This window comes from Hoplias malabaricus, chromosome 7 (assembly GCF_029633855.1).
Source record: "Hoplias malabaricus isolate fHopMal1 chromosome 7, fHopMal1.hap1, whole genome shotgun sequence".
In the NCBI taxonomy this organism is placed as follows: domain Eukaryota; kingdom Metazoa; phylum Chordata; class Actinopteri; order Characiformes; family Erythrinidae; genus Hoplias; species Hoplias malabaricus.
In genome coordinates, this window is record NC_089806.1 from 6,289,821 (window position 1) to 6,361,909 (window position 72,089).

The 72,089-nt window shown below is 46.3% G+C and overlaps 3 protein-coding genes across 3 annotated transcripts; all 3 read left to right on the forward strand.

Moving 5' to 3' along the window:
* Positions 1-2,398: 2,398 nt before the first annotated feature.
* Positions 2,399-3,094, forward strand: LOC136701994 (gap junction Cx32.2 protein-like). The gene has a single exon (XM_066676801.1). It carries the CDS (start codon positions 2,399-2,401, stop codon positions 3,092-3,094), a length of 696 nt encoding a protein of 231 aa, XP_066532898.1.
* Positions 3,095-26,935: 23,841 nt separating this feature from the next.
* gja13.2 (gap junction protein alpha 13.2) lies at positions 26,936-32,387 on the forward strand. The gene is made up of 2 exons (XM_066677353.1): positions 26,936-27,075; positions 31,173-32,387. Exon 2 carries the CDS (start codon positions 31,196-31,198, stop codon positions 32,039-32,041), a length of 846 nt encoding a protein of 281 aa, XP_066533450.1. The 5' UTR covers positions 26,936-27,075; positions 31,173-31,195; the 3' UTR covers positions 32,042-32,387.
* A 1,788-nt stretch (positions 32,388-34,175) lies between these two features.
* gja1b (gap junction protein alpha 1b) lies at positions 34,176-39,662 on the forward strand. Its single transcript, XM_066676359.1, has 2 exons — positions 34,176-34,334; positions 36,953-39,662. The coding sequence occupies exon 2, from the start codon at positions 36,970-36,972 to the stop codon at positions 38,113-38,115; it is 1,146 nt and encodes a 381-aa protein (XP_066532456.1). The 5' UTR covers positions 34,176-34,334; positions 36,953-36,969; the 3' UTR covers positions 38,116-39,662.
* The last annotated feature ends 32,427 nt before the right edge of the window (positions 39,663-72,089 follow it).

Here is a 72,089-nt window from a genome sequence, read left to right on the forward strand (position 1 = left end):
GTGGTTCTAGGAAGTGCTACAGAGCCCATTGTCTTTATATGTCACATGTCACAAAATCTACATGTGTTTATATTTACAAACTATGGATCTACACACTTTTACTATTTTACCAGCTCAACAGGAGCACTTTGTAGTTCTACAGTTACAAACTGTAGTTTGTTGCTCTGCATACTTTTTAGCTTCCTTTACCCCTGTTCTTCAGCACTCAGGACCCCCACAGAGCAGGTGTGATGTGGTGGTAGATCATTCTCAGCGCTGCAGTGACACTGACGTGGTGGTGGTGTGTTAGTGTGTGTTGTGCTGGTGTAGAGTGGATCAGACACAGCAGTGCTGCTGGAGTTTTTAAACCCCTCAGTGTCTGGACTGAGAACAGTCCACCGACCAAAAACATCCAGCCGACAGCGTCCTGTGTCACTGATGAAGGACTAGAGGACGACTGACACACACTGTGCAGCGACAGACGAGCTACTGTCTCTGACTTTACATCTACAAGGTGGACCAAGCTTATATGTGTACTACAAACCGGATTTCCAAAAAAGTTGGGACACTAAACAAGTTGTGAATAAAAACTGAATGCAATGATGTGGAGGTGCCAACATCTAATATTTTATTCAGAATAGAACACAAATCACAGATCAAAAGTTTAAACTGAGAAAATGTATCATTTTAAGGGAAAAATATGTTGTTTCAAAATTTCATGACGTCAACAAATCCCAAAAAAGTTGGGACAAGGCCATTTTTTACCACTGTGTGGCATCTCCCTTCTTCTTACAACACTCAGACGTCTGGGGACAGAGGAGACCAGTTTCTCAAGTTTAGAAATAGGAATGCTCTCCCATTCATGTCTAATACAGGCCTCTAACTGTTCAATCGTCTTGGGCCTTCTTTGTTGCACCTTCCTCTTTATGATGCGCCAAATGTTCTCTACAGGTGAAAGATCTGGACTGCAGGCTGCCATTTCAGTCCCCGGATCCTTCTCCTACGTAGCAATGATGTTGTGATTGCTGTAGAATGTGGTCTGGCATTATCTTGTTGAAAAATGCAGGGTCTTCCCTGAAAGAGATGACGTCTAGATGGGAGCATATGTTGTTCTAGAACCTGAACATAGTTCTCTGCATTAATGGTGCCTTTCCAGACATGCAAGCTGCCCATGCCACAAGCACTCATGCAACCCCATACCATCAGTGATGCAGGCTTCTGAACGGAGCGTTGATAACAACTTGGGTTATCCTTGTCCTCTCTGGTCCGGATGACATGGAACCCCAGTGTTCCATAAAGAACTTCAAATCGTGACTCATCTGACCACAGAACAGTCTTCCATTTTGCCACACTCCATTTTAAAAGACCCCTGGCCCAGTGCAAACGTCTGAGCTTGTGGAGCTCGTTTAGAAATGGCTTCCTCTTTGCACTGTAGAGTTTCAGCTGGCGACGGTGGATGGCACGGTGGATTGTGTTCACTGACAATGGCCCGGAGATCACAAGCATCCAGTAGAGTTTTACGGCCTTGACCCTTACGCACAGCAATTGTTCCAGATTCTCTGAATCTTTTGATGATGTTATGCACGGTTGATGGTGATAACTTTCTTTGCTATTGTACGCTGGGTAACACCATTCTGGTATCGCTGCACTATCTTTCTGCGCAACAATGGTGGAATTGGTGATCCTCTTACCATCTTGGCTTCAGAGAGACACTGACACTCTGAGAAGCTCTTTTTATACCCAATCATGTTGTCAATTGACCTAATTAGTGTTAATTGGTCTTTCAGCTGTTCCTTATATGCTCAATTTCCTTTTTCCAGTCACTTATTGCTACTTGTCCCAACTTTTTTGGGGTTTGTTGACACTGAAATTTTGAATAAACATATTTTTCCTTTAAAATGTTACATTTACTCAGATTAAACTTTTGATCTGTCATCTATGTTCTATTACGAATAAAATATTGACATTTGCCGTCTCCACATCATTGCAGTTTTTATTCACAATTTGTTTAGTGTCCCAACTTTTTTGGAATCCGGTTTGTATATAATCAGCTTAAATTGTCATTTTTTACTTATCTTTTTAAATCTTTTTCACTCCCATCACCTCCAGTTTTCCTGCTGGTAGTTGGAACTGAACCAATCAGTATCCAGTCCTTAGCCCTCTTCTCTAAACATCAGGCTATGGCTGCCACATTAATAAAATTAACATTAATATGGTTTTAATATGAATATTAAAATTGCTGTGTTCAAATTAAGCAGTATATCGTGATGTTTATAGTGTATTAGGAGAATGTTGAGTGTGGTTACTTTTACTTTGAGCGATTGCCTAATTTCCCTGTCTTTGACCAGTGAGAAAATACCTAATTTTGTATTTATTTATTTATTTTTATCTATGGCAGCAATTCTGAGAAGCAGTCGAGATGGGATATAGCCAGCTTTTCTCACAGTGGATGGAGGAGCTTCTGACCCACTCTACGTTCATTGGCAGAGTCTGGCTGAGCGTCCTCTTCCTCTTCAGAGTGTTTGTGCTGATTGTGGAAGCTGGTGTCCTACCACCGGACACAGCCAGAGATATTGTGTGTGATACAGAACAACCTGGCTGCAATAAAGTCTGCAATGATCACTTTATCCCAGTCGCTCCTGTGCGGTTCTGGGTGGCTCAGTTCATTATTGCATCCACTCCGACTCTGCTCTACCTCGCTTACACCCTTCACGTGGTCTACGCAGAGGGAGAGGCCACTAAAGGAAACAACAGAGAGCCCAGTGCGAGGGTCAGCAGGAGTGTGACGTGCAGCTACTTTGCTCAACTGCTTGTTAAGATCCTCCTAGAGGTGGCGTTCATTATCGGTCAGTGGTTTACATATGGTCTGGTGATGAGGGGGACATTGTCCTGTAACGTGAGTCCATGTCCCCACAGAGTGGACTGCTTCCTCCCACGATCTACGGAGATGACAGTCTTTTCCATCTGCATGGTCGTCCTCGCAGGCACGTCTGCCGCCTTGAACGCTCTCGAAGGTCTTCTGCTTTTCATAAAGTTAAGGAGACGACGTCAAAACCGTGGTCTGCCATCTTCGTGCTTCACAGAATCCTACGACATGAAGCAGAGCAATGAGTGAAGAGAGGACCACAAGGGGCAGCATTTTGGAGAAAGAGCACGGGTGGATTACACATGTCCAAATGAACTGGTTTGCTTTAGTCACTGGCTGTTTCCCCGAACACAGAGCTCCACCAAACTGTGGAAATGGACTTCTACAACAGCAATGGACAGCTCAACACACTTGGAGAACATTCATTCATTCAACTTCTGTCACTCACACACTCACCCAGTCACTCACACACTCACCCAGTCAATCACACACTCACCCAGTCACTCACACACTCACCCAGTCAATCACACACTCACCCAGTCAATCACACACTCACCCCGTCACTCACACACTCACCCAGTCACTCACACATTCACCCAGTCACTCATGCACTCACCCAGTCACTCACACCTGTGGACAGTTTCACACACTCACCCAGTCACTCACACACTCACACCTGTGGACAGTGTCACACACTCACCCAGTCACTCACACACTCACCCAGTCACTCACACACTCACCCAGTCACTCACACACTCACCCAGTCACTCACACACTCACACCTGTGGACGGTGTCACACACTCACCCAGTCACTCACACACTCACACCTGTGGACGGTGTCACACACTCACCCAGTCACTTACACACTCACACTTGTGGACAGTTTCACACACTCACCCAGTCACTCACACACTCATACCTGTGGACAGTTTCACACACTCACCCAAACACTCAATTCTGTAGACAGTTTCACAAACTCACACAGTCATTCACACTCTCACACCGGTGGATAGTGTCACACACTCTTCCAGTCACTCACACACTCACACCTATGGACAGTTTCACACACTCACACAGTCATTCACACTCTCACACCTGTGGACAGTGTCACACACTCACCCAGTCACTCACACACTCACACCTGTGGACAGTGTCACACAGTCACCCAGTCACTCACAGATTCACCCAGTCACTCACACACTCACAGCTGTGGACAGTGTCACACACTCACCCAGTCACACACACACTCACACCTGTGGACAATTTCACACACTCACCCAGTCACTCACACCTGTGGACAGTTTCACACATTCACCCTGTCAAACACACACTCACACCTGTGGACAGTTTCACAAACTCACCCAGTCACTCACACACTCACAACTGTGGACAGTTTCACACACTCACCCAGTCACTCACACACTCACACCTGTGGACAGTGTCACACACTCACCCAGTCATTCACACCTGTGGACAGTTTCACACACTCACCCAGTCACTCACACACTCACACCTGTGGACAGTGTCACACACTCACCCAGTCATTCACATATGTGGACAATTTCACACACTCACCCAGTCACTCACACACTCACACCTGTGGACAGTGTCACACACTCACCCAGTCATTCACACCTGTGGACAGTTTCACACACTCACCCAGTCACTCACACACTCACACCTGTGGACAGTGTCACACACTCACCCAGTCATTCACATATGTGGACAATTTCACACACTCACCCAGTCACTCACACACTCACACCTGTGGACAGTGTCACACACTCACCCAGTCACTCACACTTGTGGACAGTTTCACACACTCACCCAGTGACTCACACACTCACACCTGTGGACAGTTACACACACTCATCCATCACTCACACACTCACACCTGTGGACAGTGTCACACACTCACTCAGTCACTCACACACTCACACCTGTGGACAGTGTCACACACTCACCCATTCATTCACATATGTGGACAATTTCACACACTCACCCAGTCACTCACACACTCACACCTGTGGACAGTTTCACACACTCACACGCTCACACCTGTGGACAGTGTCACACACTCACCCAGTCACTCACACACTCACACCTGTAGACAGTTTCACACACTCACCCAGTCACTCACACACTCACACCTGTGGACAGTTTCACACACTCACCCAGTCACTCACACACTCACACCTGTGGACAGTGTCACACAGTCACCCAGTCACTCACAGATTCACCCAGTCACTCACACACTCACAGCTGTGGACAGTGTCACACACTCACCCTGTCACACACACACTCACACCTGTGGACAATTTCACACACTCACCCAGTCACTCACACCTGTGGACAGTTTCACACATTCACCCTGTCACACACACACTCACACCTGTGGACAGTTTCACACACTCACCCAGTCACTCACACACTCACAACTGTGGACAGTTTCACACACTCACCCAGTCACTCACACACTCACACCTGTGGACAGTGTCACACACTCACCCAGTCATTCACACACTCACACCTGTGGACAGTGTCTCACACACTCTCACAGTCACTCACACACTCACCCAGTCACTCACACACTCACCCAGTCACTCAAACACTCACACCTGTGGACGGTGTCACACACTCACCCAGTCACTCACACACTCACACCTGTGGACGGTGTCACACACTCACCCAGTCACTTACACACTCATACCTGTGGACAGTTTCACACACTCACCCAATCACTCAATTCTGTAGACAGTTTCACAAACTCACACAGTCATTCACACTCTCACACCGGTGGATAGTGTCACACACTCTTCCAGTCACTCACACACTCACACCTGTGGACAGTGTCACACAGTCACCCAGTCACTCACAGATTCACCCAGTCACTCACACACTCACAGCTGTGGACAGTGTCACACACTCACCCTGTCACACACACACTCACACCTGTGGACACTTTCACACACTCACCCAGTCACTCACACCTGTGGACAGTTTCACACATTCACCCTGTCAAACACACACTCACACCTGTGGACAGTTTCACACACTCACCCAGTCACTCACACACTCACAACTGTGGACAGTTTCACACACTCACCCAGTCACTCACACACTCACACCTGTGGACAGTGTCACACACTCACCCAGTCATTCACACCTGTGGACAGTTTCACACACTCACCCAGTCACTCACACACTCACACCTGTGGACAGTGTCACACACTCACCCAGTCATTCACATATGTGGACAATTTCACACACTCACCCAGTCACTCACACACTCACACCTGTGGACAGTGTCACACACTCACCCAGTCATTCACACCTGTGGACAGTTTCACACACTCACCCAGTCACTCACACACTCACACCTGTGGACAGTGTCACACACTCACCCAGTCATTCACATATGTGGACAATTTCACACACTCACCCAGTCACTCACACACTCACACCTGTGGACAGTGTCACACACTCACCCAGTCACTCACACTTGTGGACAGTTTCACACACTCACCCAGTGACTCACACACTCACACCTGTGGACAGTTACACACACTCATCCATCACTCACACACTCACACCTGTGGACAGTGTCACACACTCACTCAGTCACTCACACACTCACACCTGTGGACAGTGTCACACACTCACCCATTCATTCACATATGTGGACAATTTCACACACTCACCCAGTCACTCACACCTGTGGACAGTTTCACACACTCACACACTCACACCTGTGGACAGTGTCACACACTCACCCAGTCACTCACACACTCACACCTGTGGACAGTTTCACACACTCACCCAGTCACTCACACACTCACACCTGTGGACAGTGTCACACAGTCACCCAGTCACTCACAGATTCACCCAGTCACTCACACACTCACAGCTGTGGACAGTGTCACACACTCACCCTGTGACACACACACTCACACCTGTGGACAATTTCACACACTCACCCAGTCACTTACACCTGTGGACAGTTTCACACATTCACCCTGTCACACACACACTCACACCTGTGGACAGTTTCACACACTCACCCAGTCACTCACACACTCACAACTGTGGACAGTTTCACACACTCACCCAGTCACTCACACACTCACACCTGTGGACAGTGTCACACACTCACCCAGTCATTCACACCTGTGGACAGTTTCACACACTCACCCAGTCACTCACACACTCACACCTGTGGACAGTGTCACACACTCACCCAGTCATTCACATATGTGGACAATTTCACACACTCACCCAGTCACTCACACACTCACACCTGTGGACAGTGTCACACACTCACCCAGTCATTCACACCTGTGGACAGTTTCACACACTCACCCAGTCACTCACACACTCACACCTGTGGACAGTGTCACACACTCACCCAGTCATTCACATATGTGGACAATTTCACACACTCACCCAGTCACTCACACACTCACACCTGTGGACAGTGTCACACACTCACCCAGTCACTCACACTTGTGGACAGTTTCACACACTCACCCAGTGACTCACACACTCACACCTGTGGACAGTTACACACACTCATCCAGTCACTCACACACTCACACCTGTGGACAGTGTCACACACTCACTCAGTCACTCACACACTCACACCTGTGGACAGTGTCACACACTCACCCATTCATTCACATATGTGGACAATTTCACACACTCACCCAGTCACTCACACACTCACACCTGTGGACAGTTTCACACACTCACACACTCACACCTGTGGACAGTGTCACACACTCACCCAGTCATTCACACACTCACACCTGTGGACAGTTTCACACACTCACCCAGTCACTCACACACTCACACCTGTGGACAGTTTCAAACACTCACCCAGTCACTCACACACTCACACCTGTGGACAGTGTCTCACACACTCTCACAGTCACTCACACACTCACACCTGTGGACAGTGTCACACACTCACCCAGTCACTCACACACTCACACCTGTGGACAGTGTCACACAGACTCTCACAATCACTCACACCTGTGGACACTTGGACTGACAGTAGAATCCATGGATAAAGAGATATGATACTATTATAATGCAATTATACAGGACAGGCAATAATCAGAGTGTATGAGTGTGTATAACCACAGAGGTTCACAGGAATATGAGTTCATAAACCAGACTGGAGTGACTAAGTGAATGAATAGAAAAGGAAAAAGTAGCAAAATAAAGTGATAAAAGGAGGGGTGCTGGGGCTGTAGCTGTGAGTGTCCATTCCAGAGAAATGGTCACATGATCCCTCTTCAACTCCTGTAATTGCTTCACATAAAATGCTTGTTTTATGAATTAAAGGGTCATAATGCACTAAAAGTACATTAAACTAAAGGTAGTACACTCTTTATCCTTGTTTATTAACTGAGAACATACTGACATTCACAAGAAATCGCAGGCTCCGCCCCCCTGGCCTAATGCACGTGTTTCATCTCCCACTGGGCTGTCCAAGGCATCTCTGGACCGGATACTCTGGAGTTTCTCTAGAAATTCTCTGGAGTTTTGTGTGCGAAAGAGGCATTCGATTCTTCTTTGTCTTCCTTCATTTCAGCTTCTGTAACTGGAGCAGTATGAGGTGGAACACAACACACCAGATGTGAATCCAGATGTGTGAGAGACTTTATGAAAGATTGCAGGTGTACTTGAGTCGGAGCCTGAGACACTGTGGTATAAGAGGAACCTCTATTTTGTGTCACTTTCCCAAAATGAGGTGGGGTTTAATGAAAAAAAATATATTTCCGAAAAAAATATACTTATTTCCTCAGAAAATAGCAGAAAACATATGTAATATCCCAGAGGAGCCTGATATTCCAAAACAATGAACACATTTCAGGGAAAACAGGGCTCTTTGCCAGAAGCAGAATCACATCCAAACCAGCCTCATGAACAGAGCAGAGCAGAAGGGGATTGGTCGGACAGAAAAGAAGTTGGTAAACGACTGTAGTGTATAAGCACCACTCCAGATGAGTCCATGCACCAGTTCCAGCTGCGTAACACCAAGACAGCACTGAAAAACACACGGTTCTCCACAGGTTTCAGGTGAGAAACGTCTCCTTTGGTCAGTTTACTGCTGTCTGTGTAGAACTCTGTTACTTTAATAGTGTGGGGTCTTAAAGAAAACTTCAACAAAAACAGCTTAACTGAGTGTATTTGACCATTTATGTTGTTGCTGTCCAAGAACGTGTGTGTGTGTGTGTGTGTGTGTGTGTGTGTGTGTGACATTCCTCTACAGATATTTTCCGTTCTCTTAGCTCCACTGAGTAGAGACTCTGTCTATTGTTCCTTTTTCATTCAGTCTCAGAGTTCAGTCTGTGTTCAGCTGATTCTCCTGTGCATGATGCTCCACACCGTTTCAAGGTGCATTTGTTGATGTAGCAGTGGATGGTGGTTCTAGGAAGTGCTACAGAGCCCATTGTCTTTATATGTCACGGTAGCATCACAGTTTCTAATGCCATGCCGTCTGAGGGCTCAAAGGTCATGTTCTTCAACAGCGTTCCTCACACAGACGGATGACCTCAGTGTTTTAAAGTGTACAGTAGATGCTGAAATATATCGAAATTTTGTACAAAACTAAGTGGTGAGATCCTCCGCCCTGTTACAGTCCACCTGCTTAGTATGGGATGTGTTAATGTTCAAAACTGTCTCGTTTTGGAGAGTGCTGACGGCCTCAAAATCTACATGTGTTTATATTTACAAACTATGGATCTACACACTTTTGCCATTTTACCAGCTCAACAGGAGCACTTTGTAGTTCTACAATTACAAATCGTAGTCTGTCTGTTGCTCTGCATACTTTTTTAGCTCCATTTCTCATTGTTTTTCAACGCTCAGGACCCCAGCATCCAGTCCTTAGCGCTCTTCTCTAAACATCAGGCTATGGCTGCCGCATAACATAAACATAGTTTTAATATGAATATTAATATCGCTGTGTTCAAATTAAGCTGTATATCGTGATGTTGATAGTGTGTTAGGAGAATGTTGAGTGTTGTTACTTTTACTGAGTCATTGCCAAATCTCTCTGTCTTTGGCAGTTGAGAAAATACCTAAAATTTTTTTTTTCCTTCAGCAATTCTGAGAAGCAGTCGAGATGGGATACAGCCAGCTTTTCTCACAGTGGATGGAGGAGCTTCTGACCCATTCTACGTTCATTGGCAGAGTCTGGCTGAGCGTCCTCTTCCTCTTCAGAGTGTTTGTGCTGATTGTGGAAGCTGGTGTCCTACCACAGGACACAGCCAGAGATATCGTGTGCAATACACCATTTCCTGGCTGCCCTCAAGTCTGCAATGATCACTTTATCCCAGTCGCTCCCGTGCGGTTCTGGGTGGCTCAGTTCATTATTGCATCCACTCCGACTCTGCTCTACCTCGCTTACACCCTGCACGTGGTCTACGCAGAGGGAGAGGCCACTAAAGGAAACAACAGAGGGCCCAGTGCGAGGGTCAGCAGGAGTGTGACGTGCAGCTACTTTGCTCAACTGCTTGTTAAGATCCTCCTAGAGGTGGCGTTCATTATCGGTCAATGGTTTACATACGGTCTGGTGATGAGGGGGACATTGTCATGTGACGTGAGTCCATGTCCCCACCGTGTGGACTGCTTCCTCCCACGATCTACGGAGATGACAGTCTTTTCCATCTGCATGGTCGTCCTCGCAGGCACGTCTGCCGCCTTGAACGCTCTCGAAGGTCTTCTGCTTTTCATAAAGTTAAGGAGACAACGTCAAAACCGTGGTCTGCCGTCTTCGTGCTTCACAGAATCCTACGACATGAAGCAGAGCAATGAGTGAAGAGAGGACCACAAGGGGCAGCGTTTTGGAGAAAGAGCACGGGTGGATTACACATGTCCAAATGAACTGGTTTGCTTTAGTCACTGGCTGTTTCCCCGAACACAGAGCGGACCTCTGTGGACCAGAAATGGACTTCTACAACAACACTGGACTGCTCAACACACTTGGAGAACATTCATTCATTCAACTTCTGTCACTCACACACTCACCCAGTCACTCACACACTCACACCTGTGGACAGTGTAACACACTCACCCAGTCACTCACACACTCACACCTGTGGACAGTTTCACACACTCACCCAGTCACTCACACACTCACACCTGTGGACACTATCCCACACTCACCCAGTCACTCACACACTCACACCTGTGGACACTATCACACAATCACCCAGTCACTCACACACTCACACCTGTGGACACTATCACACACTCACCCAGTCACTCACACACTCACACCTGTGTACAGTGTAACACACTCACCCAGTCACTCACACACTCACACCTGTGGACACTATCACACACTCACCCAGTCACTCACACACTCACACCTGTGGACACTATCCCACACTCACCCAGTCACTCACACACTCACACCTGTGGACACTATCACACAATCACCCAGTCACTCACACACTCACACCTGTGGACACTATCACACACTCACCCAGTCACTCACACACTCACCCAGTCACTCACACACTCACACCTGTGGACAGTGTCACACACTCACCCAGTCACTCACACACTCACCCAGTCACTCACACACTCACCCAGTCACTCACACACTCACACCTGTGGACACTATCACACACTCACCCAGTCACTCACACACTCACCCAGTCACTCACACACTCACACCTGTGGACAGTTTCACACACTCACCCAGTCACTCACACACTCACACCTGTGGACAGTTTCACACACTCACCCAATCACTCACACACTCACACCTGTGGACACTATCACACACTCACCCAGTCACTCACACACACACACCTATGGACACTATCACACACTCACCCAGTCACTCACACCTGTGGACACTATCCCACAATCACCCAGTCACTCACACACTCACCCAATCACTCACACCTTTGGACAGTCCGTCTACCGACTCCGACTTGAGATGGAGCTCACAGGCTGTGGATGTTAGATTCACTCAGGAGCCCACAGCTACCACTGTCTACATCCCATAGTGAACTGGATCATTGAAGAGCAGAATTCACTCCTCTAGAAAAAAGCAGAAGGCGCCTAGACCTCCAACCTTCTACATTTCTGCCTTCACTCACAACTCACCAATCCATCCTCCACCCTTCTTCAGAGCTGTTCTTTTTTAATAAAGTCAGAGCAATTAACAATAACCACAAAGCTAAAAATATGTTTTGTCCAATCTAACACATGCTTCTAATGAGTACACGGGGGGCTGAGCACAGATTAATCAGATTACTGGCAGCATGAACTGTGGATACAGGGTTATAATACCAGCATTACAACGTGGATAGAGTGCTGACAGTGTACTGTACTGTAGCTGATCACTCCACATGTACAAAAGTGCATTGTCATTGTTTGTGTGACTTCACCATGCTTCTGTAATAAAGTGTCAACATTGTATTTGTCCATTTTTCATCTTTTCTAAACACAGACAGGGTGCTATTTAGAAAACCTCTGTTTTGTTTTTTACTGAAATGCTTCCAGATTTTTGCATTGGTTCTAAACAGATTGTTTTGCAAAACACGCAGTAATTAGATGAATTTAAGGCAGTGTAGAGGTACATTATTGTCACTAAAGATTCACACAGTTTAAATGCATCTTTAAAAGGTACAGCAGTGGTGTTAGAGTCCAGTTGTGTTCATTACATTCTCTTCTCCAGAAGGAGAGGGATATATCTTTCAATCATTCAATAAAAGAACAGAATAAAAGTCCTGGATATGAAACGGAGCGAATGAAACCAACACAACTTTAAATCTACAATTATTAAGAATAAGGTAGAGTTGTGTTCCCTAACTAAAGGGTACAAATACTGAGTGAACCCCCACAAGGTAATTACAGTAACTGATTAGTTGCCTCTAGTTTTCTAAAGAAAATAGCATCAATTTTCAAACATAAAACAATGAAAATGCTCAAAGACCGTCTCTTTTTCGCGATGCATGGTCTTGGTTTGCAGTGCTGGGACACAGGAGCTGCGAAAATGTGCTCTACTGTTTGTGTCACGAGAAGAGCTCTTGGCTCCCTGCTCTTCGCCAGTTGGAGTTGGCTGTAAACATTGCAGTAAGGAGCTACGGACTATTCCAGAGAACTCCACAGGCCCGTAATGAAAAGTGAGTTCAGAGAAACATGGGGTAGGACGTGCCAGGGACAGAAATAGTCGGGAGAGGGAAGTGATGTAGTGTGAGGGTTTATCTAAAATAAAATATAGATATTTGTAGTGGCCCATGAACGTTTTAGCTCCAGTCAATAGAAAGTTATTATGCCCAACATCACAAGTGTCTTCTGTTCCTCAGCGCTCAGGACCCCCACAGAGCAGGTGTGATGTGGTGGTGGATCATTCTCAGCGCTGCAGTGACATTGACGTGGTGGTGGTGTGTTAGTGTGTGTTGTGCTGGTGTAGAGTGGATCAGACACAGCAGTGCTGCTGGAGTTTTTAAACCCTGTGTCCACTCTCTGTCCACTCTGTGAGACGCTCCTCCCTCGTTGGTCCACCTTGTAGATGTAGAGTCAGAGACAGTAGCTCATCTGTCGCTGCACAGTGTGTGTCGCTCGTCCTCTAGTCCTTCATCAGTGACACAGGACGCTGTCGGCTGGATGTTTTTGGTCGGTGGACTGTTCTCAGTCCAGACCCTGAAGGGGTTAAAATGTTCCTATAAAAATACAAGAAATAGCCATAAATATATTTATCATCATTGAAACGGCCAATGTGAAAATACTTAAATATTCGGAGCATTTCTGGGACGCAGTTGAGACGGAAGGACATCTTAAGGCCTTAAAGCAAACATCTGCCCTCACAATCTCTTTCCTAAATCTGTCTCAAGTCCCTCTGTGTATCACAGTCTAGACACTGTGTTCATCATCTTGTGATTAAAGAGTATATCATGATGACAGAGCACTTGTTCAATCTGTGGGCTAGTTATCTATTCATTACAATGAATTCAATGTTAGAAGCTATAATTAAATACCACATGTCGATTTTCTAGTTCGCAAAGACAGATGTACAAAGACATTTAATCAGCATTGATGAGCTGGTCCTCACCACTGGGATAAGAGCCAGATCACTGTTTTGAAAAGACCATAAAAGGAGACATATTGTGCAAAACTCACTTTGAGTGCTTTTGCATTTCCACTTGGGACTCTACTGCTCCTATAAACACTCCAAGTGCAAAAAAAGCAACAAAAAAAACATCTGTTTTCAATGACAGAATGAGTTCTGTCACGATGGGTTTGGTCAAGTGATCAAGGACAAGGTAAAAGGAGTAGAATAGAGGTAATTGCAGAAGATTTATTTTAACAATCAGAGACAAGGGCTAGGACACTAAACACAAGGGCGAGGAGGCTAAACACAAGGGCGAGGAGGCTAAACACAAGGGGCGAGGAGGCTAAGCACAAGGGGCGAGGAGGCTAAGCACAAGGGGCGAGGAGGCTAAGCACAAGGGCGAGGAGGCTAAACACAAGGGGCGAGGAGGCTAAACACAAGGGGCGAGGAGGCTAAACACAAGGGGCGAGGAGGCTAAACACAAGGGGCGAGGAGGCTAAACACAAGGGGCGAGGAGGCTAAACACAAGGGGCGAGGAGGCTAAACACAAGGGGCGAGGAGGCTAAACACAAGGGGCGAGGAGGCTAAACACAAGGGGCGAGGAGGCTAAGCACAAGGGGCGAGGAGGCTAAACACAGGGACGAGGGGGCTAAACACAGGGGGCGAGGGGGCTAAGCACAAGGGGCGAGGGGGCTAAGCACAAGGGGCGAGGGGGCTAAGCACAAGGGGCGAGGGGGCTAAGCACAAGGGGCGAGGGGGCTAAGCACAAGGGGCGAGGGGGCTAAGCACAAGGGGCGAGGGGGCTAAACACAAGGGCGAGGAGGCTAAACACAAGGGCGAGGAGGCTAAACACAAGGGCGAGGAGGCTAAACACAAGGGCGAGGAGGCTAAACACAAGAACAAAGAGGCTAAACACAAGAACAAAGAGGCTAAACACAAGAACAAAGAGGCTAAACACAAGAACAAAGAGGCTAAACACAGGGGCGAGGAGGCTAAACACAGGGGTCGAGGAGGCTAAACACAAGAGCAAAGAGGCTAAACACAAGGGCGAGGAGGCTAAGCACAAGGGGCGAGGGGACTAAACACAAGGGGCGAGGAGGCTAAACACAAGGGGCGAGGAGGCTAAACACAAGGGCGAGGAGGCTAAACACAAGGGCGAGGAGGCTAAACACAAGAGCAAAGAGGCTAAACACAAGGGCGAGGGGGCTAAACACAAGGGCAAGGGGGCTAAACACAAGGGCAAGGGGGCTAAACACAGGGGCGAGGAGGCTAAACACAAGGGGCGAGGAGGCTAAACACAAGGGCGAGGAGGCTAAACACAAGGGCGAGGAGGCTAAACACAAGGGCGAGGAGGCTAAACACAAGGGCGAGGAGGCTAAACACAAGGGCGAGGAGGCTAAACACAAGGGCTAGGAGGCTAAACACAAGGGCTAGGAGGCTAAACAGAAGGGCTAGGAGGCTAAACACAAGGGCGAGGAGGCTAAACACAAGAGCGAGGAGGCTAAACACAAGGGCGAGGAGGCTAAACACAAGGGCGAGGAGGCTAAACACAGGGGCAAGGGGGCTAAACACAGGGGCGAGGAGGCTAAACACAAGGGGCGAGGAGGCTAAGCACAAGGGGCGAGGAGGCTAAGCACAAGGGGCGAGGAGGCTAAGCACAAGGGGCGAGGAGGCTAAGCACAAGGGGCGAGGAGGCTAAGCACAAGGGTCGAGGAGGCTAAGCACAAGGGTCGAGGAGGCTAAGCACAAGGGGCGAGGAGGCTAAGCACAAGGGGCGAGGAGGCTAAGCACAAGGGGCGAGGAGGCTAAGCACAAGGGGCGAGGAGACTAAGCACAAGGGGCGAGGAGGCTAAGCACAAGGGCGAGGAGGCTAAACACAAGGGGCGAGGAGGCTAAACACAAGGGGCGAGGAGGCTAAACACAAGGGGCGAGGAGGCTAAACACAAGGGCGAGGAGGCTAAACACAAGGGGCGAGGAGGCTAAACACAAGGGGCGAGGAGGCTAAACACAAGGGGCGAGGAGGCTAAACACAGGGACGAGGGGACTAAACACAAGGGGCGAGGAGGCTAAACACAAGGGGCGAGGAGGCTAAACACAAGAGCAAAGAGGCTAAACACAAGGGCGAGGAGGCTAAGCACAAGGGGCGAGGGGACTAAACACAAGGGGCGAGGAGGCTAAACACAAGGGGCGAGGAGGCTAAACACAAGGGCGAGGAGGCTAAACACAAGGGCGAGGAGGCTAAACACAAGAGCAAAGAGGCTAAACACAAGGGCGAGGAGGCTAAACACAAGAGCGAGGAGGCTAAACACAAGGGCGAGGAGGCTAAACACAAGGGCAAGGGGGCTAAACACAGGGGCAAGGGGGCTAAACACAGGGGCAAGGGGGCTAAACACAGGGGCAAGGGGGCTAAACACAGGGGCAAGGGGGCTAAACACAGGGGCAAGGGGGCTAAACACAAGGGGCGAGGAGGCTAAACACAAGGGCGAGGAGGCTAAACACAAGGGCGAGGAGGCTAAACACAAGGGGCGAGGAGGCTAAACACAAGGGGCGAGGAGGCTAAACACAAGGGGCGAGGAGGCTAAACACAGGGACGAGGAGGCTAAACACAGGGGCGAGGAGGCTAAACACAGGGGGCGAGGAGGCTAAACACAAGGGGCGAGGGGGCTAAGCACAAGGGGCGAGGGGGCTAAGCACAAGGGGCGAGGGGGCTAAGCACAAGGGGCGAGGGGGCTAAGCACAAGGGGCGAGGGGGCTAAGCACAAGGGGCGAGGGGGCTAAGCACAAGGGGCGAGGGGGCTAAACACAAGGGCGAGGAGGCTAAACACAAGGGCGAGGAGGCTAAACACAAGGGCGAGGAGGCTAAACACAAGAACAAAGAGGCTAAACACAAGAACAAAGAGGCTAAACACAAGAACAAAGAGGCTAAACACAAGAACAAAGAGGCTAAACACAAGAACAAAGAGGCTAAACACAGGGGCGAGGGGACTAAACACAAGAGCGAGGAGGCTAAACACAAGGGCGAGGAGGCTAAACACAAGGGCGAGGAGGCTAAACACAGGGGCGAGGAGGCTAAACACAAGGGGCGAGGAGGCTAAACACAAGGGCGAGGAGGCTAAACACAAGGGCGAGGAGGCTAAACACAAGAGCAAAGAGGCTAAACACAAGAGCAAAGAGGCTAAACACAAGGGCGAGGAGGCTAAACACAGGGGCAAGGGGGCTAAACACAGGGGCAAGGGGGCTAAACACAGGGGCAAGGGGGCTAAACACAGGGGCAAGGGGGCTAAACACAGGGGCAAGGGGGCTAAACACAAGGGGCGAGGGGGCTAAACACAAGGGCGAGGAGGCTAAACACAAGGGCGAGGAGGCTAAACACAAGGGCGAGGAGGCTAAACACAGGGGCAAGGGGGCTAAACACAGGGGCAAGGGGGCTAAACACAAGGGGCGAGGAGGCTAAACACAAGGGCGAGGAGGCTAAACACAAGGGCTAGGAGGCTAAACACAAGGGCTAGGAGGCTAAACACAAGGGCGAGGAGGCTAAACACAAGGGCGAGGAGGCTAAACACAAGGGGCGAGGAGGCTAAACACAAGGGGCGAGGAGGCTAAACACAGGGACGAGGGGACTAAACACAAGGGGCGAGGAGGCTAAACACAAGGGGCGAGGAGGCTAAACACAAGAGCAAAGAGGCTAAACACAAGGGCGAGGAGGCTAAGCACAAGGGGCGAGGGGACTAAACACAAGGGGCGAGGAGGCTAAACACAAGGGGCGAGGAGGCTAAACACAAGGGCGAGGAGGCTAAACACAAGGGCGAGGAGGCTAAACACAAGGGCGAGGAGGCTAAACACAAGGGCGAGGAGGCTAAACACAAGAGCGAGGAGGCTAAACACAAGGGCGAGGAGGCTAAACACAAGGGCAAGGGGGCTAAACACAGGGGCAAGGGGGCTAAACACAGGGGCAAGGGGGCTAAACACAGGGGCAAGGGGGCTAAACACAGGGGCAAGGGGGCTAAACACAGGGGCAAGGGGGCTAAACACAAGGGGCGAGGAGGCTAAACACAAGGGCGAGGAGGCTAAACACAAGGGCGAGGAGGCTAAACACAAGGGGCGAGGAGGCTAAACACAAGGGGCGAGGAGGCTAAACACAAGGGGCGAGGAGGCTAAACACAGGGACGAGGAGGCTAAACACAGGGGCGAGGAGGCTAAACACAGGGGGCGAGGAGGCTAAACACAAGGGGCGAGGGGGCTAAGCACAAGGGGCGAGGGGGCTAAGCACAAGGGGCGAGGGGGCTAAGCACAAGGGGCGAGGGGGCTAAGCACAAGGGGCGAGGGGGCTAAGCACAAGGGGCGAGGGGGCTAAACACAAGGGCGAGGAGGCTAAACACAAGGGCGAGGAGGCTAAACACAAGGGCGAGGAGGCTAAACACAAGAACAAAGAGGCTAAACACAAGAACAAAGAGGCTAAACACAAGAACAAAGAGGCTAAACACAAGAACAAAGAGGCTAAACACAAGAACAAAGAGGCTAAACACAGGGGCGAGGAGGCTAAACACAAGGGTCGAGGAGGCTAAACACAAGAGCAAAGAGGCTAAACACAAGGGCGAGGAGGCTAAGCACAAGGGGCGAGGGGACTAAACACAAGGGGCGAGGAGGCTAAACACAAGGGGCGAGGAGGCTAAACACAAGGGCGAGGAGGCTAAACACAAGAGCGAGGAGGCTAAACACAAGGGCGAGGAGGCTAAACACAGGGGCAAGGGGGCTAAACACAGGGGCGAGGAGGCTAAACACAAGGGGCGAGGAGGCTAAACACAAGGGCGAGGAGGCTAAACACAAGGGCGAGGAGGCTAAACACAAGAGCAAAGAGGCTAAACACAAGAGCAAAGAGGCTAAACACAAGGGCGAGGAGGCTAAACACAGGGGCAAGGGGGCTAAACACAGGGGCAAGGGGGCTAAACACAGGGGCAAGGGGGCTAAACACAGGGGCAAGGGGGCTAAACACAGGGGCAAGGGGGCTAAACACAAGGGGCCAGGGGGCTAAACACAAGGGCGAGGAGGCTAAACACAAGGGCGAGGAGGCTAAACACAAGGGCGAGGAGGCTAAACACAGGGGCAAGGGGGCTAAACACAGGGGCAAGGGGGCTAAACACAAGGGGCGAGGAGGCTAAACACAAGGGCGAGGAGGCTAAACACAAGGGCTAGGAGGCTAAACACAAGGGCTAGGAGGCTAAACACAAGGGCGAGGAGGCTAAACACAAGGGCGAGGAGGCTAAACACAAGGGCGAGGAGGCTAAACACAGGGGCGAGGAGGCTAAACACAGGGGCGAGGAGGCTAAACACAAGGGGCGAGGAGGCTAAACACAAGGGCGAGGAGGCTAAACACAAGGGCGAGGAGGCTAAACACAAGGGCGAGGAGGCTAAACACAAGGGCGAGGAGGCTAAACACAAGGGCTAGGAGGCTAAACACAAGGGCTAGGAGGCTAAACACAAGGGCTAGGAGGCTAAACACAAGGGCGAGGAGGCTAAACACAAGGGCGAGGAGGCTAAACACAAGGGCGAGGAGGCTAAACACAAGGGCGAGGAGGCTAAACACAGGGGCGAGGAGGCTAAACACAGGGGGCGAGGAGGCTAAACACAAGGGGCGAGGAGGCTAAACACAAGGGCGAGGAGGCTAAACACAAGGGCGAGGAGGCTAAACACAAGGGGCGAGGAGGCTAAGCACAAGGGGCGAGGAGGCTAAACACAAGGGGCGAGGAGGCTAAGCACAAGGGCGAGGAGGCTAAACACAAGGGTCGAGGAGGCTAAACACAAGGGTCGAGGAGGCTAAGCACAAGGGTCGAGGAGGCTAAGCACAAGGGTCGAGGAGGCTAAGCACAAGGGTCGAGGAGGCTAAGCACAAGGGGCGAGGAGGCTAAGCACAAGGGGCGAGGAGGCTAAGCACAAGGGCGAGGAGGCTAAACACAAGGGGCGAGGAGGCTAAACACAAGGGGCGAGGAGGCTAAACACAAGGGCGAGGAGGCTAAACACAGGGGCGAGGAGGCTAAACACAAGGGGCGAGGAGGCTAAACACAAGGGCGAGGAGGCTAAACACAAGGGCGAGGAGGCTAAACACAAGGGCGAGGAGGCTAAACACAAGGGCGAGGAGGCTAAACACAAGGGCGAGGAGGCTAAACACAAGGGCGAGGAGGCTAAACACAAGGGCTAGGAGGCTAAACACAAGGGCTAGGAGGCTAAACAGAAGGGCTAGGAGGCTAAACACAAGAGCGAGGAGGCTAAACACAAGGGCGAGGAGGCTAAACACAAGGGCGAGGAGGCTAAACACAAGGGCGAGGAGGCTAAACACAGGGGCAAGGGGGCTAAACACAGGGGCGAGGAGGCTAAACACAGGGGCGAGGAGGCTAAACACAGGGGCGAGGAGGCTAAACACAAGGGGCGAGGAGGCTAAACACAAGGGGCGAGGAGGCTAAACACAAGGGCGAGGAGGCTAAACACAAGGGCGAGGAGGCTAAACACAAGGGGCGAGGAGGCTAAGCACAAGGGGCGAGGAGGCTAAACACAAGGGGCGAGGAGGCTAAGCACAAGGGCGAGGAGGCTAAACACAAGGGTCGAGGAGGCTAAACACAAGGGTCGAGGAGGCTAAGCACAAGGGTCGAGGAGGCTAAGCACAAGGGTCGAGGAGGCTAAGCACAAGGGTCGAGGAGGCTAAGCACAAGGGCGAGGAGGCTAAAAACAAGGGGCGAGGAGGCTAAACACAAGGGGCGAGGAGGCTAAGCACAAGGGGCGAGGAGGCTAAGCACAAGGGGCGAGGAGGCTAAACACAGCGGCGAGGAGGCTAAACACAGCGGTGAGGAGGCTAAAAACAGGGGCGAGGAGGCTAAACACAAGGGCGAGGAGGCTAAACACAAGGGCGAGGAGGCTAAAAACAGGGGCGAGGAGGCTAAAAACAGGGGCGAGGAGGCTAAACACAAGGGCGAGGAGGCTAAATACAGAGGCGAGGAGGCTAAAAACAGGGGCGAGGAGGCTAAACACAAGGGCGAGGAGGCTAAACACAGAGGCGAGGAGGCTAAACACAGGGGCGAGGAGGCTAAACACAGGGGCGAGGAGGCTAAACACAGGGGCTAGGACACTAAACAAGAATTAGACAGAACAAAGGGGCTAACACAGAGGCTAAACACTAAAATATAGGAGGGACTAAACACAAAGCAAGGGGGCTAAACAGAACAAAGGAGCTAACACCAAACATAGAACCTAAACACTGAACAGAGAGACTAAACACTAAACAAAGAAGCTAAATACTGAACAGAGAGCAACATAGAACATGGCAATAATCAGAAACCAGGACAAGAAGCAGAAACACATGCACAATGACCCACAACCAGGAAACACTGATGTGGACTATGAAAAGACAACACAAACAAGAAACACCTGGGACAGATGAAGAGGGGGCAGAAACACAAAAGAGGCACAAGAGGGTGGAGCAAATGTGGAGACAAGGAGGGAAACAAGAACCAAAACAAAAACAGAGCCATGTGCTAAAGGAGCACATGGTGGGACACAGGAAACAAAGAGCAGGAGAGCAAAAAACAAGGCAAAAGCATGACAAGTTCAGTGTCAGGAATCATATGCTTCTTCTTATGCTAATTGCTTGAATGTCTCCCTTATTGTAACGTCACACTAGGGCAGTGGTTCTCAAACTTTTTCTATCACTCCACACCTCAGACGAAGGGGAATTTCCATGCCTCACCTGTACCATATCGCCCTGAAAAATGTGTAATAAAATACACATGCAAGTTTACAATTTTCTAGTTCATTGAAGTAGGGTGACCAGGTCTGAGATCTGGGTGGGGGGGTGGGGGGGTGGTGATGAGCTCTCTTCCCTCGCTGCCGTTGTATTCTTAGGTGAACCTATGTGTGCTTTTAGGTCCTTTACACCTTTATTTGCTACAAAAAACATGGGAATTTCTTTTTTAATTCATCCGAGAACTTACATTTCCGTTTCGGCATAGCTGCTCGAGATGAGGGTGGGTACATGAGCTTTGCCTGACGTAAACAAGGACTACTGACGTGCAGACTGACCAATTAAATGTTTACAGAGAAGGTTATCGACCAATAACGGTAGTTCTACAGTCAGACCGTCCAATCAGAAGGTTTTAGGCTACTTCACCACGCCCCCTTCTCACTCAAGTGAACCAATCGGAGTAGGGGAGGGTGGGACTAATTTGTGAAGGAAACTTCTTGAAGTTCTATGTAAGCTCTAGAAAAACAAATTCCGCCCGGACTTTTTTTAAGTCTAAAAAAGAGGACATGTCCGGGTAAAAGAGGATGTCTTGTCACCCTAGTTGAAGTAACTTCAGTTTCTATTTCTAAAACTCAAAATGTGGTCATATTTGACGACGGGCAGCTCCAACCAGGAGGAGCAGGGCAGCCTTGCCCTTAAGCGAGGGAGTGTCTCGCACCCTTCAGAAACTGCACAGTCTCAAGGGGAAACCACCTTCTTGACACAGTGGGTATAAGTACAGGTTTTACTTGAAGTCCACATGAGCACACCTTTAGACTAATGCCTGTAAATTTTATGGTAAAAACTGTAAAACCATGAGAGTAAATGACTGTAAACTCTAAAAAGTTTGAATACAGTTTCAGTAACAGTGAAAAACCATAAATATATCTTTCAAAACACTCATTTTTACTTCTCTTTACTTATTTCAAATTTAAATACAGAATTTCCAGCAGCTCCATATTTTCTGGGATTTTCAGAATTTTTTTATTTTTCTGACTTTGAGGCTTTTTGATTTTGGGCTGTATTGGGGTGATTATTTTGTGTATTTCTTTGTGTTCCTGTGCATGTTCAGTGTCCTGTGCCACATTTTCTGTATCCATTTTTCATTTGGCAGTAAATACCAGCTGATTTTTTCTTATTAAAAAATACAACCAAGACTTTTTCTAATGTGTTTACATTATTTGAATGGGCCTCTTTTACATTGTACAGTACAAGTCAAATGTTTGGACACACCCTCTCAGGACGTTTCCCCTTTGTTTTGGGCCACTTTCCACATGTTGTGAACGTAAAGCACAAAGTCAAAAATTTGGTTATCCTCTCATTCATTTCCTAGATTGTGAATAAATGTGGAAGACATTAAAACTATGAAGGAACACAGATGGAATCATGTAGCAAAGAACAAAGTGTTGAACAAAGCAGAATATGTTTTATACTTTAGACTCTTCAGAGTAGCCCCCTGTTGCTTTGACGACAGCTTCACACACTCTCTCCGTTCTCTCAGTCGACTTCATGAGGTCGTCACCTGGAACGATTTTCAGTGAACAGCCGAGGCCTCGTCGAGAGTTAATCTGTAGAACCGCTCCCTTCTGAATGTGTCTGAGACTGTAACTGGGGTTGTGCAGCGGTAGGGGGTGGTACACAGCTCTTTACAGTGAACAGCCTTATTCCACCAACAACTAATGAGATGTGTCCACACTTTTGACTGGTACTGTATATGAAGTAATCCGTATCTTATATGGAAGGACAGAAATAAACAAATCATATTTCCCAGGTGTTTTCCTGTGGTGTAGCCCCTGAAACAACTCACAGCGCTCAGGGTCAAATATGCAGCATCACTGTCCTTCAAACAGCATTTAACGTTCCTAAATGGACATAAGAATGTTCTCCACTGTTTGGACAAAAGTTGTGTAGCTTGGCACGTAGAAGCAGAAGCTCTATGAGGAGGAGAAGTGTCTGCACAGAAATAAATGACTTTTCTTCGAGAAAAGGAAGTTTGAAAGAAAACAGCTGGATTCATTCTCTCAGAAAGTCATGCTCTGGTTGTTGCAAGAAACCACTTTTAGCAATATTCTGGTTAAAAGTGATTCAATCACCATCCTCCCACAGATTGTTCATGGCTCTAATCACACGTCCAGAATGTCCAAACTAATCACACCTGCACACTTCAGATCTTAGCTGCTATTAGAACAAGGCCTTACCTGACTAGTGGTCTTGTTGGTTTCCTGATACTGTCCTCAGACCAGATGCCAAGTTACAGTGGTCTAAGTGTGCCCACTCCACTCCTTCTTCCTGATGAAGTCTTAGAGTCTTAAAGTGCACAACTGGGTTTGATCTCTGAGAGGTCATACAGTCCCCTCTTCCCAGCTGATGTGATGCATCTGGGCAGTTTGCATTCTCCTGGGCAGTTTAGCTGTCCACTGGCACTGCATTAACAGAAAAAAACATGCAATGGGTTTTCCTCAGGTCTCTCTGAGGAAGCAGGTGATTTTCCCCAGTCTTTGCCAAAGTTGGGGGAAATGGTTGAATTAGAGACAACAAAGGATTGGGGAGAAAATTTGGCAAAAACAAGACATAAAAGAAATAAAAAAACACTACCTATTAAACTGTGTGCAAGTTTCATGATGGACTTGACTGTTAAAAATAATCTAAAATTATCACTACCTTTATGCAATTGTGCACACACAGTTTGTACAAACCCCATTGAAATCCGTGACAAAATAAATAAATAAATAAATAAATAAATAAAATGGAAAGCTCTGGAGCACTCTGCCCAATGCCAAGTGCAACCTAGTGGTGTATAGAAGTGAGAACTGTGGTTCAGTCAAACTTTGTTCTCTGGATCAACATCCATCAAACCATCCATTTCTGATCGAGAACTAATATCTGACGTCCCTAACACTCTCAATGTCAAAGGCCATCACATGCTATCCAATCTTCACAGAAACTCTTCGGTGTTTGCACGGTGAAGCACTGTGGTGTGTTACATAAACACTTCTCTGTGGGGACGTGTGGAAACCATAGATCTGGACAGATCCTGGATCTCCCAAGGCACAATTCTGTAGGTCAGCGGAAAGAGTTCAGCCAACGGAAAGAGTGGGGTTGATGAAACAAATACTTCCACCAACCCCACTGTTTCCACTGGCTTTTCATCTCACCCAGTAATCCATCTACATCAGATTCTTAAGTCAATGTCACATTCGTTTGTACAGCACTTTTTACAACCTCATGGTGTAACAAAGCAGCTTTACAGAAGTAGAGAATCAAATCAAAAGTCTAATTAAAACTGATAACCCCAGGTGATCAGCCGATGGTGACAGTGGAAGGAAAGACTCCCTCGAAGCTGGAGGAAGAAACCTTGGAAGGAACCAAGACTCAAAAGTGGGACCCATATTTCTCTGGTCAAACACAATATAAACAATAGAGATTTAATTCAAAACCACAGGTAGATTGTGGAGGTCTTTAATAAAGATCGGTGCTGAATGAGGGCAAAAAGTGAAAAGACACTCTTCAGTTCACGGTAAAGTCATTGATCTCATGTCCCAGCAGAACAAATGCTGATCTAGGCGGGGTGATGTTTTTGTCGACAAGTTGCTGAGGCAACACATCCATCAGATTTCTGCAGTATTTGTGAGTCAGTAGATGACTGATGAGATCATCTGATTAAGTTTAGACTGCACCTTCACTTCTAACTCATCCCAAACTTCCCAGCTCTCCAGAGAACTCAATTACACTTTACACCTCTGGCTGATGCTTGACCATTGGGCCGAGTGTGACCTTTGGCTCCTGTGCAGCTCCAGAGCTTGCTTCTACATTTCACACTTCACTGTGGTGATCGAAATGTTTTGCTTTTATGGAGTTTTCACAAAGCAGCTTTACTGAATTCCTGCATCTCCGAGTGCAGCCTTCTGAGGTGACGGTGGGAGTAAACACACCCTCAGAGCATGAGGAGGGACCACTGAAAAGAACCAAGACTCACCAAGGGAACCCATCCTGCTCTGGTCCTCAGCGGAGCAAAACAAACAAAGAGCAGTGTATAGACAAAGAGCAGTATAGACAGAGACGTATCGGGGAGGTTTCCCAGTCAGGGAGTAAGCCTAGTCCTGGACTATATCCTCCTTATAACGGAAGATCACAATCCACATGTTGTGTAGTCCAGGACTAGGCTTAAACCCTGTCTGAGAAACCACCCCATAGAGTTATAATGAGGGTCCAGTGGTTTATAACGCTACGTTCTTAGTTTGTTCAGAGCTGTGTTACTGATGTACTGTGAATGTACTGTGGTGTATAACAGTGAACCAAGAGTGGTCTTGGTTAGAGTAAAGGCCCAGTCTCAGTGGTCAGTGGGTGGTGTGAAGGTTGGACCCTTCAGCCCATGCAGGATGCTCCATGAGGATCTCCAAACCTGGAGGTGTGTTCTGGGGGATGTACAGCTGCTGTCTTATGGTCAAAGAGGCAGGGACACCCCAACCCAGGTAGTTTTCCTCAGCAGACAGAGAACATTAGCAGAGAACAATACAGAGAAGTGAATGGACACTATGGACACAGACGGTCACAGTTTCATGCCGGATTCCTCCCTATTTATCAGGGCTACAACGCAATGCATTCCAGTGGCTAGGTACACACACTCACACGATGGACAATTTTGAGTCACCAGTACACCTACCAACGTGTTTTTGGATCGTGGGAGGAAACTGGAGCACCCGGAGGAAACCTAAGGGGAGAACACTTCTCAGACTTCTCCCAGACAGTCACCAGAGCCGGTCTCAAACACACAACCCCAGCCTCAGGACGCTGGAGCTGTGTGACAGTGACACTACCACCCTGTCACCCCCAAACCTCACTAGAACAACGTAACTACAAAGAGAGAACCAGGAGTGTAGCACAGAAATGACATAAATGTGAAACTGGACAGATGTTGCACCTAAAACAAGAGGCAAAGATACCTTAGGATGTACAGTGCAGGTCTAGTGGATGCTGCCCTCTAGTGGTCAGTGTCCCCACAGTGTAGTGATTCCAGTAAGCAGGTGCTGCAGGGTGGGGTTTGGGGGGGTGTTCTTTTGCAAGATGTGACTTTTATCTGTCCTTTTTGACTCCATGAAAATTTCCTCATGAGATGAATGTGTGTGAGAGCTGCCATTAATGTCTGACGACTGTGGGGTGGAGCGAAGTGTTGCACATCAGTTTATGAAAGTCAGATGTGATTGGCTGTCCGGCTAAATAGGGAACACACAGTCAGAATCGCTGAGTTCATTCTATAGCTACAAAACCTCCAGAGCTTTAATCCATACCCTAGAGCACCAACTAATCCCAAACCTAATCTGGGACTATTCACATTATAACTGCATACATTTTAGGAGTCAGTGGCTGACAGACAGTTACAGGTGAGTGTGAGTTACTTTTGATTATTTATAGTGATTTAATGAATTCATTTTAAGGGGATTTAAAAAACACTAATAATTACTCAATAATAACAACTTCCCAAGAGTCATCTGCGATCAGAGTTATGAAGTTATGAGCTGACGCTGACATACACACACACACACACACATATATATATATATATATATATATGTATGTATCACTGCTTTAATTTGTAGTATGTCAGCGTCAGCTCATAACTTCATAACTCTGATCACAGATGACTCTAGGGAAGTTGTTATATTTATATATTAGTTTTGTTGTTTATACAAAATAAATACATAAACAAACTGACTTTTTGAATTGAACAGAAATACAAAATACACTATCATATTTTTAAAATACAATTAAAAAAGACGTCATCCCGATTCCGCTCCGAACTCACCCTGATCCTGAACTAGAAAAGCGGTTTCTGAATGAATGAGTGAATATTTTCTCTCTTATGTTTAAAGTAGATAATCTTTACAGGGATTTGTGTTCACACTAATATTGTTAAATAGCATAAGACATTTTATATGATTGTGGTATTATGTGTTATGCTTATTATTTATTTTTATATTCAAGTTTCCTTGTGTTTGAGAAAGGCACAGTACAGATTAAACCCATTATTATTATTATTATTATTATTATTATTTATTTTTATTATTATTATTATTATTATTATTATTATTATTATTATTATTACTACTATTTGAAGTAGTTGTTAAATATTGTTTTCCCCTTTTCAGGGACAGCTTCCTGTAAAAATGAAGCTTTTGATTAAAAACTGATTAAAAACAAACAAACAAACAAAACAACACCTTGAAACCACCCAAAACAGTGAATCCAGCTGCTGTTTTTTATGTTTGTTTTGTTTTGATGAAATCTTAGTAACTGTGGCTGAATCATTTGAGTTCACTTTACATTCCTGCACTTTACATGGTACAAAAGTGGAAAAAGACACTCAGCGTTTAGAATCTCCGCAGAAAACAAGAAATGAAAGTAAGGTCTCTGAAACAGTTGAATGTGTGCCTAAGGTCACCATGCCCACTTCCAAACCCTGTCTAGAGGGGTTTAAAACATAAAAAGTCCTTTTAGTACTTTTAGTCCAGTACTTTTAGAGTGAGCTGGAATGGTGTCTGCCGTCCAGAACTCATCCATCATCAGCACTTTACCTCAGTTATGTCGTAGAGGTCGTATTCTCGTCTCTTCAACTGCACAAAGTTGTGTCCCATCCAGTTAGTGATGCGTTTAAGGCACTTACACACTGAGTCAACATGACCAGAGTCATTTGGGGACAGGGCCCTGTAAATCTGAGTATCATCTGCATAGCTGTGGTGGGACAGCCCATAATCTTGAAGAATCTGGCCTAGAGGAAGCATGTATAAATTAAATAGAAGTGGACCAAGAATAGAACCCTGTGGGACACCACCGGTCACTGGCACATTCTTAGAAATATTATTTTCCGTTTCTACAAAGTAGTTCCTGCCTTGCAGGTATGAAACAAACCACTTCAGGACTGTTCCTGAGAGTCCAACCCAGTTTGTGATTCTATCTTTAAGAGTTTTATGGTCAGTGGTATCTAAGGGCAGCACTGAGATCAAGAAGTAATAGTAGAGATATCTTGCCAGGCTCCGTATTTAAGCGCATGTCATTAATGACCTTGATTAGAGCAGTCTCACTGTTGTGATTAGCCTGAAACTGTTGTTGTTACACGAGTGAGGTGTTTACACTCTGGAGTATGTCTGGTGCTTTAGTGTGAAACACATTCTTTAAAAAGTTGGTCGGTAGTGTGTGGAGACTGCAGGTACTAATCACTCGTCTGATGTTCTGGATTTTACTGTTAAAAAAGGATGCCCACTCATTACATCTTTCAGTTGGCCATTTGTGGGGTTGAGTTTGTAAGTCTATCGAAGGGCACTAGGGGCTGTGAACACACACCCAGAGCCCGGGGGAAGCCATCCCCAATGCCCAGGGAACAGTTGTGGGTTCAGCGCCTTGCTCAAGCCATGGATGTTCCGGTTGGTCTTGTGAATTGAACCAGGCAAGCTTCCGGTACCAAGCCCGGTCCTCTAAACACTAGGCCAATCTTCTGATCCGTAGTCAGACACATTATAATTGCGCCACTAGCCCTAAGTCACCTTTATTGTGGCTGACAGTCATCAGACCCTCATAGAAACGTTCCAACACCTAATGTACCTCCCTATTTAAACTCCTCATTTATGATGAATGGTTTAGGGAGATGAGTGTCCACAAGGTAGGTCACAGAGTGTACTGGGGAACCGTGAACAAGAACTGTTTTTAAGGAAAAAGTATTTTTTCCACTGAAGTAATGACAGAGGTGGGTGTTTAATGATGAGGTCAACTGAACATAAATAACTACTGCAGAACTAGGGGAACTTAAAGAGCTGCAGTAGTAAAACTGCCTCAGCAGCACTTTCTCAGATCACCCCTTATGTCAGACTGATCTAGAGTCAGTCAGTGTGCAGTGTGACTAATCTCACACAGGCAGAGCATCATCACACACAGCGGAAGGACATCTGATAGTTTAAATAACTCCCAGCAAACGATTCATAACTTGGATCTTAAAAGACTTGAAGGAGACTTTCTCCAATGTTTTCAGAATCCCACTGTAATTCCAAGGCTGAGATGTGAAGAACATCATTCACATAATCTGAGGTGGGACTGTAGAGAAACATAACAACTTTTTAACAGCGATGGAAGGAGAAACAAATGCTCTGGATGTGGGAAGCAGGGTACTGTCTTTGCCACACAGCTCCTGGGTCTGCAGGACAACGTTAAGCGGTGTTTACTCGTGGTGTATTGGCGTGTTGTTGTTGTTTGGGACTGAACACAGCTCCGTCATCAGTTCAGACAGATCAGTAGAGTTTGTTCCTTCCTTGTTGCAGCGTCCAGCTCTCGCTGGATTCTTTCGTCGGCCACCGATCCAAGGAGCGTTTGAACCTCTTCAAAAGACCGCGGCATCATTTTACGAGCTGCCGCCGTGAGTCGGATAAAAACAAACGTGATCTCTGCTGCAGCTGGAGAGTGTCTAGTTTGTGCCAAATGACTGCATTTCACCGTGTAGACATGTCTCTCAGACCAGGCAGAGCTCTGTAATGTTTACCTGTCATGTTTAGTCCCTACTCGCCTCTCTTGAAACCAGACGCGTACCAGATCTGCCAAGTAGAAATGCAAAAAAGCCAAGCAGAGCCGAGCTGAGTAAATACCATACAGAGGAAAAGGGCCAGTCATTAGGTGGATTAACTGCGTGAAACTGTCCATGGGACATCAAACAAACACCACTGTCCAATTGTTTACACTGTGTTTCCATTACCAGCATGTCCTGCTTTACTGAGACTCTGATGTACAACGTGCAAAGACTAGAGAACAGTTTAAATCAGTTTAATCTAAACATGAAGGCAATTCATTTTGTAACTAACAATGTAATATTATGATGTACTTTGTAATTACATTCCAACTGCACAATAAACAGAGTTAATGACAAGGGCTTAATGAACCTGAAAAAAGCTAAGCTCAGACAGGAAAATAGTTCTGTAAACGATTGGGAGAGGGGATTGTGACCTCTGGTGGTCAGTAGGTGAAGTTACAACCTCTCCCCAATCGAACATAATTCACATAGTGAAGCCTTTAAAACAGTCCTAAATCTACACTGTCATGACTGTCCTTACAGCACTGAGGGCCACTACAAAACTCACACACTCACACCTGTGGACAGTGTCACACACTCACCCAGTCACTCACACACTCACACCTGTGGACAGTGTCACACACTCACACAGTCACTCACACACTCACACCTGTGGACAGTGTCACACACTCACACAGTCACTCACACACTCACACCTGTGGACAGTGTCACACACTCACACAGTCACTCACACCTGTGGACAGTGTCACACACTCACCCAGTCACTCACCTGGGGACAGTTTCACACAGTGTAATAAAAACCTTGAGCCAATCCAGGAATCAAACCCACAACCTCTGGACTCTACCACACAATTCACTGTAACTCTCTCTCTCTCTCTCTCTCTCTCTCTCTCTCTCTCTCTCTCGTAGATTAACACTGAGGAGCGGTGAGAATGGGAGACTGGGGCTTCCTCTCGAGTTTACTGGACAAGGTCCAGTCCCACTCCACGGTGATTGGGAAGATCTGGATGAGCGTGCTCTTCATCTTCAGGATCCTGGTCCTGGGGGCCGGGGTGGAGAACGTGTGGGGGGACGAGCGGTCAGACATGGTGTGTAACACCAACACGCCCGGCTGCGAGAGTGTGTGCTACGACTGGAAGTTCCCCATCTCTCACATCCGCTTCTGGGTGATGCAGATCATCTTCGTGTCCACTCCGACCCTGCTGTACCTGGGCCACGTCATCCACGTCATCCACCAGGAGAACAAGCTGCGGGAGATGCAGAAGAACAACCAGATCGCGAAGTCTCCGAAATACACGGACGAAAGGGGCAAAGTCCAGATAAAGGGGCGGCTGCTGTGCAGCTACCTGACCCAGCTGTTCTTCAAGATCGTCCTGGAGACGGCGTTCATCGTGGGGCAGTATTATCTGTACGGCTTTATCATGATCCCCCGATTCCTTTGTGAACAATCCCCCTGCCGAATGGTGACAGAGTGCTTCATGTCCAGGCCCACGGAGAAGACCATCTTCATGTTTTTCATGCTGGTGGTGTCCTGCGTTTCCCTGGCCTTGAACATCCTGGAGGTGTGTTATCTGCTCTGTAAGAGGATGCTGAGAAGAAGATCCAAACAAGTCAGGCCCATGCACTACAACCCAACACCCCACTACATGCCGCCTCCTGCCTTCTGTATGAGCCTGGACGGGGCTGAGAGCCTGAAGCAGAACTGCGTGAACACGGGTCTGGAGAGCAGAAGGAACTACCAGGACTGCAGCTCCATTGAAGCCAAGTCTGAACTCTAACCTGAAACACTTCACACTCCTCAACATTTATGTTCAAGGATAGTACACAAAGTCCAACACTAGATGGCGCAATGCACCTGTGGAGAGGTGAACTCCTCTCTAGGGCAGACTCATCTTGTAAATGGATTGGATTCTTGCAGTTAAAGGCTTTTGATACAAGAAATCTGTTCCTCTTTTTCAAAAAACAATACTTTAATAGAAAAAGAAACACTGTTTAGAATACATTGATGATTCAAGTGCAATACAATGATTTTTGTTTTGTTTAGAAATATTAGTAAATGTAGTGAAATGGAGAAATATAAATGAAGGGAGATATTGGACGGTGATCAGTGTCTTTATACTTTAAACTCTAATAAAAAACATATATTTATACAATTCCTCCTCTGTTTCACGTTGTTTAAATGAGATATGAATAAATAATAACACAATAGACACAAGAGCCTTGGACGGATTCTAGACACTTCTCTTGGTGTTTCACTGAACAGTGTGTAATGCACGTGCCCTGGGGTCGGTACTGGGCCTAATGCGGACAGAGAGGGCCAGTAATGCCACAGGTATTCATTACGTTTCCTAGTGCATGAAAACGAACTGCTCAGTGCTCACAGAGATACACCACAGCGTCTTTCAGGGGGAGGGGGGAATTATGTAGAGAGCTGCAAAGAACCCGTTCCTGTGGAAAATGAAGTAGGAAGTGGTTTTGTGATTTTATTTATTAATATATTTGATTTATTTCAGTGTTCACAAGTGGATTTTGTTGGTTCTATTTCATTATCACAGCGTAATGAAATATAAGGTGTTATATAAAAAGATAAATATATAAAAGGTTATTAAGGGATACTTATAAAACTATATATAAATAATAGACCCCCACCCTCAAGAAAAAAAAAATAAAATAAAACATAAAGCTAAACTCAGTATATTACTAACCCTACATTATAATGTGTGTTAATTCCTCCTACAGTCTCCCAGTCCATTTTGCCAGTCTCCCAGTCCATTTTGCCAGTCTCCCAGTCCATTTTGCCAGTTTCACAGTCCATTTTGCCAGTCTCCCAGTCCATTTTGCCAGTCTCCCAGTCCATTTTGCCAGTCTCTCAGTCCATTTTGCCAGTCTCCCAGTCCATTTTGCCAGTCTCCCAGTCCATTTTGCCAGTCTCTCAGTCCATTTTGCCAGTCTCCCAGTCCATTTTGCCAGTCTCTCAGTCCATTTTGCCAGTCTCTCAGTCCATTTTGCCAGTCTCCCAGTCCATTTTGCCAGTCTCCCAGTCCATTTTGCCAGTTTCACAGTCCATTTTGCCAGTTTCACAGTCCATTTTGCCAGTCTCCCAGTCCATTTTGCCAGTCTCCCAGTCCATTTTGCCAGTCTCTCAGTCCATTTTGCCAGTCTCCCAGTCCATTTTGCCAGTCTCCCAGTCCATTTTGCCAGTCTCTCAGTCCATTTTGCCAGTCTCCCAGTCCATTTTGCCAGTCTCTCAGTCCATTTTGCCAGTCTCCCAGTCCATTTTGCCAGTCTCTCAGTCCATTTTGCCAGTCTCTCAGTCCATTTTGCCAGTCTCCCAGTCCATTTTGCCAGTCTCCCAGTCCATTTTGCCAGTCTCCCAGTCCATTTTGCCAGTCTCCCAGTCCATTTTGCCAGTCTCCCAGTCCATTTTGCCAGTCTCTCAGTCCATTTTGCCAGTCTCCCAGTCCATTTTGCCAGTTTCACAGTCCATTTTGCCAGTCTCCCAGTCCATTTTGCCAGTCTCCCAGTCCATTTTGCCAGTCTCCCAGTCCATTTTCTTATGTTTTCTTAAATATATGGGTGCATTTTTCACTCCCACAGTAGACTGGAGTAGTTTCCTTCAGTTCTGGGAGTCGTTATTGTTATATAACACTTAATAATCATAATTAATGACTTATGTCGTGCTTAAAAGTGAGAGAAAATAAAGGGATCGTGTCCACACCGTGCCCTCTCTGTGTAAATATATTTACTGTGGAAACTAAAAGTTGTAGGAGATGAGTGTAAGTGAAGCTCGGGAGGTGCGGGAGTGTCCAGTCTTCTGCCCTGCGCTGTAAGAAGTGGAGGGGTTGGGGGGGGGTTGGGTCACGTGACTCCAAGTTTTGAGCCTGCTCCGGTTTTTTTCCTCTTCCCAACACCGCTCTTATAAGTCTCTTATAAGTGAGGAAAGTTTGACAAGTGTGCCTCAGTCCTCCAGTGGAGCCCGGGTGGGATAGTGTGGAGGAAGCGGTGTGAGCTCTCCAGAAGTCCCGGAGAAAGTCCTTTAGGGCTCTCCCCTACTTCTCGGTGCCTCTCCAGGTACGTGACAGAAACTTTACGAACTCACCCTCTCCGTCTTTTACAACTTTTTAGCGGCGTTTTTTTGCTTTACACGGGTTTTTTAACGGAGAGCTGAGGGAGACTGGGGCTGAAGGACTTCACAGACTCTTTTACAGAAGGGGTTTAAAGAGTTCTGTGCAGTTTAATGAGCATTCAACCAGAATGGGCCGTATTTTATATTTATTTTTACTTATTTGTATACTTATATTTACAAGAGCTCTCTCTCTCTCTCTCTCTCTCTCTCTCTCTCTCTCTCTCTCTCTCTCATGTTCCTGAGGAGTTACAACTGCACCAAAATATAAAAAAAATGAACAAAAAAATATTAAAAAAAAATAAAACAGAGGTTTAAGTTCAACCAAAGCTCTAAAACACTTAAAGAAAGCCGTTTTTTTATTTACTTTTAAAGGCGCTTTCCCTCGAAACTAACATTTAACCGTTAAAACCGTTAGCGGCTGAGGGCTGACTTTCCTGTCAGGGCTAGTCCTTCACAGCGGCTGGGGGCTTCTTCAGAGAACACCTCAGACCTTCAGATGTCTCCCATGATATCCTTAAAACTACGAAATATCAGGAGTATATTAATTATTAATAACAAACACTTTTAACAAACATTTAACACCCGAATTAGCTCTGTAGCTCTGAACTAAAACCTGCTAGAGTCAAACCTGCTGCACAAAGAGAGAGAGAGCAGCTTCTTTTGGACTGAACCTCTCCAGTGAGGGATTTATGCTAACTCTGGTAATGACACTGTTCAGGTATAATTCAGAGTCTCACTGGGGACATGGTATATATTTTTTAATTTAAACATAAGGCAGATTATTTAGACTCACGGGGGGGGGGGACAGTATTTTGGGGAAAAACTTCTCAGAGTGTTTAGTCTCATGAGGAACATAAAAAGTATTTATTTAAGCTCCATATTGGGTGTTTATTCTCAGTGGGAACACTATTTTGTACTAAAACTAAAGTTTATGGGGTATTTTGGACATAAACTCTTCAGGTAGAGTGTTTAGTCTCGTTGGGATCTCAGTATGTTGTGTTTAAAACCCAGTTATTTAGTCTCAGTGGGAACACCATATTTTGATTTTTTTAAACTCCACTGAGTGTATGTTGTCTCACTGGGAACACATTTTATATTTACTCTCAGAGGGAACATGTTATTTGGACCAAAACTCTTCAGGTATTCAGTCCGTCACCCCGGTATTTAGTGTTTAAACGTCATTTAGAGTATGGAGCCACACTGAGAACATGGTATTTTTGGACAAAAGCTATTTAGTCTCTTTGAGAACAATGTGTTTTCATTTTAAACTTCATTTAAGGTACTTAGTCTCACTGGGCACACGTTATTTTGGACAAAAACTCTTCAGGTAGCATATTTAGTGTGATTGTGAACACAGTATTTTTTAATTAAACTCTATTTTTTATGTTTGTTTGTTAGTTTTTTGTAATTAAACCCTTCTGGCGTAGCATACGGCTTGTTTTATTGGGAACACGCTATTTCGTACACGTATTTAAACCCTCCCTGCTGGTCACTTTCTCAGTTCTAAGTATCACTGCTCGTCACTGGCTCATGTTCTAATCCCTGGACTTCTGTCTTAACCCCAAACTGCTTTTGCCAAACTACCCCTATGCTTCTTTTCTTCTGTTATCCGTGGAGGTGAAATAGCTTTTGGGCCCAAGTGTGTGTTTTCCTGAATGGGTACCAGTTTAAAGAGCCCTGCAGAGTCACACAGCGTCTCATCTGTTCTTCAAGAAAAAAAAAAAAAAAACAGAGCAGAAAAACCGCAGTCTCATCCTTTAGGGCGTTTGACGTCTGCACATCAAAGAGGCATAAATACATGTTGATGGAATGAGTTACTCTGGATGTGGAAACTGTTATTTATTTTTATTTTACTTTCATTTTTTAATGTAACCCATTCATGTTAAGCAATATGCAGCTGCTAGGGTTGTTTTTGCTCTATTTCAAACTTGTGGTCAGTTCACGTCTTTCTTTTTTTTGGGATAATACCCATATATTTTGGGAAAATAGGGATTCGAAATTGAACCAAAGTTGGGTTATGTGACGTGTAACCTTTTAGTGAATCATTGCTGGGTTTTAAACAGCTCTTTAAAGAATACACAACAGGTTGTCCAGAATGGAGACGTATTTCACCACTTCTGTAGGGAGGGTTCACACTTCTGTAGACACCCACTGCCTTCAGTAAGACCCTCCAATTTCAAGGGTACAATTATTTAATTTGCAGTTGGCTGTAATAAAGCACTCTTAAAGGACCAGCCTCTAAAGGGTCTACAGACTGTGGTCTGTGATAAAGGGTATGTTTCAGGTACGTTTTTCAGCTTCAGAAGATAGATATTAAAAGTCTACATTACAAATATCATCTTGCTCCAGGGGTCCTGCTTTCTACGTTTGTTTTATGTGTCGGAGAGCTGTGTAGGATTTCACTTTTACAGGGTTTTCATTATCAGATCCAGAGCCAGGAAGAGAGGGTTTCATATAAAATATGTCATCTGCAAATTCTGGAGACTCTTGAATATTCATCTTGAAGAAAGGTCTTTCTGAACCTATAGTTATTAATCTTAAAACTTGTTTCTTTCTCTTGCAGCGAGAACTCCCCCCAAGATGGGTGACTGGAGTGCTTTGGGAAGGCTCCTTGACAAGGTGCAGGCATACTCCACAGCCGGAGGGAAGGTCTGGCTCTCGGTCCTCTTCATTTTTCGGATCCTGGTGCTGGGGACGGCTGTGGAGTCGGCCTGGGGCGACGAGCAGTCAGCCTTCAAGTGCAACACCCAGCAGCCTGGTTGCGAGAATGTGTGCTACGACAAGTCGTTCCCTATCTCGCACGTGCGTTTCTGGGTGCTTCAGATCATTTTCGTGTCCACCCCCACGCTCCTGTACTTGGCACACGTGTTCTACTTGATGCGCAAAGAGCAGAAGCTCAACCGCAAAGAGGAGGAGCTGAAGGCAGTGCAGAACGACGGAGGCGACGTGGACATCCCCCTGAAGAACATCGAGCTGAAGAAGCTCAAGTATGGCCTGGAGGAGCATGGCAAGGTCAAGATGAAGGGGGGGCTGCTGCGCACCTACATCGTCAGCATCTTCTTCAAGTCCCTCTTCGAGATCGGCTTCCTGATGATCCAGTGGTACCTCTACGGTTTCAGCCTGTCTGCCGTGTACACTTGTGAGCGCTCGCCGTGTCCTCACAGAGTGGACTGCTTCTTGTCCAGACCCACAGAAAAGACGGTCTTCATCATCTTCATGCTGGTGGTGTCGCTGGTCTCCCTGCTCCTCAACATTGTCGAGCTCTTCTACGTCTTCTTCAAGAGGATCAAGGACCGCGTGAAGGGGAAACAGACCCAGTACCCATCCGGCGGTACCCTGAGTCCTACGCCCAAGGAGTTGTCCACCACCAAGTACGCCTACTACAACGGATGTTCCTCGCCCACCGCTCCCCTGTCTCCGATGTCACCCCCAGGCTACAAGCTAGCCACAGGGGAAAGGACCAACTCCTGCCGTAACTACAACAAGCAGGCCACCGAGCAAAACTGGGCCAACTACAGCACCGAGCAGAACCGCCTGGGCCAGAACGGGAGCACCATCTCCAACTCGCATGCACAAGCCTTCGATTACCCAGACGACACGCAGGAGCACAAGAAAGTTACGCCGGGCCACGAGCTGCAGCCGCTGGCCCTGATGGATCCACGGCCGTGCAGCCGAGCTAGCAGCCGCATGAGCAGTCGAGCGAGGCCCGACGACCTGGACGTCTAGCTAGAGAACTGACACGCTACAGAGCACAGAGGGGACAGACGACTGCCCCCCTCACTCTAGACTCTAGTCGATACAGAGACCTAAAATTACTCACACTGCTGGAGGTACTATTCGTTAATGAATGATGACGTTGAAAGTAGCGGCGCTAACATTGCCTTAACAAGCCGAACAGCTCGGGGAGGGAGCGCGATCGGTTCCCTTCCCGACAGTCATGCATTCCCCCCACCGTCCCCACCCTCCCTTGGACAATATGCCTTGGTGATGTGATTGATTTTGTCCTAAAGCCACACAGTATCACTCCAGTCATTTCAGAAACCCATTCGATCCCCATCATCACACACCCCCACCCCCCCATTCTCATCTCTGTGACCCCAACACCATCTAGTCCAACAGGGTCGTGAGTAGGTTCCTAGGGCTGAAGTCTCATGTGTTAATATTTATTTGTCCACTAGATGACTGACTACTACTCAAGGTCACACCCATATGTTGTAGCGCTTCACACGAAGCACGTACAGTGATAAGTCATCAGAGCCAATCGCATATTTATTGACAATAATCCAAATTTCAGCAATACAACTATTAACAAGAGGTTTGCTTGTATTAATCGTAGTGGACTGTCGTTTTCCTGGTAAACTTTGAATATATGTGGTGTTAGTTTTGATTTGTTTTTTTTTTGTGTTTGTTTATTTGGTGAGGGCAGAAATATCTGATTTTTTTTTTCCTTTGGAACTTTTTGGGAGAAAAGCTTTGTTTTTCCTTTTTAAAGTAAGTCTTGATTTTCCTTATTTGTCTTTTCAAGTGGGAGAGAAGAGCAGTATAAGGTAGTGGTTGTTTTTAGTCGTTTACCCTTGGAGTGAGTTTTTCTTTTGTTTCTTTAAGTCCTTGTAATCATGCTGCTTGAGAGATAGAGTTTTAGTACTGTAAATCAAGCTAACTGTGTCACAAATGTGAGTTTGTAGAAGACTGCTTCTTAGAGCTGGACTAATATTTAGTCAATTAAATAAACTTAAAAAAACAAAGATGAAGATTAAAAAGATATATGCCAGCGTAGCTCCACAAATACCCAACACTAGTAGAGGAGATTTCAATTGGGATTATTTTGGGTTTGATTTCGCAAAAACTTGACGTCGCAGCATATCGGTACTCGCGCATGGAAGTTCATGGGTTTTTCAGCTACAATGGTGTTTGCACTGAGATTTTGGCAAAGATGTTGGTTGTATGCTGCATTACGTGGCAGGTTTTCTCTCTGTTATGCATGGAACTAATTTATTTTACCGCACACCAAGCAGAAAATCACTAACACTAAAAATCAGAACAGCGTTTTCATGTCAACCCTTGGTTTTCTTGATATCTTGAAGCACCGAGGCGAGATCCGGCACGTCTCCACTGAACAAGGCAAATGAAGTTGTACAGTTGTTTGAGTTGAGAAAATGTCATTCCATGGGAGTCCACTGTTGTACAGTGTGCAAGTGCATGATAGCAAAAATTTATTAATCAAATCTGTGAAAAAAAAGCTATTTTAACCAATAAAGATTTTTTCTTTGTAAGATCTGACGTCTGATTGGTTTTAACATTCCCAGCACTGGATGAACACCTCACTGCTGCAGCGACCCACCGAAAGGTTTTGTCTCTAACCTTCAGATGTTGAGGTGGTGTTTGGCTAAAACAGGCTTTCTTTTTTTAATTTACTAGTTGTTAAACACATATAATAAGAAAATGACACAATGCACAACAATTTGTCTGGTGCCAGTGTGAAACAGGGCTCGTACTGGCATCGTGTTTGAAAGAATTAGCTTTACACAAGCCGCCGTGTTATAAACCCAAGCAATAAGGAGAAAAGACGGCCTCGTGGCCAAAACCGGCCCCTGCCAAGACTTACTTACAAACCGAAAAAGGCTGATATGGTTTTACATGTATGCTTTAAAATGCCCCCAAAACTTCGAAAATTTCATCTTATAAAAAGATGCAGTGCTTTTTTCCCTCATCCAAGTTTCCTATTTAACCTTTCCACAAAGCTAAATAAAACCACATGTCTGGGCTGAGCCTGTGGACCACATGTGGCTAGAGCAGAGAGAGAGAGAGGAGGAGGGGGGGATGAGGGCAGAGACTTTGATCTAGTGCTAATTAATCCAGTTCTTTTATTCACCAATGGCTTTTTTATCGGGTTTATCACCAAGTGCTGTTTTATGAAAGGGGAGACTCCCTGAAAATGACTTCGGTTCTGCAGGTTTTGTCAGCAGAAATTCATTAGCACACAAATTACACAGGACCAGGAGAGAGAGAAGGAAAGCAGCTTGCAAAATACGAAAGCTAACTTTGAACTCAGGCAGCTCTCAGCATGAATCTGACTGAAGATACACAGAAACTAGCCGGCCATTAGCCTGGCTTTCCGGGGACCAGGTAATCTCCCCCCACGGATGTAAACAAGGAGTGACAAAGACAAACTCGGTGTTACATGAATCCTAAGCCTATTCCGTAGTTACTACCAATAATTAAGTGTCTACTATGAAGCTAATAAGCAAGGTACATAGTTATGAACACGAGGAATCAAAGTATAGCCCTCATCCAGGGTCTTACACTTCAAAAGGGTTAGTAAAGTCATTGATGCAACATTACATAACATTCCAGACATAAATCTGAAGAAAACATCGGGTCTGAAGACGTATCCAGTGCCTTCTCCTGCACAGACCACGTCTGAGACGGCGAGCCAGGGCTCCCACATGTTTCTGCCTCTATTTTTGGACGATGAGGATTCAAGTGAGGACAGTTTAAACACATATAAAGCTTGCTTCTCTCCACAGACTGGTGAAAACCTCTGTTTCTGAGTTACATTTCCTCCACCCATACAGCCACCCAGACCACAACCCCAGGGTGGTTCTGGGAATACATGTTAAAGCTGCTAACTCTGACTAAAAATGGCAAATCGACTCTTTTGTTATGACGTTGCCTCATGTCTAATAGAAACATACGCCGAGCTTTCTCTGGTAATACTTCACACCGGACAGCAGTCTGGCTACACAGCAAACTCAATCTGACTTTTAGTAATGATGCTCTTATTTTTTCCCGAAAGCCCTCTGTGAGCCCAGCTGTGGAGCACTCGGGCTGAATCCCATTTCTTAATTTTACTCCTACCCTTTGTTTTTGAGGTTTATCTAGCCCCTTGGAGGTGAGTTACAGGGTGTAGTGGTTAAAATCTTCCCCTATGAAATGGGACAACCCTTCAAGACCCTGATACGTTAGAACACAAGAAAGAGTAGCATTTCAGCGGCACTCTTCTTGTCCAAAGTCGAAATACACCCTGGAGGGGGCGCCAGTCCTTCACAGGGCGACACACACTCACACATTCACAACTACAGACACTTTTGTGTAACCAATCCACCTACCAACATGTGTTTTTGGAGTGTGGGAGGAAACTGGAGCACAGAGGAAACCCACGCAGACACAGGGAGAACACACCACACTCCTCACAGACTGTCACCCGGAGGAAACCCACGCAGACACAGAGAGAACACACCACACTCCTCACAGACAGTCACCCGGAGGAAACTCACGCAGACACAGAGAGAACACACCACAATCCTCACAGACAGTCACCCGGAGGAAACCCACGCAGACACAGGGAGAACACACCACACTCCTCACAGACAGTCACCCGGAGGAAACCCACGCAGACACAGGGAGAACACACCACACTCCTAAATACCACAAAAAATAAAAATAAAAATGCACAGTTTCACAGTATACACTAGTCATTTCAACAAGTACATAGTGAGCCACAGTTGCACACAAAATATGGGACACATAAGGATGATCGGTTTGGTGTTATGTGTATGATGGTACACTGGGCAGGCGCTGGACCCACTGCGACCCTGAACAGGATAGGCATTTACAGATAATGAATGAATGAATGTTCTGTGTTGGTTTTTAACAGGGCCAACAGAAACGCTGCAGTAAAATGCACAGGTCTGGGATATTCCAGGTTTGTGAAACACAGCTTTAGAGTTAGCTACAAATTACTAAAGGCAGAGCTTTTATTAAACCGTCTCCCCCTCAGTGAGTACAGGTACAAAGACCTTTATATATCAGCGGTGTGTCTTTTTATGTGGAGCTCAGTGAGTTAAGTGGAAGGTGTTTCTCAGCAGAAAGTCCGCTGCTGTCAGATTGACTGTTTAGCACTGCTGGGTGCGCAAGGATATCACGCACTGTCACGTTTCCTGAGAAATCGACATGCTCCCTGCTGTTTACACAAGCACAAGTGAATCAAAAACAGTAGGATACTTCCAATCCTTCAATCGCAGCAGTGGCCTGAAATTGGATTCCCCCTCGACTCATTTCTCTTCTAATAGAACGGCGGGGGAAGGCTGTGTGTTGTTTATTATTCAATCATGGATCAACTGCTCACATATGTGTCTAACGAGCTGGAGAACATGAGTGGAGATGATTTGGGTGAATTGCTCGTTCTTGTCTTTGTCTTTCTCTTGTTATTCTCCTCATTAAATCAATGACACGAGTTAATCATCTGTTTTTACTTCATCACACACCCGTCCACTCAGTTTCAATCGGACCCCACTGTTTTTACGGTTCTTGTTCAGATGCTCGATCAGCATGGAGAGGGATGGGATGGTGACACGAGGCCTTGATGGCCCCTCCCTGTGCTGGTTGTATCTCTGCGGTGCCAGCAGGAAACGCGTGCCGAGGCCGAGGGGCCTGAGCCTGGCCCATGTCCTGCTATTTCCTTCCATGGAAAAGGATACAAAAAAAACCCACCATGACCAATAGATAGCATAAACAGAGTGTAATTCTCGAGTCCATCTTTAGATTCTTCTGTGGACCACAAATATATTTAACATACACTTAGTCAAGCCCTATACGTATGCACAGTTCTGGTGGAAATGCAAGGGTTAAATTCATTCAACTCTCAACAAAATTTGAACCAATCACATGTCTGACTAGATGTGGTCTACAGAGAGTGTTGTATCTAAATAGAAACAGTCAAACAAACACCTTGTGAGTTAGGCCTTTAATTTGAAATTGTCAAAGGAATCAGCCAATCAGGTTTTGAATTTAATAAGTGTGATATTATATATATATATATATATATAACACTCAGTTATAGAGGCATTCAAATGATAGGACGGGATAGAATTGCTGATTGACCCCTGGATAAGAAGAGAAAACACCCCCAGAGCGGGAACGTGCTGTTATTGTTTTTCTTTTTTAGATAATTAACAATACACAATAAAAGTCCTTTATTAATAGGATGAGTTCAGCTGTTTTTAAATGTTTATTTATGTAACTGTTTATATAAAAATCACTGCAGTCGATTGAATATTAACACATTTTTATTAAAAAAAAATGCATGTGAGACACCATTAGCTTAATGCTAAAGTTAAAGCTAGTGCTTCCCAAGCGGTGCAGTAGTATAAGCGCTGGTCCTGTCATCAGTAGATCATCTGTTTGATCCCCTGGGATGTCTCAGACGTTAGAGGCTGGGTGTCCAGGAGATTGGCTGTGGCCAGTGCTGGCTGGCGTGGACGTCTGTCAACTGACCTGACAGATCCAATGTGTTGAACAGTCCAGTGATGTGGTGTTAGCAGTGGTTGAAAACCTGACTATGTCTGGCTTCATGAGTCTCGACGGAGGCGTGTGCTGGTGGCACTGTGAGTGATTAGTGGAGTCTTAGCTGAAGGGTGGAACTGGCAATGACTGATGATTAAAATCTGCAAAAACTCAGGAGTAAAAATATTAAAGCAGAAAATAGCCTTGTCCCAGAGGTGGATGTTTGGTTGGAAGCATTTGTGTTGTTTTTTATATTTTTGCCCAAACCAAAGGCCATCACTGGACTTGCTTAAAGATTACATTTTCTGCCACATCTGTGACGTGCTTTGATTAAAATCCTACAAGGATCAAACCCCGGAACAGCATTGTCCCCCTGTCTAAACAACCCTGTTCAGAACGGCCAGTTTCAGCTCCTGTTCCTTTAAATGATAATGAGCCACTGCACACAACCCTCCAGTTTTTAACCGTTTCCACTCAGTTCTCTTTCTTCTCCGTTCTCGTTTTCTCAGTTTTTACTCAGTGCTTTTATTTCTCAGCGCATGTTGTGTCTGCTTTGGTGTGTTTAACCTCATCTTTGATCTCTCACATAAATGTGGGTCCTGCGCTGTGATTGGACAAACTCAGATGAGGGGGCGGGGCAATTATAAAGACTCTGCACTTGACTTAGGAAGTGGAGCAACATCAGAGCACATATTATCCCACGTTTTCTGACTTAGGCAACTCACCAAAAACGGCCAGGTTGGTCTTGTTTCACAGTGTGTGGGTTGGTGGGCTCTAGATACATTAATGTGTTAAGGCAGTGAACAAGTGATATTTTTTTCATAATAAGTCACCTTATATCTGACCTCTGGCCTGTAGAGCTGAGGACTTGCCGTAGTGTAGAGTGTCATCCCAGTTTGAGAATGGTATTAAATCAGAGTTAATTGATCGTGCTAAAAATAACATTTTTTTTTTCATGTTTCTCTTCCGTCTCCTTCAAAACACACATGCAATTTTATATTTTAATGCACTTTGATTTCAGGGCACATAAACTACTGATTACTAAAAGCTGTCCTTCAGATGTTTGAAGTTGGAAGGCAGCATGGGGCAGACATGGCTCTCGAAGCTCTGCAGACTCTCTCAGCTCTGACTAGCTCCACATGCGTCAGCACATACTCAAAATGCAAATGAACAAAGTGGACAGGCATTGGACTCTAACACAGACTGAAGGAAAAAGATCTCCAGTGGCATGTGGTGGACGTTTTTGGTTTTATTTTTCCAAAGCAAGATTAAAGCCATGGTTTGGCCATAAACCAAGTATGTTGCATGGCTAAAACAGTAGGATCAGCCATCTTGGGCCCTAAATTTCATCCATAATATAAAACAACAGTGCCGTATTGTGTCTGAAAGTCTATTTGAGATTACTTTACAGCTTGGTGTGGTTTGAGGCAAGTGTGATGATTTGAGGATGAAGTTTGCAGGATGCTAAACTCGTGGCTATAAATGTCTATTGCTTGTACATTAGCTTCTTAGCACCAGGGCTAAGCTAAAGAAGTCAGGTTTGGACCCACAGAACACACAGACTTTGTGGAGACTTGTCATTAACATTACATAAGTACTACTACCTTAACCCTAACCCCTAGACTTCAACTTAACCCTAACCCTAACCCCTAACTCTAAACTAAACCCAAATTATAACCTGTCTTCACCTTAGAGTGTAAAGGTTTACATTCCGAGGACCAGCAAACTTCAGACGTTATATGAAAGTTGTTTTTTTGGCTTTTTGGGATGTTGTGGCCTTTATTTAGGCCAAACCAGATGTTGAAATTTGGGCTCTGCTTGATCCATCTGATTTGGTCCAAATTTAGATGCCTTCTTACAGACCATTTACCTTCTTTCAGCCAATTTTATATGTAAAAGTAGACATTTTTCACCCAACCAAATATAAACATTGCTGAGATGGCTGGCCAAAATGGTCAATTTAAAAGAGTTTTTAGTTTGCAGAGTGGGTTTAATGGTCCCCACAAGGAAGACAGTTCCCCACAATGTGAGTGTGTAAACAGGTCCCCACAATGTGATATATTTCTGGTAGCCTCATACGCAGTCAATGTTGGCAGATTGGCTACATTGGGGTTATAATTGCTATTGTTTTTCAGCTTGAGACAAAAAAAAAAAAAAACGACGATTCATTGTTGGCATTATAATGTAGTCCAGGGCTAGTCTCAGTCCAGACTGGTGCTTGGGGTATAAATGGAAAGAATGGAGAAAGAACACGAGGCAAAGTCACATGAGGATCGAGTTGAAGAAGAGGGCAGCTAAAGGAGCACTGCCAGTGTGGGCAGGTCGCGTCGGAGCACTGCCAGCAGGCGCTAAAAGGACAAAAATGAGGACCATATAAACAGCAACAACAGGACGGAGCATTTCAGAGGAACACATGTGGAACATAATCCTGCGTAAACTCTGTTCATGGACGGACTGGCTGTTTCCATTCTCTCTCTCTCTCTCTCTCGCTCTCTCTCTCTGTGGCCAAAGCCGCTGAGACTCCAGTGTGCGTGCACTCGCTGCCCGAACAGGATGTCAGGCATGTGGGATGGATTAGCCTGTGGTCCTGCCACTGTCCTTTCAACTTGTGCAGTACAGCCCTGCATCTCTTTTGATAGCAGTCACACTCCAGCTCGTTTGCTGAAGTGCAAGGGTGTTCAGTTTAAAAAAAGTAGGACCTGAGTGCTTTTTGGAGTGAGAGAGACCTTCAGTGCCTGAGCCTACACTGCCGCTGTCAGGTAACTGAAGTGGACACGGTTGAGAGCGCCAGGCCAGCTGTAGTTTTTGAGACATGTCGCCAGGGGTTAAAGGAAAGAAAGAAAGAATGAAAAAAAATAAAGGAAGCATGCAGCACATGGCCAGAGTCAATAGTGGTCTGCACTGGCATACACAGATATTTCCACAATGACTCCTTAATGCGTCTCTGTGTATTTTCCTGACACTTCCACACCAGCCTTCTTCCCTCGCTGCGATCTGCGATACATAGACCACAGTCATTACTCTAAATTTAGCCAGATGGGCCCCAGTTTTCCACTGCAAGTTCCAAATCAGTAAAATCAAGCCAGGAATATTCTAAGAATGGAGGAAAAGTTGTATTTCACTCGTCTAATTGTAACCAGTATCTATCCGAGGTATGCTTCAGATTGAATCACTTCAGCGGGGCTGGTTTGGCAATATGTACTTGCCACAGCTGTAATTTTAGTGCGAGAGGTCTGCAACTGGTTACGCAGCTGCTCCCCGTGTAGGAACACAGGGTATACAGTGTGTACCTCTCCTAGGGTAAAGTGTGATAGACTGGACCGGGGTCTTCATGGAGTCACTAGGTCAAACCTCTTCAAGGTTGCCACATGGCACTGCCCATCAATCTGTTAATGGAGGAAAAGACAACTGATAACATTTCCCTTCTGTTACTTATTGTTGCCAGCTACACTATTGGACAAAACAATGCCTGATTAACTGCCCGACAAGCAGCGCCTTACAACAGTCTGGCATCTCCCCACAATTCAGTGAAGTCAGAAACTAGAAATGTGGGAAGTTCTGACATAGAGATATTCCAAGCTGGAGGTACAAGGTGGCCTTGCCCTTAAGTGAGTGAACGCCGTGTACCTTCTCATCTCCAGAGACCACCATCAACTCAGCAGAGGTGGTACACAAACCCAGTTTGCTCGGCACAGCATTCCCTGTTTTAAACAAATGTGGTTTGTATCCTGCCTCTCTGCCAAATTGATATTTTCTCTTGGGGTTGTGTGTTTGGATTACTCATGGTCTGAGAGGACTGTGGTATGTTCTCCCTGTGTCCGCATGGGTTTCTTACTGGGGCTTAGATTACCTCACACAATCCAAACACACATATCTGTACATGGTTTGGCTGTGTGACACTGTCCACAGGTGTGAGTGTGTGAGTGACTGGGTGAGTGTGTGACACTGTCCACAGGTGTGAGTGTGTGAGTGACTGGGTGAGTGTGTGAGTGACTGGGTGAGTGTGAGACACTGTCCACAGGTGTGAGTGTGTGAGTGACTGGGTGAGTGTGTGACACTGTCCACAGGTGTGAGTGTGTGAGTGACTGGGTGAGTGTGTGAGTGACTGGGTGAGCGTGTGAAACTGTCCACAGGTGTGAGTGTGTGAGTGACTGGGTGAGTGTGTGACACTGTCCACAGGTGTGAGTGTGTGAGTGACTGGGTGAGCGTGTGAAACTGTCCACAGGTGTGAGTGTGTGAGTGACTGGGTGAGTGTGTGACACTGTCCACAGGTGTGAGTGTGTGAGTGACTGGGCGAGTGTGTGACACTGTCCACAAGTGTGAGTGACTGTGTGAGTGTGTGAGTGACTGGGTGAGTGTGTGAAACTGTCCACAGGTGTGAGTGTGTGAGTGACTGGGCGAGTGTGTGACACTGTCCACAAGTGTGAGTGACTGGGTGAGTGTGTGAGTGACTGGGTGAGTGTGTGACACTGTCCACAGGTGTGAGTGTGTGAGTGACTGGGCGAGTGTGTGACACTGTCCACAAGTGTGAGTGACTGGGTAAGTGTGTGAGTGACTGGGTGAGTGTGTGAAACTGTCCACAGGTGTGAGTGTGTGAGTGACTGGGCGAGTGTGTGACACTGTCCACAAGTGTGAGTGACTGGGTGAGTGTGTGAGTGACTGGGTGAGTGTGTGAGTGACTGGGCGAGTGTGTGAAACTGTCCACAGGTGTGAGTGACTGGGTGAGTGTGTGAGTGACTGGGTGAGTGTGTGACACTGTCCACAGGTGTGAGTGTGTGAGTGACTGGGTGAGTGTGTGACACTGTCCACAGGTGTGAGTGTGTGAGTGACTGGGCGAGTGTGTGACACTGTCCACAGGTGTGAGTGTGTGAGTGACTGGGTGAGTGTGTGACACTGTCCACAGGTGTGAGTGTGTGAGTGACTGGGTGAGTGTGTGACACTGTCCACAGGTGTGAGTGTGTGAGTGACTGGGTGAGTGTGTGACACTGTCCACAGGTGTGAGTGTGTGAGTGACTGGGTGAGTGTGTGACACTGTCCACAGGTGTGAGTGTGTGAGTGACTGGGTGAGTGTGTGAATGACTGGGTGAGTGTGTGACACTGTCCACAGGTGTGAGTGTGTGAGTGACTGGGTGAGTGTGTGACACTGTCCACAGGTGTGAGTGTGTGAGTGACTGGGTGAGTGTGTGACACTGTCCACAGGTGTGAGTGTGTGAGTGACTGGGTGAGTGTGTGACACTGTCCACAGGTGTGAGTGTGTGAGTGACTGGGTGAGTGTGTGACACTGTCCACAGGTGTGAGTGTGTGAGTGACTGGGTGAGTGGATGCACGGTGGCCCTGTTCAGGGTAAAGTGTCTAAAAACAGAATGAATGGCGATGGCTATGATGATTGGTGAATCAGTGAGGTATTACATTACTGTAGCAAATTCAAGAACCCAACCCAAGTGAGACTGAGCCATTTGTGTCTGTCACTGACATTTAGTACATACTGACCTTACCATCGCGCCAAATACTGAGCTCATCATAGACCTTGTGTTTAATTGTTGTGTTCTGTCCTGTTCAGTAGCCCCCTGTTAGACAGCAGAGCTGAGATCAGACCGTTGCTGCAGTGTTCAAGGTCAGTGCATGTAGCAGGTCTCTCCACGTGTGGATGTTTAGTTTACTACATCATTTAAACACAGATGCTGTCCTTCACCCTGTGAAAATTAAATGACGAACGAACCAAATAGAAATGCTCCAAATTTACATGGAATTACATATTTCTCCATTGATTTCCACTGAAAGTTATTTCCTTCTCCTGTAAATTTACTATTTTGGGAGGTGCATGTTTGTAAGACGATATGCAAATATGCCTCAATATCATAACAACACATGTAAAGCGGACATATCGTCCCCCTTCACCACAGCAGGACAGTTCTGGGTCTTAATAAAACATCTGTGACCTGCTTTGTTCAAAACACCACAAGGATCAAACCCCACAGCAGTGTTCTCCCCCTGTGTAAACAGCCCTGTTCAGAACGCCCGCTTTCAGCGCCTGTTCCTTTAAATGATACTGAGCCACACACAGTACACACGCATGCGCTCTAGAGAATAAAACCACACAAATTAAAAACCGACGGGGGGTGGCGTCTTGTTTCACAGTGTGTGCGTTGGTGGGCTCCTTTTCCCCATGTTAATGTGCAGTGGGTATTTCATAAAGAAAAAGTGTGAGGGAAACCTTAGCTGTGCCTTCTCCTGCCTGTTCCCGAATGGAAATCTCCATTAGCCGTACAGTGACTTTCTGATCTCTTTCTGTTTGATCAGCGTGTTAACCTCCAGTCCCGGCCGGGATAAAAAGATCAGCTCTGTCATCACACCCAGAGCGCTCCAGAGAGCAGGGCTTAGGCCTGGACTTAAAGCTTGCTTTCCCTTTCTCACCACAAACGCTCCGTCCACAGCTGCAGCTCCATCCAACACGGTTAAATATACCGCTGGGCTTTTTCTGCTGGACATTTTATTTTCTTTCATGCTATGAAAACTTGAGCTGCCCTGTAACACCCAGTGCTTTTCTCCTTTGCCTTCCCAAGCCTCGCTCATTCCCCCCACCCCCAGGTAAATTCACAAGCCTCTTTTACAATCTCAGGAGGAATGCAAAAGCAGCTAATAAACTCGTTAAAGCCGTGGCAATGTATGTTCTTATTTTTCTCTCTCAATGGACAGCATGCTTGCCAAAGCAGTAGTGGCTCTCAGATGGTGAGGAACCCTGAAATCAGCAGAACTGGCTTTTCCTGAGGCTCACGCTGCTCGCTGCCAATGTAAGAGCCCTGCTCCGCGAGTATGACATAGCGCCTCTTTAACTGCCGCAGACACGTTCAACAAACAAATCCAAGTGTGCATCCACAGAGCCTCCAGCCGGGCTTGTTTTCATTCTTCTGCGAACATGTGTGAGCTTCAAAGGACCCAGCTGATCCGCTCTCGGTGATTATAAAAACAGACAGAGGCGACCGCATGTTGGATTACTTACCCAGCAGTGCCTCCTGCCATTGAACATAAAGCACGCTGATTGATGGGAGAATGCCTTTAATTTGACAGAGGGTTTCCTCATTTACGTAACGGAGCGTCATGAGTTCCAAAAGGCAGCAGACTCCAATGTTCCTGAAGTGCCCTGAAGACAACTGTAGAGACTTGTATCCCAACTCTCTGACTGCAGGTGCACGTTATCAATCCTCCGCACATCTGCACGTCACTCAGGGCCTCAGGTTCACTGCTTTAATGCTGGGTACGAGGAGTGCTCCGTATACAGAAGAGCACAGTGAGAGCCGTGTCATGGATTTATTTTCAGTCACATACATCTTTTCTCGGGGTTTAAATGGTGTGGCCGCTCTTTTCAGGAGACCTGCTTCTTTTCAGTTTTTCCACACTTCCACAGTTCAGTCTTGGTTACATTTTCTGTTTCTTATGACAAACAACTGAGGTCTGGACTCGGCTGTGGCCAGTCCATTATCTTGAGAACACCAGCAGCTTCTTTGTTTGAAAGTCCTGTCTTTATATTTCCAGCTTTTCTTTCAGCATGAGAAATGTAAATAAATGACCAATGTAAATAAATATTGAAGACTGAGACTAATGTGGTCTCTGATTCTTTGCGCTGTGGAGTGTATTATTCTTATCATTAACATTTACAGCATTAAGCAGACTGTCTTATCCAGTGTGATTCTACTTATATTATGGAGACAGCCAGCACTAATGTTAGGAGTCTTGCCCTAGGACTGATTGGTGAAGCAGGTTGTGTTTACCCAGATAGACAATTAAACTCTGGTCTGCCGTGTTGAAGTCAGTTGTGTTATATTCTTCGCTACGTCAACCATTATTATTATTTTTATTATTATTATATTTATTATTCAGGAGTGGCAACACACCTCCCAAAATGTATGATGCTGAAGTCTAAAATCATGTCCCTGTGGCATTAGTTAAAACAAGTTATTAAATGACTTTAAAAGTGAATTCATTTGAACATTTCTAGTTCTTTCTCCACACTCAAAAAAACACTGCTGGTTTTGGACAGTAAATAAAATGTCTGGATTTATATTGAAGACATGACGACCACTGGTTCCTATCATTCATTCATTCATTCATTATTTGTAACCCTTATCTAATTCAGGGTCACAGTGGGTCCAGAGCCTACCTGGAATCATTGGGCGCAAGGCGGGAATACACCCTGGAGGGGGCGCCAGTCCTTCACAGGGCAACACACACACACACACACACACACACATTCACTCACACACTCTGACAATTTTGAGTCGCCAATCCACCTACCAACATGTTTTTTTTTTTTTTAGGAAACCCACGCAGACACAGGGAGAACACACCACACTCCTCACAGACAGTCACCCAGAGGAAACCCACGTGGACACAGGGAGAACACACCACACTCCTCACAGACAGTCACCCAGAGGAAACCCACGTGGACACAGGGAGAACACACCACACTCCTCACAGACAGTCACCCGGAGGAAACCCACGCAGACACAGGGAGAACACACCACACTCCTCACAGACAGTAACCCGGAGGAAACCCATGCAGACACAGGGAGAACACACCACACTCCTCACAGACAGTAACCCGGAGGAAACCCACGCAGACACAGGGAGAACACACCACACTCCTCACAGACAGTCACCCAGAGGAAACCCATGCAGACAAAGGGAGAACACATCACACTCCTCGCAGACAGTCACCCGGAGGAAACCCATGCAGACAAAGGGAGAACACATCACACTCCTCGCAGACAGTCACCCGGAGGAAACCCATGCAGACACAGGGAGAACACACCACACTCCTCACAGACAGTCACCCAGAGGAAACCCACGCAGACAAAGGGAGAACACACCACACTCCTCACAGACAGTCACCCGGAGGAAACCCACGCAGACAAAGGGAGAACACACCACACTCCTCACAGACAGTCACCCGGAGGAAACCCACGCAGACACAGGGAGAACACACCACACTCCTCACAGACAGTCACCCGGAGGAAACCCACGCAGACACAGGGAGAACACACCACACTCCTCACAGACAGTCACCCGGAGGAAACCCACGCAGACACAGGGAGAACACACCACACTCCTCACAGACAGTCACCCGGTGTTCCTATCATCACTGCTGTAAATCTGAGATCTGAGTCTCTACAACACACCACTTTAAACCAAAATGCTCTGAATGACACGTCTGTTTACTCAGTGACTGAACTCTACAGAGATTTTAAAAATCAGTAGCATTTCCCATAAAATGATATCAGCCATTCAGGCGTCACCCTGTAAACAGTCTCCTAGCAGCAGTAAGAAACAATCTAGACTGGACATTTAGTAAATATAATGTGTCCTGACATAAACTGTGACCATTAGTTAGTGCTTCATGTTTACAGAGATTAGTGTGAGCAGACACAGTCGTAGAATAGTTTAAGAAGAGCACCTCTAATGTCCCTCCCCCAAACTGAAATCAAGATTTTAATTGGCTCTGCTTCTGAGTCAGACTCTCAGCCGACTGGCGCCTATAGGTCAGTGCTAGGAGCGACACTGGAGCAGCTGAAGGGAGTTTTTCTTTTCCTAATGACCCAGTTAAATGCAACCAAAAAGTGATGGTACACATGCCCTGTAATTACATGACTGAGTATAGGACAAAAACTAATCTAACTTTGTATTTAGTGTGAACCATTTATCATGCAGGAGGCTGCTGAATATTGTCAAGCGCATGGAGCAGGAATAACGCTGTCCACAGCTTCATCCCAAAGGGGACACCCCTAAGGACAAAGTATTTTCATGACTCAAGCTCCAGCTCATACATTCATCTGATTTTAATCACAGGCTAAAACTGCCAGTGCTGCTTTCTGAGGCCGATTTCAGCGACTCTTAGTTCAGTAAAGGACTGTAAACTCAAGTGCTCTTTCACATTTCTGGTGAATGCCATGGGGGTTGATTACTCTAACCTTACTCCACTTCAAATCATAGGTCAACAGCACAGGAACCTGTGAGTTTAGGGGCTCAGAAGAGGTGCAGTGTTCCAAGTGTTGCCCCTATCCTAGGAGTTCACTGGTTCGACCCTCAGTCATCCAAGGCCAGGAGTCATGGTGTGTTCTCCGAATGGATGGGATGCTGCTCTTCCAATTCACTGCAAACAGTGCTAGCTGTCACCTGATGTGACTGATCTGGGCAGTTTGCGTTATCCTCTGCCACGATGCGCTGCTCAGTGGATTTGCAGTGGCAGCTGTTTGAAATGAAGCGGTGACTAATAACTGAGAATATTTGTCCAAAAACTTGGGACTCAACATAAAAGTATGACTTTCAGTCTATCACCGTAAAATAAGACTTTAACATTTACCTCAAAATTGTAAGGAACTAAGATTTTTAAAGCTCTAAGACATAGTTTTTCTTAGTGAAAGGTGGTAGCTTTTTGGTAAGGAAAAATTTTTTTAAATCACTTTTTTAAATGAATTTTTAAAATTCAAGACACTACTTTTTTAAATTAAAACAGAGACATTTTTCCAGTGCAGGCTTTAAAGTGAAAAGGTTGAATTCCAAACCCTCTGGGGTAAGAAGACGAATCTGATTGAGTGTCCTAATGAAAACGAATCAAACAAAGCTTTGCCTGCACTGTTTTCTGCATTAGACTTTGGGAAATAGACAGCAGGAATGTGGGCTCATAGCCGACCTGTGCAGAACCAGGGCGAGGGGGGATCGAGCAAGAGGAGCCACTTAGAAACAAGGCAGAGAGTGGCAGACTGCTCAGGAAATTGAAAAGGAAGTGAAGGGTAAGTATGCAGTCGCACAGCAGGGGCTGGGCAGGTTCTACACAGCAACATCAAAAAGGCCTGTGGATGTCGGCGCTGTCACTTCCCCTCCCTGTCCTGTGATGCTTATGGAAGCTTTCTGTCGACTTTTTAAAAGCTGTTTCCTCTGCAACAGCAACAACAACACACACACACACACACACAGTAGTGTCAAACATTCATCCTCAATCAATTTTTCACTAATATACAGTTGTGAAACATGCAGAATTCACACTTCACCTCACTTAATTCATCACTCAAAATAACCCTGTAGTGGAACAATCAGTGCTTCAGGAGATTGAAACAATGGATGGTGTAGACAAGGGAAGTGAAGGAAAACAGATAAAAACAGGAGTTTCCGAAATGTTCCAAAGATATTTGTCAACTGAAACTGTCTCCATCAGATCAACCAACTTTAAAGGGTTAATAACATTCTGAGAATGTTTCCTCGCCATTTGCTGCTCTTCAGTCTGATTGTGGGCTCAAAACCTATTTCATGCGTTTTTACGAAACCCTGGTGGCTGTAAATTGGTACAAAAGTTGTTCCTGTTCAGTCTGCTAGTCTCTCTCTCTCTCTTTCTCTCTCTCTGACAGAGGTATCTGGAGTTATTTTAGACAGCGGAGAGAACTCCAAATGTTGAAAAGCACAAACCAAGATAAGGATGTTGCTTCAGTTTTGGATGAATTAAGGTGGAAATATCTCCAAAATTTGAGAAACGTCCAATTGCATTAAAGTAAACACAGACAAAATCTACACTACTTGAGGTACAAATCTCTATTTCTGTGGGAATCCAAACAGAGAATATAAAATTACAGACAAGTTAAACTTCATAAACATTTTTCTACCTCTTACACACCATTCCACCTTAAAAGACGTTGAGCTCCTGAATGTAAACAAACCAGAGAGAACAGCGTTTCCCCGTGAAACCTGAAGTGTGAAATTTCTTACTCAACAGCAGTTTTTCTTTTTACTGATTCCTAATGTTTCGGACAAGAAATGTGTCGTGCATCTGAAACACGTTCTAACTCGTAATTTGTTTCACTGTATGAGCGAACCACCTTCATAAAGAACCACCTTCATAAAGAACCATTTTTTAAATAACTTTAGATCAAGTGAAGGGTTTTTAAACCTTTAATGATATGTTTGAGCAGGGTATATTTAATAAAAGTAAAATATATAAATGCATAAATAAATAAACAAATAATAATAATAATATGAATGTTATTTTGTAATAACAGGCTTCTTTCAGGGAATGCAGCTCATAATCATTAAAATGCCAAAAATAAACCAGTCAAACCAAAACAAGAAAGGTCTTATAAATAATTTAAAAAGTGGAATAATGATTATTTTTAAATATAATAATAAACTCAAAATTATACACAACAACAGTTTAGGCAAGAACAAGGATAATAATAATTAAGTACATACATAAAACTCTGTAAGAATCTGGATTGTGACTGAGACTGCGAATAAGTGATTTTAATGAAAAAGGAAAAATACAAAAAAAATAGCCAAAACAGGTTCAAGAAAAAAAAAAAAAAAAAAAAAAGACCAAGAAATAATCCGGAATATAAGAGAATAAGGGAAAAAGGCTCAGAAATAGAATCATCAATAGACGCAAAACTTCACAAAGAGCTCATGCAAACAAACCGTTATTTATACAGAGGTTTACAGGTGGCAATGATTAGAATTCTGGTGAACTAGAGCTCTGATTGGCTGAAGACCAGAATTCCTGGGTCAATCTCCCATTGTGTTCTGGGAAATGGAGTCTCTGGAGGCAGGAACAGCTAAAGACTGGGGTTAAGGGAGGCGTGATTAATGCATGAAATAATGAACAAATGATCAGACCATTTTGTAAATTAAAAGTTAATTAAAGAGCCGTCATTAATAATGTGATTTACAAACATGAGTTCCAGTTTCCAGATGCATCTTTGATGAAGTCTACACCAGTTGTATGCAGGGAGACTTTGGGAAGGAATAAGTAAGGGCTTGTTCAGTGATTTAAAGCGACAGGGACTCTGTATACGGGTGCTAAACACTCAGTAGCTTCATGTACACTTAGAAGGACTTTAAAATCAATTCTAAAAGTCGCAGGGGGCCAGGGGAGTGAGGCAAGAAAAAGAGGACTGTGTTCTCTCCTAATAGTTTACACAGAGCACTGAAGCTGATTCAGACGAAGGTGAAATACTTCATACGTTTTACACTGTTGCTGGTTAATCGCAGGTCAGAGGCTTTACTGTCCTACATTTCTAACCGTGTTTGTACATAAATATGGAGAGAACAGCAAAAACAAGGGCTTTCCTTCTTGTTTAAGCTAAGGGTTGCAAAGTCCACTGTGCTTAGCAGGTTGTTTTTCAGCCTCCAAGCTCCTCCTCGGGCACTCTGTTCCACTGTGAGCTGATTGCTAATTAGCGCCCTGTTGGGTTTGTTTGTTTGTTGTTTGTGTTTGGCCTGGATACCATGAGTTCTCGCTGCTTTGGCTGAGCTGACGCCTCTCCTAAACCACTGATCGTGATCTGCACCGGCAAAATCTCCAACTGAAAGTTTCTTTTCCAATCTTCCAGTCACAATAAAAATGCTAATCTGATTTCATTTGTGATAGCATATCGTGAGCTCACCTCAGGACGTTTACTATACTGTGTAAGTGAGCAGACACCCCTCAGACCACATCAAACATGTTGTCAGGATTCACGGAGCGGACTGACGGAGGCGGACGCATTTGCTAAAACACGGTATTTTAATTATAATGAAAGAAATAACAAAACAACGACAGGAAACAGTAGTTACAACACAACACGAAATGAAACTAGACTAACACTTAGACAGACTAGACTGGGGAGCGAAACGACGATGAGAGAAACTACGGAGACAGACAGATAACATGACTGACATGACAAAAGAGAAAAGAGAATGTGAATGAAATGAACGACAAACAGGACACGAGACAAGAGAGCTTAAATACTAACACAAACGAGACACACCTGGACAGATAACAAGGAGGACGGGTGAACAGATGACACGGACGAGGAGGCGGGACGAAGGAGGAGACAAGGATATAAACAAAACATAGCCATGTGCTAAAAGCACATGGCCGGGGACAACAGACATGACGAGACGAAGGCGTGACAGATGCCCCCCCCAAGAACGCGCAACTCCCGGGCGCGTACTCTTAAACCCCCCAGGAGCTGGCATAGGAGAGGGCACGGAAAACAAGACAGGACAACAAACCAACGGGTGACAGGACTCAGGACAGGACGGGAACAGACACAGGAGATGGGGACACGACAGGACCGAATATACGAGACGGGACATGGGACATGACAGGAGACTGACAAAGGGGGGCAACAAGAGACGAGAACGGACTGGACAGGACAGGAGTGGACACATGGGAATTGACGGGAAACTGGACTGGAGACAAGACAGGGGACTGAACGTGGGACAGATACGGAGACTGGACACGTTTGGGGACAGAAGACTGGACATGGACAGGTGACAGAACAGGGGACTGGAATGGAGACGGGACTGATGACAGAACTGGGTGCTGGGAATGGACGGGAGCAGAGACTGGTGACGAGACCGGGGACAAGACACTGGACAGGATAGGAACATTAGACTGGACAGGGGTACGTGACTGGACAGAAGACAGGACAGGTGACATGACACTAGACTGAAACGGAGACGGGACTGGAGACTGGACAGGGGTTTGAAACAGAGACTGAACAGGGCTGACAGGGGACTGGACATGAGGCAGGACAGAGGGTTGAAACGTAGACTGGACAGGACTTGGCAGGGGAACAGGTACAAGAACATTCAGGGGGACAGACATGAACACAGTGACCGGGACAGGGACAGAGACAAAGGCTGACACGGGCACAGGGACAAGGACAGAGACAGGAACCAAGACAGGGACAGACAGGGGAACCAATACAACAGGGGGGTGCCCAGGACTGGCTAATGTCTGTGGGGCAGTCTGAGGAACCAGCCTGGGCACAGTTCTGGGGATCGGCCCCGAAGTCCTTCGGGCCGATCTACGGACATGGACAGGAGCGGCCGTAGCCACAGTCACGGGGACAGGAGCGGCCGTAGCCACAGTCACGGGGACAGGAGCGGCCGTAGCCACAGTCACGGGGACAGGAGCGGCCGTAGCCACAGTCACGGGGACAGGAGCGGCCGTAGCCACAGTCACGGGGACAGGAGAGGCCGTAGCCACAGTCACGGGGACAGGAGAGGCCGTAGCCACAGTCACGGGGACAGGAGAGGCCGTAGCCACAGTCACGGGGACAGGAGAGGCCGTAGCCACAGTCACGGGGACAGGAGAGGCCGTAGCCACAGTCACGGGGACAGGAGAGGCCGTAGCCACAGTCACCGAGACAGGAGAGGCCGTAGCCACAGTCACCGAGACAGGAGCGGCGGGTGCCGCCATCACCGAGACAGGAGCGGCGGGTGCCGCCATCACCGAGACAGGAGCGGCGGGTGCCGCCATCACCGAGACAGGAGCGGCGGGTGCCGCCATCACCTAGACAGGAGCGGCGGGTGCCGCCATCACGGACACAGGAGCGGCGGGTGCCGCCATCACGGACACAGGAGAACGTGCGACGACGTCCACGGAGGCAGAGGAGTCTGCGCCGCCGTCCACGGAGACTGGAGAACGTGCGACGACTTCCAAGGAGGCAGAGGAATCTGCGCCGTCGTCCACGGAGACTGGGGAACGTGCGACGACGACCACGGAGGCAGAGGAGTCTGCGCCGTCGTCCACGGAGACTGGGGAACGTGCGACGACGTCCACGGAGGCAGAGGAGTCTGCGCCGTCGTCCACGGAGACTGGGGAACGTGTGACGACGTCCACGGAGGCAGAGGAATCTGCGCCGTCGTCCACGGAGACTGGAGAACGTGCGACGACGTCCACGGAGGCAGAGGAGTCTGCGCCGTCGTCCACGGAGACTGGAGAGGCGCGCGTCGCGCTCACGAAGACAGGAGAGGCTCGCGCCGCGCTCACGTAGATAGGCGCGGCTGGAGGTGCCGCGCTCTCGAGGACAGGAGTTTGTGCTGCTCGCCGGGCTCGCGCTGGAGCTGTAAAGGGTTTAGGGGGTTTCACAGGCGCACCCATTAAATCCCTCAGAGGTGCGCCTCTGTTAGCCCCAACTCCGTCGTCACGACGTTGGAGGCTAACAGCCCCTATCCTTAACGCCCCCCCAAAAATTTCCCCGGACCTAAGGGGGTAATCCACCGTCGAGGGGGGAACTCCAGCACGCTTCTTCCGCCGGCTCCTTCGACTCCCGCTGGCGCAACTACTCGATTCACGAGTCGACTCCTCCGGTTTAGGAATCGGAATAGCGCCAGGCAGGAGCTGGAGCCGGCAACTCCCGCTGTAGCAGTCCTTCTGTCCATAATTCGGCTCCTCTGAAGTCCTAGAGGCTACCATTGCACGAATTATGGACGCTTGGACTTCTCCTAGTCTCCGAAGGTAACTGTCTGTGCTAGCTGCGTCCTGGCGGTTGGTCATTCTGTCAGGATTCACGGAGCGGACTGACGGAGGCGGACGCATTTGCTAAAACACGGTATTTTAATTATAATGAAAGAAATAACAAAACAACGACAGGAAACAGTAGTTACAACACAACACGAAATGAAACTAGACTAACACTTAGACAGACTAGACTGGGGAGCGAAACGACGATGAGAGAAACTATGGAGACAGACAGATAACATGACTGACATGACAAAAGAGAAAAGAGAATGTGAATGAAATGAACGACAAACAGGACACGAGACAAGAGAGCTTAAATACTAACACAAACGAGACACACCTGGACAGATAACAAGGAGGACGGGTGAACAGATGACACGGACGAGGAGGCGGGACGAAGGAGGAGACAAGGATATAAACAAAACATAGCGAGACGAAGGCGTGACACATGTTTGCTATAGTATGTGTGTTAGCATAAACCCCATCATACCTCCTCAAACCCGTGTGGTCACAGTGTGTACGTTAGCAAATGCACTTTTCAAATGCTGTAGTATTTTGTGATGCTTGATTAAACATGTTTTCTTGTACCAATAAAACAAATAGAAGAGTGTTCTACTTCTTACATTTTGTTACCGCAGGGGTCTGTGGGAGGGATGCTCTTCTGGTTTGCATGTCTCTGAAGTGTCTGGCTGGTGAGCTACGTTCTACTGGCAACAAAGGGTTTGACACATACTTAAACAGACTGCCAGGCTCTTGGTGTTTTTATGAAGACTTTAAAGAAACACCTTTAAATCCAAAAGTATGTATTTCATCAGCGCTGCCTATTTATATTGCAATTATTTCTGCTAAACGAGCTATTAGCTACGTAGCCCAGGAGCAATGAACTCTCTTTGAAAGATGCTGACATCATTTAAGTGTGAATGCCTGTGCTTGAGTCATCGTGGTAAAGCATGACTTCAGCTGAGAGGGCACTTTTGCTGGTGCTGATAATGATTTAAGTACCACCATTAAGATCCCACGGCCGGGGAGCGTTGGATCCATTTTTAATTTCATGTTTTACAGCAGCTGTGAAGGAGAAAATAAAAAAACGGACATAGGCTTGAGGGTACTCTTCCCCCCACTAGGCTACTGCTCCTTTCTGGCTTATCAAAACCTCCTCCTCGCGCACATGGCCGAGCAGCCACAGAGATGTGTGAAAGAACTGTAACCATAGCAAAGCCCAACAGCACCAGACAAGTGTTTAATTTGGCCCTCCGCTTGTACTTCCAATGTTACGTCCTTCCTTCCTGTATTTAAACCTATTTTTAAGGCTTTGTACAGGTCTCTTCGTAGGTTTAGCACCAGAATGTCCAAACTCTCTCTCTCTCTCTCTCTCTGACACACACACATTGCATTTTAGGGAATATTCAGAGACCACATTTCACTTTTAGTGTCTGGTGAAAGTGGTTAGTGCAGGTTTGTAATTTCTGACGAATTCAGGTACGTCATAAACACCTTCATAGGAAAGGCTGAAGTTAAAGGAAAATTAGGGACAGTTAGAGATATAGAAGGCTGTTCAGATGAGGCTACTTTTGGAAAAACTTAAGGAAACTCTTTGGTTACCTCCGAACAAACTTGCTACTAGGAGTGGGACCCAGACGTAAAAAGTGCCCACTTTGTATTTGTTGCTTTCCTGGACCCCACATATAAACTAAAATATATTCCAATATGCACCCTACTCCCTAAAACTAATACTGCTGCACCTGTACACTGTGTACTACATAGAGTTGGGGAAGGTGTATTTGTGATTCAGCCTTAGTGGTTTGGCAGTGTAACTGCAGAATGACACAGACACCAACACAGAAGTATAAATGCTCACAATGGCGTAGGGCACTTGCTCAAACTCCAGTGCTGACTCTGATTCAATACAGACACCTAAACAGGTCTTTATAATGTAGAACACTGGGTGTCTGGCAGGTAGATATGTGGTAGATATGTGCAAAAATGTGTATTACCCACCTTGGGAGCAGGAACAAAGCAATATCCTTATCTCTTTTCATGATTTACAGCATTTGGAGGGCAAAGAGAGAGCAAGCCTAGCCTATCTGACTGAGCTACTTTTTTTTTTTTTTTTTAACTCGGTTACTGACACCAGGGCTTCATTAACACTGGTACCGTAAACTGGTATTGAGTGCAAATGGACTGGAAAGTAACAAATGGTGAGGAAACTACTGATTTTTTTACTGTGAACGCCAGATTTATGTGATTCTGAAAAATTGAACCTGTTGAATGGTTATTTCCCTGAAATAGACATAAATACAGGGGCATCTCTGACTTGCACATTGCACTGTAGGTCATGCATCATGTGTGTGGCTGATCCAACCGTGAGAGGAAACGTTTTGGTGGGATTTGAACCACTTCCTAATGAATATGAAAATGAAAGGCAACCATCTTACAAAGCAATGTGGTCTCAATCACAGCTGGACCGCCTGGCACCGCGGAGATTGGGTTTCTCACACTTCTGGAGTCATTATCGGAATATAATTTCTCCATATGGAACCTCGTGGATTCCTGAAATGTGCTGATCATCAGTTTTCTACACGTAGCCACAACATTTGTTATTGATAAAAGACACTGTGCCCTTGCGCTGTAATGATAGGGATAAGCCTTTAAATTGGCCATTTTGAGCCCAGACGTGATTAAATCACAAGTTATTCACAAAATATATGATGTGTTAGACTGCTGCGTAGTCTCTTGTTTTGACGTAAACATGCCCAAATCTAGTCTAATGATCACTTCCCTCTTAGCCATGGATTTAGAGCTCAAATCCCAGTGCTTTCCCACACATAACTCAGCATTTGTGAGGGCACAACACATGGAGAAGCTCAGTTTGGTGTCTCCCACAGAACAAAACCACTGGAGATTAGAGGCCTGACCTTGGGGGGTTTGAGGGCCGCTGGAACGTGGAGAGACAGTGCTTCGTGATTTCCATGACTGGTCATCGTCAGTGGGTACAAACAGAGCCTTGTCTTCTTGCTGCGCTCAGCAATACGTAAAGAAATTAAAGCATTTATAAGCAGTAATTACTGAACTGCTTGGCCTGGGCCTTCCAGACCTAGACAAAGTCTAATAAGCCCCTCTGTATTTTTTACTGCCCACAAAATAGCTTAATAAACACAAGCTAGGCATGTGCCTGCTGGGATAGCTGGTCTTTGGCCCAGGAGCTGAGTGTGTCTTCCTCTGTGTCCACCAGCAATGCCTGGTCTCGCCTCGCAGCTGCCTACGTGCCAGCTGATTGAAAATGGTTAACGATGCAGCGATCTCACTCTGTCCTGAGGTGGCCATATGTCCGGCTTTAGGACAGACAGTCTGTTTTTCAGCTCCTAGCCCTTCTACCAACATAAAGCCTGCAGTAAACTAGTTAAACATTTGAGTCTGGGTTTGTCTTGTAATATCACTGTATAAATGTATGATTTCAAGATAATATTCATAATATTTTGAGGAATTAAAGGCACTGTGGATTACCCGATGGCCTCTCATTCTGCTTGAGCATGTCTACATTGTGTTTTATGGTAGTGTGTGTGAGTTGCACTGAAAGGCATAGATGACTCTCCAAAACACTTATTCTTAAATTTCATTACACATTATTTACTGAGGGTGGCGTGGTGGTGCAGCAGGTTAGTGTCTCTGTCACAGCTCCAGGGACCTGGGGAGGTGACTCCGGGTGACTGTCTGTGAGGAGTGTGGTGTGTTCTCCCTGTGTCTGAGTGGGTTTCCTCCGGGTGACTGTCTGTGAGGAGTGTGGTGTGTTCTCCCTGTGTCTGCGTGGGTTTCCTCCGGGTGACTGTCTGTGAGGAGTGTGGTGTGTTCTCCCTGTGTCTGCGTGGGTTTCCTCCGGGTGACTGTCTGTGAGGAGTGTGGTGTGTTCTCCCTGTGTCTGCGTGGGTTTCCTCCGGGTGACTGTCTGTGAGGAGTGTGGTGTGTTCTCCCTGTGTCTGCGTGGGTTTCCTCCGGGTAACTGTCTGTGAGGAGTGTGGTGTGTTCTCCCTGTGTCTGTGTGGGTTTCCTCCAGGTGACTGTCTGTGAGGAGTGTGGTGTGTTCTCCCTGTGTCTGTGTGGGTTTCCTCCAGGTGACTGTCTGTGAGGAGTGTGGTGTGTTCTCCGTGTGTTCTGCATGGGTTTCCTCTGGGTTTTTCTTGATATATTATTGATCTTGATTATATTACCAATTTAAACCCAAATATATTTAATGTATTTATTTGTTTGTTTAAACTTTTTCAAAATCTAAATAATCTAGTCCCTATAGTGAATTAAAATATTGAATTCAAATCTTGGCTTTTAACGTGAGGTCTCTACCTGGGACAATGTCCTCCATCTTGGGGTCATGGAAGTGGCCACCCTACTCTGTTCATAGCCTAAGATGAAACTTCACACAGGTTTGTTCACCAGCAAAGGGTTAACTTACAGACATAATCATTATGTCAGCATTTTTTTATAGCATGATAACATTTGTGACTAGGCCAGTGTCTAACTGAGGGTTTTATCAGGTATTTTCTTCAGTGTATTGATATAAAAAAGGGTTCATGGTGAGGGAGGGGAACTGCTGAGGTTGAAATGTTGAGTCAGTGTAAATTATAGGCCTAAACTATTTATACATAAACTACACCAGACCTCAGTTTGTCTTGTGCACAACTCGTGACTACAAAATGCTGTTTATCTGAAAGGAAACTGTTCTAAATACCGATATTTAACCAACCAGAATAACGATTACATCAGAGTAAACATCACCTTCTCTGACCATAACAATGAGATTGCTGCCCTTAGGCGGACATTATAACTGGGTTACAATAGCACCAGCAAAATCAGACCTGCTCTGACGAGGAACGCCCAGAGAAAATTGTGGCTTTTCGGTTCATATTTAGTGGAGGCCTTTCGCAACCTGCTATTATCCAATTGGGCTTTTGTGTCGCCTGATAGCGCTGAGCAATGAGGTAGCAATAACGCTGGAGACTGATGGAGCAGACAGTCAATTACACTCACTTGTAATGTCTAGGGTCCATCTCCAACCTGCCATTACAGAGTTCACAAGACTACCACCTATTTACTGCACACTGCGGCAGCTAGAAGAGTTCGGCTAAAGAAGGAGAATAAAGAAATCACACGAACAAATGGGCAACAATCTTTGTGAAAGTGGAAATGTAGAGGATAACGTTTAAAAACGGACGTGTCCACTGTGTGCTTCTGCTTCCCTGGTGTCAGCTTTATTTAATAAAACCTCCTAGGCCTTTTTTATGTGGCTTTAAATTAGCAGCTGAGCAGAAAGCCAAGACGACATGTCTGCCTCACACACACACACACACACACATACACACACACACAGCCTTGTCTCCTTGGTTTCAGCGGACATTAGGCTTATCTTAACCTTAACCCTTTGTACTACTAGTCTCACTCTACCGCTAAACTTATCCTATACATAAAACTATTAACCTAACCTTAAACCTAAGCTTAAACCTGACCCTAAACCATACCCTAGATCTTAACCTAATCCTGACCCTTATCTTAAACTCTAACCCTGATCCTAGCATTAACAATAGCTACTAGTAAACTATTCTTAACTTTTACCCTTTAACCTTAATCCTAAAGGTAATGCTAATCCTAAATAAGGTTAGCTCTTGACCTACTCAAAACCCTAAACCTGACCCTGATCCTAAACCTAATCCAACCTTAAACCTAACGTCTAAATATCTCTTCTCCTTGTATGTTATGGGTTACATTACGGGGACATGATATTTGTCCAGACAGTGTGAATGTTGGCCCCCACAACATGATACACACACACACACACACACACACACACACACAGCCGAAAGCCTGAAGTGCCACTGACATCATGGATAATCCAGAAGACTGCCCTGGAATCCTAAAATTATAACCGTTTACAGCGCAGCACCCTGTTCTTCACATCTTCCTGGAATCCTCAAACATTTGCCCTTTCGCTAGCAGTCACAAAGTCCCATTTTAAAAACAAGCCCGGCTGTTTCTCCTCAGCCCTGGACATTCCTCTGAGAAACCGGAGAGACACTGGGCAGCTCATTAGTAGGCACAGCATAACTGATGGGCTCGACTCTTCTTTTAGCAGTGCTCTGAGAAAGCGCTTCCTCACAGAGCCCAGCTCCTATACAATCAGCCTCCACTGAGACACTGATGAATTCAGGCCTGAAATCAACTTCCACAAGCTGTGAGGAATGAGCCTTGAAGGGGACACTTCCTACCCCTTCCACAAGTGAACAAAGTTCAGGGGTCTTAAAGGGGATACGTTATGAAAGAAAAAAATACTTTTAATGGGCATTAACACATCAGTGTGTTTATATGGAGCCCACCAACCCACACACGGTGAAACAAACACAGCCTAGTTTTCTGTGGGGTGATTAAATAAAAAAAAAGTACAAGACGAGCCGCTTTGATTCTATTCCACTTCTGATGTCAAGCGCAGGGACTTTACAATTAGCCCCAGCCCCTCTTCTGAGTCTGTCCAATCACAGCGCTGGATCCGTGTTTATATGAGGGCCCTAAGAAGGGGTTAAATGCAGCAACCCCTGTGCTCCTCACTCCTCACTGCTGTGCGCTCGGGGTCGGGGTGAACAGCGAGTGGCTCGTTATCATTTAAAGGAACAGGTGCTGAAAGCGGGCGTTCTGAACAGGGCTGTTTACACTGCTGTGGGGTTTGATCCTTGTGGCGTTTTGACCAAAGCAGGTCACAGATGTTTCATTAAACCTGTGAAAAGAGCTTTGCCTAAAGGTATGTTTAACAGCATCTAGATATTACTTACCAATACTTTACTATACAATTGGAGAGTGGATAGAAAGTGCCAAGCCATATTCAAAGAAGCAACCGCATCTCCTGGTCAGTGAGCTTTCACGTCTGTTAGATCTTCATCTCTTCTTTCTCTTCAGATGCTGAGTGTCAGTCTAAAGCCATGACCATCTCGAAGCTTCTCCCGCCGAGGCACTGACTCTTGCTCCTGTGCTTATTTTAGCTTCAGTAAGTACATTCTCAACTGAAACAGCCTTTGTACTGGCTTTGCTCCGTGGGCCAGGCTTTGGGACACAGTTTAAGTCAGTTCCTAGACTAAACAGGATTTCAATGGTCTAGCACCAGTGACAGTGTAATTTAGTGCAATGCAGACTCGGTTTCTACTAAAAAGAAATATATTGAACAGTTCAGAAGGTCATTAACCAATGCATGTTGCGTTTTTATGTCTGCAGTTGTTGTGCAAGGTCCCAAAATGTAGTGCCAAGAAATTGGGAAGCTCTGGAACAGCGGCACACAAGTGCAGAATTCCTATTTACCAAAGGTCAGCTTTGGCTAGAGGAGTGTAAAACACTGCAGTACTGAACTATGCAGCAGTGGAGACATATTTCTTTTCTGAAGTGATGGAGGAAGACCAACACAACCTGTACAGCAACAGATGAGCTGACTCTACATCTACAAGGTGGACCAACGAGAGAGGAGTGTCTCACAGAGTGGACAGAGAGTGGACACAGGGTTTAAAAACTCCAGCAGCACTGCTGTGTCTGATCCACTCTACACCAGCACAACACACACTAACACACCACCACCACGTCAGTGTCACTGCAGCGCTGAGAATGATCCACCACCACATCACACCTGCTCTGTGGGGGGTCCTGATCGCGGAAGAACAGGGCTAACAAAGTATGCAGAGCAACAGATTGAGTACAGTCTGTTATTGTAGAACTACACTGCGCTTGTTAATGGTCAGTGGGTGAAGAAACAAGGAAGTCAGTTTGCTGTTATGATGTTAATGGCATAATCATACAGCTGCTGTGACATCACTGTGGTGATGTCATCGTTACACAACAGGCTTCAAGCGAAATCCTTCTGTGTCTTGTCTACGTTTTGCGTCCACAGAAAGACGTCTCGGGCTCAGCATTGTTTAACACTCCTATCACGATGAGGCAGAGAATCAGACAGAAGCTCTGGGCTCTTTGGTCAGGACATCAAACAGCCGTGCCACTCTCATGAACAGCCAAAGCAATCAGCCTCTGATTACATGGCCATCCAGGCCCTTATTAAATGCAATCTCTTGCTAATGTTGCAGACAGCGGAGATATTTTAACTTTGTCCTGTTCTCTGATACTGAGTGCCTGCGCAAACACAAGGCAAACGGCTGAAAAGAATCCACAAAGCCCATCTGTGCCGCCTGAACGCTGGGTAAATAGATTAGCTCAGATCTGAGATAGCCAGAGTGGCGCCAACTGCAGGGTGGAGACGACACTGCACCCAGGGCTGTGGCTGCAAGTTAGGCCTGAGAAGATTAGTCTGGGAACGTTATTAGCGGTAATGCTGTAATGGATCACAGGTAATCGGACATCTGCAGCGACATCGCACTGGAGTCAACTCCACTATGTTCTTGTGTAACATAACTCAGCTGCTACTATACAAAGAAACCACATCAAAATAAAAGTCACATATACAAGCGGTAACAAAAAATACTGCAGCGTCGGCCGTGGGCTTAGGGGCCTAAGGGACAGTTGGGATTTGGGGAAGTCATTGTATTTGTATGGCTCTGCCCCTTTCACAGTTTGGGTTCAAAGTTTGAGTACACTTAGCTTAACAAAGCACCCTGTTAGCTCAGCTTGTCACTAAATGCATGTGTGTGTGAGATTCCCACAGTTCACAGCATGGGGTTATGTCCACTCTGACCTCTTCTTTGATGTTCGCTGTAATAGTTTCAAACTGAAATCTAAAATGACTGTTTTACATTTCTCTCCAGAGAAACGGTCCGATCTATGACTCAGAACCTGTGATCTGAGCCTAGCTGTGAGTTTTGTGATCTGTTCCACAAATGATTATTACAGCACATTACAGAGTCATTATCAGCATTGCATCATCATAAGGCCAGAAATATGAGAGATGAGTGGAAGCGAGATCCTGAACCTGAGCGTTGATCATAGTGCAGGGAGCTTCCAACGACTGCCTGTGGGCCAGATACAGCCTGCTGATTGCATCACATCGGCCCTTTTAGCTACAGCAGCAATTCATGTTGTCTGGCCTCTACAACTACATTCATTTTTCATTCATTCATGTCTGTAACCCTTATCCAGTTCAGGGTCGCGGTGGGTCCAGAGCCTACCTGGAATCATTGGGCGCAAGGCAGGAATACACCCTGGAGGGGGCACCAGTCCTTCACAGGGCAACACAGACACACACACACACACACACACACACTGACACCTACGGACACTTTTGAGTCACCAATCCACCTACCAACGTGTGTTTTTGGACTGGGAGGAAACCGGAGCACCCGGAGGAAACCCACGCAGACACAGGGAGAACACGCCACACTCCTCACAGACATTCACCCGGAGGAAACCCACACAGACACAGGGAGAACACACTACACTCCTCACAGACAGTCACCCGGAGGAAACCCACGCAGACACAGAGAGAACACACCACACTCCTCACAGACAGTCACCCGGAGGAAACCCACGCAGACACAGAGAGAACACACCACACTCCACACAGACAGTCACCCGGAGGAAACCCACGCAGACACAGGGAGAACACACCACACTCCTCACAGACAGTCACCCGGAGGAAACCCACGCAGACACAGAGAGAACACACCACACTCCTCACAGACAGTCACCCGGAGGAAACCCACACAGACACAGGGAGAACACACCACACTCCTCACAGACAGTCACCCGGAGGAAACCCACGCAGACACAGAGAGAACACACCACACTCCACACAGACAGTCACCCGGAGCGGGAAGCGAACCCACAACCTCCCTGGAGCTGTGTGACTGCGACACCTACCTGCTGCGCCACCGTGCCGCCTCTACAACTACAAACTAACAGTAATAATGTTAGCTATGGTGGAAGAACATAATAGTGAAAAAAAATTGGGCAGTGGGTGCGATGGCAATGAAGGATCACTTGAATCCAGCTCTTTTGGAGTTTCTGTACCTGCGACTTTCAGCTAGAAGCATGTTGTGCTTCAGGCTCAGACGCACTCTACCGTAAAACACAACGTAGGCACCCAAGCAGCATGAGATGCCTCCCGCTAGTCAGCAGTGACTGCATCCTTGAAATACGACGACTCTAATCTCGAGATATTTACGACTTTAATTTCAAGATAATTATGTCTTGACATGGTAAATATTTGATTTATATATCTGTTCTCTAATTAGCTGCACTCTGGCCCTTCTGAAAGTCTGAAAAAACAGTGAACTGAAGATTGAGGACCTCCGATACAGACAGTATAAAGTAGATAGTCATTTCCAAAGCCTGAATCAAATTTACAAAGCCTTGTAAACATCATTGGTGTGCAAACTTTACGACAAAAGTAATGGGCTGTGACCAATTGAAAGAGCAAATATCTGCCTCAATGCATCGATTCATCAAGGTAAGCTATAAATAAATAGTGTACAAATAAACATTGTTCATGCTCAGTGTAGCAGCTTTAGACTAAGATTATTAGGTTCAGATTTGTGATGTTGCTTTGTTGGTTTTCCTGGTCTTACCAGCTGTGTCTTTTTTCCTTGTCTCAGATGTTTGATTTGAAACAGTTATGTCGTCTTCGCTGAGTAAAAGGCTGTGTCTGTGGTGAGCAGACACATGCTCTCCCTTACAGAATAGAACTTTATTCAAGAGTGCTATTAGTACACTTCTTTTGAACTGAAAAATAAGCGACTATGCCTTCGGTTTTCGTTTTATGTACCTATTCGTGGTTTTCTAAACACAATCATGCTTAAGTACACTGTGCATATTCTGACAAGTACACTGTCCATATATTATATCTGACAGCTTTACTCAGTGCCCTTCATCATGCTTCATCCTCTTTGCTTCCAGTCCAGTTCACAGCAGGCCTCGTTGTGAGTGTTGTTTATAAGAGCGGATCTTTGTTTGGACTGCATGCAGCTAAGATGGAGCTGAAACTAAGAAATTATCCTTTTAACTAAAAGTGCTCCTGGCTGTTGCACAAGCCATTAACCTTTTCTCGCATTTAAGGAGATCTCTTGTAGAAGAAATGGAAAATTTGTCAATCTGTCAGGACAGTTTATCCTCCTGAAGTGGGCTGTCCACCTGAAGCAGGGTACATCACGTTGCTTTATGTAAGATGCCACTGTGGTGGGACTTGCAGGTGGTTTTGTTGCCATTTTGAGTTGAGTCATTTATTCACACATTAAGCATACATAGCATTTTATTAGAAATATCATAATGTTTATATGTCTGCTTTCTTCAATAGCCTGCTGCAAGGAGATGTGTTAACTGTGCTCTTCTCCATCAGTAAAAATGAGAAGAGCAGCATTAAAAATAAATAAATCTGAGAGTGATCAGTACAAATCTGAGAGTGAGGAGTACAAATCTGAGAGTGAGCAGTACAAGTCTGAGTGTGAGCAGTATAAATCTGAGTGTGAGCAGTACAAATCTGAGTGTGAGCAGTATAAATCTGAGTGTGAGCAAATCTGAGTGTGAGCAGTGCAGATCTGAGTGTGAGCAGTACAAATCTGAGAGTGAGCAGTACAAATCTGAGTGTGAGCAGTACACATTTGAGTGTGAGCAGTACAAATCTGAGAGTGAGCAGTACAAATCTGAGTGTGAGCAAATCTGAGTGTGAGAAGTACACATTTGAGTGTGAGCAGTACAAATCTGAGAGTGAGCAGTACAAACCTGAGTGTGAGCAGTACAAATCTGAGACTGAGCAGTACAAACCTAAGTGTGAGCAGTATAAATCTGAGTGTGAGCAAATCTGAGTGTGAGCAGTGCAGATCTGAGTGTTAGCAGTACGAGTGTGAGCAGTATAAATCTGAGTGTGAGCAAATCTGAGTGTTAGCAGTACAAATCTGAGCGTGAGCAGTATAAATCTGAGCATGAGCAGTACAAATCTGAGTGTGAGCAGTATAAATCTGAGTGTGAGCAAATCTGAGTGTGAGCAGTGCAGATCTGAGTGTGAGCAGTACAAATCTGAGTGTGAGCAGTACACATGTGAGTGTGAGCAGTACAAATCTGAGAGTGAGCAGTACAAATCTAAGTGTGAGCAAATCTGAGTGTGAGAAGTACACATTTGAGTGTGAGCAGTACAAATCTGAGAGTGAGCAGTACAAACCTGAGTGTGAGCAGAACAAATCTG

Excerpts from the sequence above, each read along its gene's own strand:
- LOC136701994 (XM_066676801.1), top strand. The coding sequence starts at position 2,399 with ATGGGATATAGCCAGCTTTTCTCACAGTGGATGGAGGAGCTTCTGACC.
- gja13.2 (XM_066677353.1), top strand. The coding sequence starts at position 31,196 with ATGGGAGACTGGGGCTTCCTCTCGAGTTTACTGGACAAGGTCCAGTCC.
- gja1b (XM_066676359.1), top strand. The coding sequence starts at position 36,970 with ATGGGTGACTGGAGTGCTTTGGGAAGGCTCCTTGACAAGGTGCAGGCA.